Raw genomic sequence first — 72,089 nt, forward strand, 5'->3', positions numbered from 1 at the left:
TGTTGTTAGAGACATTGAGGTCTAAGGTAGAGAATAATAGGGCGGTGGAGAAAGAGGTGGTGGAGGAGAAGAGAGCGTTGGATGCTCCAAAAGACGGTGGTGTGACGACTAGCGGTGATGATAATTTGGAAGCGGATTATAAGAAAGGTGGGGAGGATGGAAAGGAAAATGCGATTAGTTAATTAAGCAATTAGTGTTATAAATAACTTTCTTTGTAATATTCGGGTTTAGTTAAAAAAATAAATAAATAAACAAAAAAAATTGTTTTCATTTTTAGTTATGCATCATGCTAAATTATGTAATTATGTTTGATTGTCAATTTGTCATTTCTTTCTCGTTTCACGGAGTTGGTCTATAAAAATTTAGTTTTTATTGTTTTTAAAGACGTGACGTGTTTGCTATTTTATCTCTAGCTAATGTTATAAACATAAGTTAGGTCTAAATGACATTTTTATTCTTATAAAATGAGTATATAAAAATAAAGCACCTCGTCCGTATCCAAAAGCTAACAACTCGACAACAACGCCACATTTGCAAGGAAAATTAACGAAGGAAAACAAGAAAAAAACAATAGAGTATGAGGTGGACAAGAAGAGGGCGTTAGATACTCTTAAATAAGTTGGTGACGTGGCTACTAGTGATATGTTGAAGTTAAGGCAGATTATAAAAAATAAAATGGAGAGGTTGAAAATGATAATGGGATTAGTTAATCAATTAAGTATGTTTAATCACTTTTTTTTGTAATATTTGTGGGGACATGGAATTCTAATTTCTAGGTAGAGGATTTGGTAGGAATTGAATATTGAAAATTGGGTACAATAAATAAAAAATGTTTAATTTGTCATGTTGCGTTCACAACGTTTTCGGTTTTAGTTGTTGTCGAAGCATAAAATGAATCTGACCTGATCCATGACGGTGTTTCCACGGATTTTCGAGATGAACGAACCACGTCTTGGTCTTCTCCTCCGGTTGCTTGAGACCTGCAATGGTTTTTCGAGGGTGTGGAGGTGACTGCTAAGAAATTTCAAAGATCTCTTGTTTACAGACACAAAAAAGTGGTGGTGGCTCTTATTGAGCATGACCCCCTAATAAGGAGGTAGAGACCTCCTTATATAGAGAGTCTCATGGCCACCATCATGATACCCTAATGGGCCTAGCCCAGTTAGGGTTACCTCCACAAAACCCCCTCAGCCCAATAACATTGTATTAGTCCATATAATAAAATAAGCCAAACATAATAAATTTAGGGTCGTAAAACCGGGTTTAGTACCATACCCCTACAAGCCCCCCCAAGCCCAGCGTTGCTCCTGGGCGCGCAAGCGTCTAGGTGGAGCGCTGGGCTTTATGAGGTGTGTTAGGCTATGAGGCGGTTTTTTCCCTTTTCTTTGGCCTTGTCTTTATTGTCTTTGAGTTTTGGGAGGTTTTCCTCATGATGGTGACATGTTGCGGTCCTTATGATAATGATGGTGCCCTGTCATAGATAAGATATAGCACGCATCATAGTGGCGCGAGGCCTGATAAGAGATGGAGCGCGCATCTCGATAATAATGTAACATAACTTGCGCGCGAGGCAGCTTACGAGTTATGAGAATAATAGAGCCTGCGCGCGAGGCGACTTACGGATCTATGAGAATAATAAAGCCTGCGCGCGAGGCGACTTACGGATCTATAAGAATAATAAAGCCTGCGCGTAAGGCGACTTACGAGCTATAAGAATAATAAAGCCTGCGCGCGAGGCGACTTACGGATCTATAAGAATAATAAAGCCTGCGCGTAAGGCGACTTACGAGCTATAAGAATAATAAAAACTGCGCGCGAGGCGACTTACGAGTTATAAGAATAATAAAGCCTGCGCGTGAGGCGACTTACGAGCTATAAGAATAATAAGGCTTGCGCGAGTTGCGGCTTACGAGCTATAATAATAATGAAGCTTGCGCGCGAGGCGACTTATGAGCTGTAAGAAAAATAAAGCCTGCGCGCGTGGCGACTTACGAGCTATAATAATAATGAAGCTTGCGCGCGAGGCGACTTATGAGCTGTAAGAATAATAAAGCTTGCGCGTGAGGCGACTTACGAGCTATAAGAATAATGAAGCTTGCGCGAGTCGCTGCTTACGAGCTATAAGAAAAATAAAGCTTGCGCATGAGGCGACTTACGAGCTATAATAATAATGGAGCTTGCGCGAGTTGCGACTTACGAGCTATAAGAATAATAAAGCTTGCGCGAGTTGCGGCTTACGAGCTATAAGAATAATAAAGCCTGCGCGTGAGGCGACTTACGGGCTGTAATAATAATGGAGCTTGCGCGAGTTGCGGCTTACGAGCTATAAGAATAATGAAGCCTGCGCGTGAGGCGACTTACGGGCTGTAATAATAATGGAGCTTGCGCGAGTTGCGGCTTACGAGCTATAAGAATAATGAAGCTTGCGCGTGCGCGTAGACTTTATGTCCCGCGCCACGCGCCGATGTTGCGTGCGCGTGCGCATAGGCTCTGGCTTTGTGTTATGCGCACGCGCAGATGTTGCATGCGCGTGCGCGTAGACTTGATGTCCCGCGCCACGCGCAGTTGTTGCATGCGCGTGCGCGTAGACTTCGTGTCATGCGCCATGCGCAGATGTTGCGTGCGCGTAGACTTTGTGTCATGCGCAATGAGCAGATGTTGCGTGCGCGTGCGCGTAGACTGTGATATGTGAGAGCATGTGATGCGTAAGCATATGTAATATGCATGAGCATATGTAATATGCGTGAGCATATGTGATGCGTGAGCATATGTGGTGCATGAGCATGTGATATGCGACTGCGCTCAAGCATCATGGTGGTGTGCATGTTGAACGGAGCGGAGCCGCGTTTGGTCTTGTATTCGGCGCGAAGCCGTATGTGTGACATCTGCCCAATCCGACCCGACCCAGGTACCCGTTTTCGAATCCGATTCTTCTTTTTATGATTTAAAATTTAATTTATTAATCTTTGTAAATTTTACATTAAATAAATTATATATATATATATATATATATATATATATATTTTTATATTACTTACTAATAATAATAATTTCTTTCCGCCGTCCCTTTCTTCCTTCTCTCCGCCGTCCCGCCTCTTTCTCTTTCTTGTCGCCGTCCCACCCCTCTGCTTAACCCTTGAGCCTGAAACCTCTTTGCTTGTCCTTTGGTTCTTCCCGCCTAAGGATGTCTGCGCAGCTCCACGCGCCAGACTCCTTACAAGGAAGCCTGCGTGAAGACCAGTTGTTCCTGCGATACGCGAGGCGAACTGTTCTCGCAGCGCGCAAAGAACGGCAGTTCTTCCCGCGACGCGCTAAGAACGGTAGTTCTTCCCGCGACGCGCTAAGAATTGTAGTTCTTCTCGCAGCGCGCTAAGAATGGTAGTTCTTCCCGCGACGCGCTAAGGATTTGTAGTTCTTCCCGCGGCGCGCTAAGAATGGTAATTCTTCCCGCGGCGCGCTAAGGATAATAGTTCTTCCCGCGGCGCGCTAAGGATTGTTCTCTGTCTGCCTTCGCCCTCGCGCGTGCGCTCGAGTCTTCTCGCGCTAGACCTTAAGTCTTTTCTTCTGTTTAGGTCAGCCTGTATTCTTTTGTGATATCTTATCTTCTGTCTGAATAGTCACTTTCGGCGCAGCATGCGCACCAACCCCATTGGTTGGCAGAAAAAGTGACTGACATAATCCTTTGAAATCTTCTTTTGCATGTCTTGAACAGTGTTTTATCTGACTCCTCCCATGCTTTATTCTGTAACCTGTCAGCTTTTCCATCCCCTGCAGCTGCCGGCGTATCTTTGGATATCTTTTGCTTTTGTTTTCTTGTGCTTTTTAATATCTTTTGCTTGATTTGAGAAGATCTTTTCCTCCTTTTTAGGGATTGTGTTCCCTAGGGTTTCCCTATATATAATACTATTTTCTTGTTATTTAACACTACACACACAAACACTTAAACTAATCTCTGCTCTCTTCTCCTTGCCCTCTGCCGTTGTTCCTCAGCCGCCTCCTCTCTCTGCCTTCGTCTTTTCCCTTGTCCTGCCCAGATTTCCGGTAATATATAATATATAATAATTTGTTAAAGATACATATTACTATGCTAACATATATTCAAGGCATAAAACAAATCATTAAACCAATAACCTCTTATCTATAGGTTAACTTGTGCTTGTTTAAAAGTTGATTCTTGCATTACCTTTCAACATACCTTTTTCAGGTGAGTAATCTCGTACCTAATCCCTTTTTATTTTTAAATGTTTTGGGATGTTCATGTGTTCGTACAAACTTGAGTCTTAAACTTGTTTATAAACTTTTGTCGCGTAAAACCCCATGTGTTATGGACGTAGACTTGGCTGTTTATTTGTATGTGTGGATCATTAACCGTCTTGTCGGCCTATTCCGCAGTTTTCATGGATCCATTAGATGAACACGGGAGAACTATCGTTTATGATTTCTCTTTTGTTTACACTTGCACAGTTTTCTTGTTTTTGTGCTCAATTGGGAGCACGGATTGAACTATGAGCTATGATCTAAGGCTTGATCACAATCTGATTACACCCTTGTTGAACACCAGTTATACACATGATGCGCGCAGATATTGTTATCTATTTATATGTATTAAACTTGATTTCTCACCGACACGCAAGTGTTGACGTTTTATTTTAACACATGTTCAGGTTTGCTGTAGCTGCTTTTGGGAATCTCTTGGACGCGTAGGATGTTTTCTTTTTGTTTGGACCTAGATTAAAATGTAACAAGACAAGTTATGTTATTTGAATATTTTAAGTTATGATATGATTTATGCTACTTTATGTCATGTTCTGCGCGTGCGCAAGGAAATGTATTTATTAAATATTGACACCCAAATAGTGTCGCGAGTAATGAAACAATACGTGGCGCCCCGATTTATAATCCGCCATCGGTCGGGGTGTTACAGTATGGGTTTATGAGGATTCCCAACCTTTAAGTATGGCGCGTAGCCATATGGGATATTATGAGGATTCCCAACCTTAAACTATGGCGTGTAGCCATATGGGATATTATGAGGATTCCCAACCTTTAAGTATGGCGCGTAGCCATATGGGATATTATGAGGATTCCCAACATTTAAGTATGGCGCGTAGCCATATGGGATATTATGAGGATTCCCAACCTTTAAGTTTGGCGCGTAGCCATATGGGATATTATGAGGATTCCCAACCTTTAAGTTTGGCGCGTAGCCATATGGGATATTATGAGGATTCCCAACCTTTAAGTTTGGCGCGTAGCCATATGGGATATTATGAGGATTCCCAACCTTTAAGTTTGGCGCGAGGCCATATGGGATATTATGAGGATTCCCAACCTTTAAGTTTGGCGCGTAGCCATATGGGATATTATGAGGATTCCCAACCTTTAAGTTTGGCGCGAGGCCATATGGGATATTATGAGGATTCCCAACCTTTAAGTTTGGCGCGTAGCCATATGGGATATTATGAGGATTCCCAACCTTTAAGTTTGGCGCGAGGCCATATGGGATATTATGAGGATTCCCAACCTTTAAGTTTGGCGCGAGGCCATATGGGATATTATGAGGATTCCCAACCTTTAAGTTTGGCGCGAGGCCTGATGCGCGCATGCACGGCGATGGAGTGGTGACTCGCGAGTGCGCGTGCATGGCGGAGGTCTCTTGCGCAAAACCCACATGGTGGTTTCCGCGGCGGCACATGCACGGCTGCGGAGTGAGAATCCGCGGGCGCGAGTACATGGCGGCGGAAGTCTGGTAATTTTTGGATCTGCAATTTAAGAGTTAGATCTGCAATTTTAAACCTAAAATCCAGGTCTGTAATCTAGATCTAGATCTGTAAATCAGCTCTAGATAGATCTGAAGCTGCAGGGGATTTAAAACCATCACAGATCCGGAGACTTGATCATTCGAATCAGGCCGTTTCTTTTTGCACAGATCTGGAAGCCTCCTTTAGATCTATGGATCTTTTTGAGCTTTAATAGAACAAGCCTTGAAGACTTTTTCTGTAAACTTCCAGATCTGGGTTTTTCCTGGGAGAGATCTGACAACCGAGAGGGAGATCGAAGGGTAGTTCGTTGCCGTCCCACGGATGGCGCCAATGTGTTATGGCGCCAATGTATCCTACTAAATTACACTTATGTTTGGTAGTTTAATACTTTAATTTGTTGTTTTACGTTTGGTCTTTTATTTCTTATGGTTAAAGGGTTAATTATTGTTGAATAAAATGCAATGTTTTAAAAACCGGTATTTTACTTGTACCGGATTGAGCTATAAAATGGTACAGCCAGTTGAATCGGGTTATACCGGGAGGTTCAACCGGTTAAATAGTTTACCTTATAATTTCCTATAAAGGTAATTTCAATCCAAAAATAACCTAAAACTAAACGGTTCATATAATAAAAAAATAATCCAAAAGTTAATCTATATTAAAAAAATAATGCAAAAGTACTCAATTTTTTTAAAAAATAGTCATAATGTTTACATGTTTAAATGTTAATTGCTGTGTTAAAAGTAATTTTGAAAAAATATGGGCCGCAATATAAAAAATTTCTCGGGCTTAAAACCGGTTTGCCGGTAAAAACCGGTGTTTTAGACAAAAACCTGCGGTACGATGTTATAGCAAAACGGTCAAAAATACCGGACTCAAAATACCGGCCTGCTGTGCGAAATCCGGTTTAACCGGTTCAACCGGCCGGTTTGAACCGGTTTTAAAACACTGATAAAATGACATTTTTTACTCCTATTATTAGAATGTTATATTAAATGATTTAGTAATTTAGTGACATATTTTGAAGCATGTGAGGAGTGGGACGATAGTTATATGAACCGATCATTAGTTTGATACATATATGTTTTATTTAATTACATGATTTAGTAATTTAGTTAAATATTATTATGAAATTAACCAACAAACTAAGTTAATTGATTGTGCTAACACTCCTCACATGCTTATTCAGTTCGAGATGTCAATGATGGCGTTGCTTCCTCCCCCTCTTACATAGAAAACTCTAGCCTAGCTGTTCAAGGTAGGGGTGTTCATCGGATCAATTTGATCGGGTTTCGGATTAATCGGGTCGGGTTAGTCGGGTTTTTCTTAAAAAATATCTAACCTGAAACCCGACCCTATTAAGGTTCGGGTTAGTCGGGTTCGGGTTATTCGGGTTTCAGGTTAGTCAGGTTAATCGGGTTGACCTTGTTACTTTATAAATATCACAAATATATTATGGTGATATAATTTCTAAATACAAATAATATTTAATAATTTTCTATTAATACGTAAACGAACATGAAAGAACATAAACAAACTTAAATGAATGATCAAAAACGAGTGTTCACGAACATAGATGAACGAGTGAAACATTTGTTCACTTTCGTTCGTTTATTTTAAAAGAACTTCCTGTCTAACGGCTCATGAACAAACAGAAGAATAATTAACTCGTCTATAAAACTTTCAGTATTGACTTTTTAGTGCTTATTTTACATTTTCATTATTGTATTTGAAGTAAAGTATAATCACTAATCGGGTTATTCGGGTTAACCCGAAACCCGATTATTTTTGAAAAATAAACCCGAAACCCGACCCTATTAACAATTCGGGTTATTCGGGTCAACCCGAATAACTCGATTAATACTTTTTGACCCTATTTAACCCAACCCTAATTAGCTTATTTAGGTTCAGGTCGGGTCAGGTTAATCGGGTTCGAGTATTTTAAACACCCCTAGTTCAAGGTATTGATATAATGGTATTCTTTCTTAAGTGCTTGAGCGTTGTAGTCTTATGGTGTTGCTCTTCAACTTTACACGTATTTAAAATCTCGTCTGGCTCAAAGGTATTGATTTAAAAGTCCATTAATGATGTTAGTGTTAGCGGTTAGTTGAAAAGGGAAAAAAAGAAAAATAAAAAACTAATACATAAAACATGAAGCTTACACAAATTTAAAATTTATTATGCCCATACATTTAATAATAATCAGTTCCTAATTGTATTTTAAATCAGTTCCACTATGAGTGTAAACAAGCAGAGCCCGAGCCTAAAAAACAACTCGCTATATATGCAAGCCCGAGCTTCACTTCTTGATCTCTAGTGGCTCGCGAGCCTATTATTTATATAATTTTTACATAGTTTTTAATTGTTAATTAACATATATTATGCTATTAAAATAACTAAATAAAATATTATTAATTTATGTATAAAGTTATAATTGAAATATATATATTTATCTATCCCCTATGTATGTGTGTGACACACACATATATGATAAGGTTACTGTACAATAATTGTTTACCGTACAATAGGTACGCGACACGCTTAAAGGCAAAACCGAAAACACTCAAAGACAAAAATACTAAAACGTTCATCCAACAACTAAAACGTTCATCCAAAAAACTAAAATGCTCAGCCAAAACCTAAAACGCTCAAAAACGCGTTCGTGAATAAAAGTAAAAAAATGATCGATTAACGATCCAAAACTGTTTAATTCGGTGAACCAATGATTAATTGGATATGTATTGATGATTTCGAGATCTTGTGATGTGATTTCATGGATCAATTTCATAAATATTTGTATTTTGTACCTAATGTACTTTAACAGTTATTGTATTTTATCTTTTCTCCATATATATAATGTTAAAAACATACAGTAATTAATAACTAGTAAATGAGTTAGCATAAGCTGAGTCCGAGCCAAGTTCAAGATTGTAAAATGTAAACTTACTGACGAGCCAAACTCAGACTTTAATAATAGAGATCGAAACTAGTCAAGTTCAATCTTGGGCTCCGCTCCACTCGTTTGCACCATACTTTGACAAATATGAAGTGAGAGGGAGTTGTCTCTAGTGACTTAAAACTTGCTACAAGTAGTTTGCTATTAGCTGGTTATTATTATTATTATTATTATTATAAATCTCTATCATTCCTTTTGGTCATCTTCACAAACCAACCATGAATGAGCTCTGGACAACCATAGCCTCTCTACTAGGCGTTCTAGCCTTTTTCCGACACCAACTTACTGCTATCATCCCACCCGAACTCCATTTATTATTCCTTAAACTCTTCCAACGTTTGTTTAACTCCTTCAACTCTTATTATTATTTCGACATCACCGAAATCGACGGTGTCAACACTAACGAACTCTACAACGCGGTCCAGCTCTACCTATCCGCCTCCGCGGCCGCAAATGCGACCGCTTCTAACCGCCTTTCGCTCACTCGCGGTCTTAATTCGTCCGTTATCACCTTCGGGCTAACGAATAATGACCGCCTCCCAGACGTGTTCCGTAACATTTCCGTTGTTTGGGAACACGTTGTGACGCCACGGCATTCGAATTCGAATTCGTGGCGTTCTTGGCAGGACGAGAAGCGTGGGTTCACGCTTCGGGTTAATAAAAAAGATAACCTGAATAATAATAATAATAATATAATTAAAGAGTACCTTGATTTTATAACCGAAAAGGCGAATGAAATTAAGAGAGAGAATCAAGACAGGAAGTTGTACACGAACTCCCGCGGATCTTTCGATTCCCGAGAACGTCCGTGGGAGTCCGTGCCGTTTAAGCATCCGAGCACGTTTGAAACGCTGCGATGGACCCGGTTAAGAAAACAGAGATAGAGATAATGTCTGATTTACGTGATTTTGTGGATGGTGAGGCATTTTATAAACGCATGGGGCGTGCGTGGAAGAGAGGGTATTTGTTGTACGGTCCGCCCGGGACTGGGAAATCGAGTATGATTGCGGCTATTGCGAATTACCTCAAGTACGATATTTACGACCTTGAGTTGACCGAGGTCAAATCAAATTCCGACCTTCGGAAGTTGCTTATGAAGACGAGCTCGAAATCAATAATCGTGATTGAAGATATTGATTGTTCGGTTAATCTCGCGAATCGTAAAAGAAATGGTTCGGTAACGAGTGTTTCGGATGCTAGATCCGGTCCGGGTGGTCCGGTTGATATGGAAAATGATGATAACAATAACTCGATTACGTTATCGGGTTTATTGAACTTTACGGACGGGTTATGGTCATGTTGTGGGTCGGAGCGGATATTCGTTTTCACAACTAATCATATTGAAAAACTTGACCCCGCATTGTTGCGGAGCGGGCGGATGGATATGCACGTGTTCATGAGCTATTGTTCTTCGTTCCCGTCGCTTAAGATTTTGTTAAAGAACTACTTGGACTGGGACGACGTTGATATTGAGAACGATGTTTTGGAGGATCTAGCGGCAGTGATTGACAAAGTGGAAATGACTCCTGCGGATGTTAGCGAGGTGTTGATAAAAAACAAAAGAGATAAGGACAAGGCGGTCAGGGTGTTGTTAGAGACGTTGAGGACTAAAGTGGCGAAAGAGGTTGAGGTGGAGGAGAAGAGGGCGTTGGATACTTCGAAAGAAGCTAGTGGTGTGGCGACTAGTGGCGGTGATGACGTGGAGGTAGATTACAATAAAGGTGGGGAGGATGAAAAAGAAAAGAAAAATATGATTACTTAATTAGTTAAGTAAGCAATTAAGGTTAATTGTTGACTCACCTTATTTTATAGTATTTGGGTTTAGTTGATTATTATTATTATTATTATTATTAATCAATCAAAACAAGGGTTTGGTTGGGGGACATTGGAATTCCTGGTGGGGTCTCTTGGGAATTGGATGTTGAAAATTTGGAAAATATAAAATATATATATGGTCCTTGTTTTGGTTTTTAGTCATGTATGATTGTATCATACTAAATTATGTAACTGTGTTTGATATTTTGATTTCCTAGTTAGGTTACTAAGTTTTTAATTATTATTGTTTATTAATGTTTGTTAAGACGTGGCACTTTTGCTATTTTATCTCTAGCTAATGTTACAAACGTGTGCTAGGTTTAAATAATGATTTAAAGATAAGAAAAGGAATGATATGATTGGTCCTTAGACCGAGCCTCTTGCCCTAAAAAACCGTCGAGAACGTGCATATATATATATAAAGGTTGAAAATGCCGGTGTTCTAAGTGAAAAAGTTGGGGAGAGACGCCCCATTATGGATACCTGAGGGCATCATTACAAAGGGTTTTAAACATTACGCATAAAACTGGAAAAATACATATGCCTACGCGTGACGTTGACATTACATGATTTAACGTGCCGGGATCTCAGCCAAGAAAGAGGCACCTGTTAACTTTTTGACTGATCCTCGTGAGGGAAGATCTACACTGCGTCCTGCGGATGTTCTTGTGTTTGGCTGGACAAGGGGTAAGCATGCGTGTTGACCTCACTGGGGTGTCCCCGTTGGTGGGGCTGAGAGACAGGGCTTCGTACCGGGACAGACGGTTTTGAGAGCGGAGTCTAGGAAGGTTGCTAAGCATGAGACATCGTGTTTGGAGAATCAGCACATGTTCATTCCATTTGCCTTCGACACTTTTGGATCCCTAGCTCCCGAGGCGGTTCGCTTCTTGGAGCGGGTGCAGAAGGTGGTCCACAGTGACTCGCAGAGCCCGAGGAACCAAGGATTTATATTTAGTAGAATAGGCTTTGCAATTCAAAAGGGGATAGCGGCGCAACTTGTTGCTCGCTTACCCATTATCCAGATGTAGTTTGGTTTGTGTTATATATAAAAGGATCAATAAAAAAAAAATGATTTAACGTTTTTAGCTCTTTCATTACGAATGCCAAGCAGTGGATGCTTGTTGCAGTAAGTTTCAATCACTAAAAGACAAGTGTGTAAACTACATCACCTTTTCCGATTTTCGTACTTCTTTTTGGATTTATAATAATCAGGTAACCAGCTGTGTAAATCGAATATGTTATGCAGATGACCCAAAACAGATTGTACTGCTGTAAATTAAAATACAAGTTATGCCCATGTATGCAAAAATTTTGCCTACAAAAAGTTGTACTGTGTGGGGCAAACCCTGGACTAAAAAGGCAAAAGAGTACAATGGTCTCATTGGTAAAGAAAAAAAGAAAGGTTAAAAAAAGAAGAAATAAGATACAACTCAACTTTTTGTTTTTTTAACCACTATATAATATATATACAAGTAACAATTTTAATATGACCCACTTATGGTTTACTAAACATAAACATGCGCAACGCGCATGTTATCAAACCTTGTTTTATATCTTTTCTAATATGACCTGCCTCGATTCGATAAGATTCGAATCAGACCAAAATAGTTATTTTGTAGCAATAGACAAATAAACCTTATATATTTTTCTCTTCATAAAAAAAATTTCTTGGTCCAACACTGTTTGTTTTTATATTATTATTATTATATTTTTTAAATTATAATTATATATATAAGTACTTGATCATTTCAAAAGTTTTTTTACAGCGAGAAGTGAAGGTGTAACTCCATTAATCTGTAATTTCACTCTCTTTCTTATGTGTAGGTGTGTTGTGTAGGTGCATATGTATGTGTGTAGGTACGTATGTTTGTATATGTGTATGTATGTTTGTATGTGTGTAGGTACATATGATTGAATGTGGCTCGGTACATTTATATGCTTGTATGTAGGTTTGAATGTGTAATTAAGACATAAATACAACCAACCTACGTATATGTATGTAACATCATTTGAAAGAGAGTGAAATTAGGGATTAATGGAGTTATACATTCACTTCTCGCAAGATCCATCCCCTATATAGTTATTTAGTTATTTTCTTGTAACATTATATATTTATTATTATTATTATTATAGGTGTTATAAATAATATAAATGATAGGCTCGTTCAGGCTCGCGAGCCGGTTTAAGCTTGATAAATGAAGCTCAGACTCGGGTTCGTTTATTAGACGGGCTTATTTTTAGACTTGAGCTCAGCTCGATCAAATTTTTTCACGAGTCCATCTCAAGTAGCTTGTGAAAAAATTGGCGTGGAAAGTGTCAAACGTGTATTTGTGGGCTGTTGTAACCTTCTAGCCCGAAAAGAATGCATATATTTTGGGATGATATTTGGAAAGATATTTACAACCAATTTACAAAGATATAGTCCGTTTATTATTATTGTTATATAACCCCCAATCTCTGACTTTGATCATCTATCATTCTATGCAACAAACAACATGATGGAGCTCTGGAAAAACATGGCATCCTTAATCGGTGTTGTGGTCTTGTTCCAACGCCAACTTAGTGGTTTCATCCCATATGAACTCCGTTTATTATTCCTTAAACTCTTCCAACGTTTGTTTAACTCCTTCAACTCTTATTATTACTTCGACATCACCGAAATCGACGGTATCAACATTAACGAACTCTACAACACGGTCCAGCTCTACTTATCCGAAACCGCAGCCGCAAATGCGTCCCCTTCAACCCGCCTTTCGCTCTCTCGCGGTCTTAACAAGTCGGTTATCACATTCGGGCTAACGAGCAATGCTCGGTTGTCAGACGTGTTCCTTGACGTTAAAGTCGTGTGGGAACACGTCGTGACACCGAGACAGTCTGGTAATTCTTCGAATTCCGGACGAGATAAGCGTAGGTTTACGCTTCGGGTTAACAAAAAGGGTAAACCGCGTATCCTTAATGATTACCTTGAGTTCATAACCGAAAAGGCGAATGAGATCAAGAGAGAATCGTGACAGGTTTCTGTACACGAATAACGGCACCCGGTACTGGTATAACTGGGTGCCGTTTAAGCACCCGTGCACGTTTGAAACGCTTGCCATGGATCCGGTTAAAAAGGCGGAGATCATGTCTGATCTCCGCGATTTTGCGGATGGGGGTAAGGCGTTTTATGAACGCACGGGGCGTGCGTGGAAGAGAGGGTATTTGTTGTATGGTCCGCCTGGGACCGGGAAGTCAAGTATGATCGCGGCCATGGCAAATTACCTCAACTATGATATATTCGACCTAGAGTTGACCGGAGTCAAAACGAATTCCGACCTTCGGAAGTTGCTTATAAGTACGAGCTCGAAATCGATAATTGTAATAGAAGATATCGATTGTTCGGTTAATTTCGCGAATTTTAAAAAAAGGGATTTAAAAAAAAGTGGTACGGATACGAAATCCAAACCCAAACCGGGACCCAGTGGTCCCACCAATAACTCAATTACGTTATCGGGTTTATTGAACTTTACAGACGGGTTATGGTCATCTTGTAGACCGGAGCGGATATTTGTTTTCACAACGAATCATATTGAGAAACTGGACCCTGCATTGTTAAGAAGTGGGCGGATGGATATGCATGTGCTCATGGGGTATTGTTTGTTCCCGGCGCTTAAGATTTTGCTTAAAAATTACTTGGATTGTGATGACGGGGATATTGAGAGTGACGTTTTGGAGGATCTTGCGGCGCTGATCGATGAGGCGGAGATGACTCCTGCGGATATTAGTGAGGTGTTGATTAAAAACAAGCGAGATAAGGACAAGGCAGTCAGGGCGTTGTTAGAGGCGTTGAAAAGTAAGGTGGAGAAGAAAAGGACGAGGGAGACGGAGAAAGAGAAGAAGGGGGAGTTGGATAATCCGAAAAAGGTTGGTGGCGCAGCGACGAGTGATGGCGATGACGTGGCGGTCGAATTGAAGAAAGATGGGGCATTTGAAAAGGTTAATGAGATTTTGTTAATTAATTAAAAATCTATTAAAGTTAATTTTTGGGTTAATCAACAGAGTTATGAACTTATGATGCTAAATTACACTTATGTTTGGAAATTTTCATTTGCTTCTTGTTTTACGGTTGGTCTCTTATTTTTTATGGCTACAAGTTTATTATTGTTTTATAAATGTAACACGTTTGCTATTTTATGCCTGCTTAATGTTACAAATGCATGTTAGGTTTCAAATATTATTAAAAGAGTATATAAACATGAATCATCCCCTTTTGAGTATTTTGGTTATGCTTGACTATTTTTTGGTCAAACTTGACATTTGGAAGGCCCAATTATTGGGGTTCATCTCTGAATATGTTTGGAGAACCTGATGGGCCAATAACTCTGTTGCTTCTGCTATAATCAAGGGAAAATTGGTCATTTTCTTTGGCATGATAAAAGTCCACATTCTTGTGGGGAAAGGGAAAATACTTTGGTCAACATGTTTGCTTAGTATGGATGCCCTTAGAGCACCACTAATGCAACGCGTCCGCTGTTTCAAACATCCAATTTAGCATTTCATATCAGGTTTTAAACAAGCATATAAAAACATTTATTTATCTTATGGTAGTTATTACACATCGCTCTTTTTACAAACCGTCACGTCATCACCTACTTTTCTCTTTATTTTATGTAAAGTTAACGTGAACGGACCCACTATCAAGTGATTGTTCTTACAACTAATACAACCCACTTCAATGGCGGAAGTGGTTTGTAACATGTGTTTGTAGATCTAAACGGTGTCACGTGTGCATCATTGAAGATACTCTTTCAATAATTGTTAAAAGGTTAATAACACATGGAATGGTAGTTTCGGACTTTAGGCATTATAGAAAGAGAAATCGTGTTTGAAAATTGGAACCCGTTAATACGATTGGACTTTACTATATGTGACCGGTGGGCCTGTTGGATTTTACAGATACGAGAAAACAACCAGGCTCAAAGTTACAAAGCTATTACTATTAAATTTTTGGGCTTGTTTAATGACTAGGTTTCGATGTGGGTCTACATGTAAATCTCACCATATCCGAACGACCATTATGAGTTTCTGACACATGAGCTATGACATAGACAGTCAAACTTCAAAATTCTTTTGTCAAAACAGTCGCCTGACCAATATTTGCACTGGGGTGAGCATTAACCGAATTCAAATTAAACTAAAAGATGTTATCAGTTATTTTCATAAATTTCAAGCTTTTATACATCCATCTCATGTTTTATACCACAATTTCATGTATTTAAACATTCATTTCATGTAGCTAAAATTTAGTTATTAATCAAACTAAAACCTAAAAATTAACTGCAATAACCGAACAATTAACCGGAAACCAAATGATTAATTAGGTTGACGTTAATAACCAAACAGAGTAGAACCGTACACATCCCTGTGACTATAGACGGTCAAACTATAAAATTTATTGGTCAAAACGATAATCGGGCCTAATGTGAATTTGGGTATTGACCCAAATCAAATATAAGCCCTAAATATTAGCAGCAGTGTGCAGTACTGCAGTTCTTCGTTTCTACTCAGAACACACTTTTACCGATAACAATGGTGGACACTAATCAAGTACGAACCCTAATCCTAATTTTTGTATATTTGCTATTTTATTTACAGTTAATTTATCTAATTAGTCTTATGATTATGAATTTTGATTATGTAAGTATATAAATGCAGGTTGCTGATGAATACGAATTAGTAATTGAATTATCTGAGAAAGATACTCTGTTTGAGAAGAAAAAGGTTAGAGTTTTAATGGATTATTTGCAGAATGTTAATTTGGGTTTTACAAAATGTTAAAATTGGTTGTATAAAATTACGAAAGCTCGAGCTTGGCTTGTCAATTGTTTTTACATGCCCGGGCCCTGCTTGTTTATTATTAACTTCATTAATTTGTGTAAGTTTTAACTTATTTTTATGTATTTTGAGAAAAACCTTAATGCGCCTAACTTGATTCGAGCTCGTGTGCAGTGCTTAAATTAGGGGTGTTGATTGTGTCAGGTTGGCAGGTTAGCGGGTTGAAATGTGCAACCAGTACCCGACCATATTATTATTCGTGTCAAAGTATTCAAACCTAACCTGCACAACACAAATTCAGGTCGACCCGAAAACGACCTGTTTGACTCATTTACTAAAGAAACTAAAAGATTTTTTAAATAAAATGGATAAATTTTTAGAGTCGGTAGAGAAAATGAGTAATATGATTTTTTTTTTCTGTTTTAAATAATTAAGATCTTGATTTTGATTCAAAATTGCAAGAATATACTCGGCAAATGGAAAACGGAAAAAAAAATATATATATATATAATAATTATAAAAGTTTAATTTTGATTACTTAAACGGGTCAACCCGAACCTAACCCGTTTTATAAAACGGGCCATTTTAGTCTACCCGAACCGACGCGTTCTTTAAACGGATCATGTTAGTCAACCCAAAGTCTTTTTTTTCGTGTCGGGTTCGGGTTGTGTTAGTAGTTGCCGCCCCTAGCGTAAATGAGCCAAAGCTCGGTTCTAGCTCGGTTGCATAGTGTGAAGTTAATACATAGAAGTCTAAAAGAGTTAGAACGTAAAAATACATTAGGGTTGTTAAGGCTTGAGAAGCCTAAACGGTCTTCCAATTTTGAGATCAGGCCCGTTTCAAGCCTTTTTATTGATCTGATTTTGAGTAGCTTGTGATCGTCTCAGCTTGTTTGCGCCCGTATATAAAATCATTTTATTTTTTTATAGAAACTATTAGAAGTCAAGGGTTTCGATCCCAATGGAAAAGTTAGAATCAAGAACAAATGTAGCGTCGAGCTGTTGAATTCTGTTTTGGAAGAGATGATTCAGAGAGCGAGAATCATTCATTCTGATGAGGTAAAATGAGCCATTGAAATAGCTGATAATAATAATAATATTAATTCATCAATACATTTTACTAATTTACCCTCATGATTGTTTATTTATTATCAGGTTGATCTTTACTTTGGATGGACTGATGCTGCTCATCCAGTGGGATTTTGCGGTCAAAGGAATGAACTAGAGTCTCTTTATTCAATCTTGTCACTCGTTGACAAGTCAAAGTTAAAAGATCAACGAGTCTTCCAAGATCTTAAGAATGCAACTCTAGATTTGATTCATAAGTTTGAGAAAAATATTAAAGAAGACGTTAAAATTCTCGCCAACCGAAACTTGGACAAGGAGAAACTTTTATTACAATGGGGCGAAAGTAACGGTATTAAGTCTAAAATTGACATAGCTTGTAAGTTTTTTGTTTATTAGCCATTTTATAAATATGTTACAAAATGATTTTTTATATTTATTGTAACTTTTTTTAATTTCATATTTTACAGATTTTGAAGAAGCTGGAAGAGGAGCTATAGCAAGTGAAGATCTTGAAGTTGGAGATATTGCTTTGGAAATCCCGGTATCTGTCATTATTTCAGAGGACATTATACATAACACAAGTATGGTATGTTAAAATTTATTCATCTATTTATTTGATATATATGTTACATTAACACATGAACTTAATAATCATATGTATTTGTTGCAGTTTACAGTATTAGAAAAAGTGGATAAAATCTCATCCGAGACAATGTTATTATTATGGAGTATGAAGGAAAAACACGATATCAACTCGAGATTTAAGCCATACTTCGATTCTTTACCAGAAACATTTAATACAGGTAGTTTTGAAAATAACAAGCTCGATATATTATCTTTACATATTATTTAATATCTAAATGTTGTTTTATTATTACAGGATTAAGCTTTGGAATTGAAGCAATCATGGCTTTAGAAGGAACGCTTTTGCTAGAAGAGATAGTTCAAGCTAAGGAGGTAATGTTTATTGACTTTTTTAGGAACAATTTTTTGTTTTTATTAATTTTTATTTTTCTAATTGCAGCATTTGCGGTCACAATACGATGATTTAGTTCCATCTTTATGCAAAAATTATCCCGATATATTTCCTCCCGAGTTGTACAAGTGGGATGACTTTTTATGGGCGTGTGAGTTATGGTATTCGAATAGCATGAAAATGATGTTTAGTGACGGGAAACTAAAAACATGCTTAGTTCCCATTGCAGGATTCCTGAATCATTCGGTTCGTTAATACTCCTTTGTTCTTATAATTATATATTTCTGTAACTTTATATAAAAAGTTTAAAACTTTATGATAATCTTGTAGTTATCACCACACATAATGCATTACGGAAGAGTGAATAATACTACAAACTCATTAAAGTTTCCGCTTGTAAGAAACTGCAAAACGGGAGAACAATGTTATCTTACGTACGGGAATTTGTCAAGTTCGCATTTAGTTAATTTTTACGGCTTTTTACCGAAAGGAGACAATCCGTATAATGCTATCCCGCTTGGTATTCTTTAAAACTGTTACGTTTTTAAAACTCGCTATTGTTTTTTATATTGTCATATCTTGATACTTTTTTGTTGCAGATTTTGATCTCTCTGAGGTTGATAACACGGATGACACGTGTCACTTATCTAATTGGTCTACTCATATGGTTCGGGCCACGTGGCTTTCAAATAACCATGGAATGTTTCATTACGGGTTGCCACGTCCTTTGTTAGAATATCTTCGTGAAGCTCGTGGGTTGTTTTTACAATCAGATGTCACCGTAATAACACTTTTATTACTTTATTTTGTTAAATCGATCGGCTATTTGATGACTTTGAAGTTATAATGTTTTATGTACTTGTAGGAACAAGAAAAGTTGGAAGTTGAATTGGAAATTCTAGAAGACCTTCAATCTACGTTTGATGCCATGATGCAAAACTTGGACGAGACAGAACCGCTAGCCAGGTACTTTAATGGTGGGTGTTTTTTAGCGAGCTTGGTCTTGTATGTTTTTAAGTTTTTTCATTTGTTTTCTTTAGGGAAAAGTGTGTTTGGGATGTTAAGCTAGCACTGGATTATAAAGATTTGCAAAGACAGATTATTGCATCGATTGTGAATTCCTGTTATGCTGGTCGACAATTGGTGGAAATTGAGTTGCAGAAGTATACAAATAATGGCTAGTTCCAGATTTGACTTCTTACCGCGTGGTCACGTACATGGTTGACTCGAGGTATCTTTGCAGTTTCCAAAGGCACGCCTGCCGTATAAACGGAAAGCTTTTTTATTCGTCTTTCAATGCATATATTTATGCAAGTGGCGATTTGGCAATGGCATCATGTTACATTGTTGAAGCGAAGTTAAATGTACCATACTAGTCGGTCAGTTTTGTGTTATGTTTTGTTAAATTTTTGGTTTGGAATATTTGCTTATATGTATCCATTAGGTCTGTTTCGCAACATTCTGCTGTTATTGTTTTTTCTTCGACATTTTAGAGCTGGATCTTGTTCTGTTAGTTTGCTGCAATTATTTAAAGATTGCAATTTCAATAAGTTACACATGAGTAACTATTTGGGTCATTTGAATTTTTAACGTATCAGATCGGTATTTCCTGTAGTTAAATTAGAAAAAAATTACAATATTTTCATATGTATTATTTTAAAAATTAAAGAAAATATTCATGCTACCGAACTTAGTATGATGGGCCAAATGTTTAAAGAAAGTATAAATGTAATTAACTATTTGAAGATCAACTGATGCCCATTTGGATGCTTTGAGGTTTAAGTACTTGAGAGTTGAGAGTTGAGATTTGCAGCGAAAATGATCAAATATCTGAATATAGTTTTTTTGAAACTATTTGAAAATTGAAAGTCAATTTTTTGTTGGATTTGCTCAAAGACAAATATCGGATAGAGCATAGAGGTGCACAAATCGGGTATTTAAAAAACCCGGAACCGGGTAGGAACCGGTTCCGGGTATGGTCAACAAAAGTCAAACCCGGTTCGGTTCCGGAACCGGTTCCGGGTATAGTCGGGTATTTGACCGGGTTTTGACCAGTTCCGGGTCGGGTTTTGACCGGTTCCTCCGGGTTTTTTCGGGTTTTTGACCGGTTCCTCCGGGTTTTTTCCACCGGTTCCGGGTCGGTTCCGGTTCCGGAACCGGCTCCGAGGAGAAATCCTATACCCGGTCAGGAACCGGTTCCGGGTATGGGTTAGAACCGGTTCCGGGTCGGTTCCACCGGTTCGGTTCCGGAACCGGTTATTTTGATGTAAAACTTAGCTCGAAATGTATTAATTTTTGTTAATTGGAAGTTTTAAAAACCCGATTTGAAGCACTAATCAAGCCGTTTGGAGCATCATTTCAAGCTAAGTTTTACAACAATCGACTCGTATCATTCCGATCAAAACCCGAAAAAATCAGTTTGAAATTCGAAAAAAAAGATAACGTTTTTTTAACGGGGGACCACTGAGAGCCAATTTTATTAAATTTAAGACCACAAGTAGACGATAAACTTGGTTGGAATTATTATCGCTCAATAGCCTTTAGTTAAGATTACTAAAATCCATTAAATCTTTTTTTTTTTTATATATATAATTTTCATTTTATAGATATGAATCTCTATTCTCTAATATTAATTTCTTTTTTACATTTGGGCCTAACAAGAGGACATATCACAAAAGTCTTACCTCTACCAAAACGTTTTTTATTATTATTATTATTATTATTATTATTATTATTATTTCTATTCTCCTCCGGTTATCTTCACCAGATGAGTCGTTAACCTCCGCATCTATGATCATCCTGCAACATTCATTTCTCAATTCAACTTCAAATCCTCAATTGATCTTCAACGATTCACACACACTGCAAATCCCACATCAGTAAGTCATCCTAATCATTACATAATCTCAATTTCATATATTCGTTCATTTGCAAATCCAATTGACCCACAATATCACATAGATTACACTCCAGTTAACCTAGATTCATATCAAGAATCCATATCATTAACCCGATCCGACCCAATTCCTTATTACCAACTTCAATTTAAACCCTAGATCTAGTCTTACACTTAGGGTTATTATTATTATTATTATTATTATTATTACTATTCTTATTGTTATTGTTATACAGTTAGCTATCATGTCTTGTTTAGCTTTATCTCTCCAACCCACTAACGGATCCGACATCCTGCTCCAAACCCGCGAATGGTTCCCCCCGGCACGCGCTCTCGTCGCGTTATCCGCTTTCCGCCAGACCCGTCTAGCTTTCGCCACGGGCAAGAATCAAAACGCGGAGGACGGCGACACGTCGTTGGGAGACGACCCGTTGGCGGCGTCCAGCGGGCAGGTTATCGTCGGTGTCAAGAGCCGGTAACGTGTCGTGTACCGCCTGGTGATTTCGATATACGTGTTGGGGATTACTACGGTTGATGACGATTGTATGAATAATGTGTTTGAGTGTATTAGTATCGTTAACCAGGCGGTGAGTGTGGTCGTGACCGCGTGTCGTGGTGTGGATGTTACGCCGGAGAAGCTTGGGCGGAAGTACGCGGAGATATATATGGCGTTGGATATTGTTTTGAGGGGGGTTAGTAATATTTGACTGGCGGCGATGCTTGCGTCGTTACATGGCGATAGTATTGCGAAAATGGTGCATTCGGCTTTGAGTACCGAGAGTAAGATACGCGGGGCGGAGAATTGGGGAAACGTGGATTATCAGTCTGCGGAACATGAGTCGGGTGAGTTAGCGTTTTCGAGTGCGAGTTTTGAGCTGCCTCCCGAGGCTTTGGAGGCTGGTGATGAGGTAGCGGCGGTTATTACCCCGGCTGAACCGGTGCCGATTGTTGACCAGCAAGATGAGTCAAAGCAAGAAGATGATTCAACCGAGAAGGATCCGTTTGCTGCGAGTGATAATCTTAACAAACCGGTTGATCTCGTTGGCGGGTTTAAGAAAGATAAAGAGCAAGGTGCTGATTTGTCGATTGTTTTGTCGGGTCTTGAAGTTACCACGTTACCCCCGGCTGCAGCGACTGAGTCGACTCATATTGGTGTCGAAGGGTTTGAAGGTGATTACGGTGGGATTGAGTTTAGTAAAGACGGGTCTACTTTACCCGAAGATTTCGAAGGTTTGAATCAAGCGTGGGGTGGCGGTTTAGATGCATCCGAGTTTGTCGATTCGAAGAAAGTACCGAAATCTGAAGGTCTCGGCGGGCTCGAGTTATTGGAAACCCGTGACGCCCCGGTTACAAAACCCGCAGCTGGGGCCGATACGCCTCTTGAAGACCTTTTAACGAAGCAGGAAATGAAAGGACCCGAGATGTACATTTCGGAAACTATTAACGCCGAGTTTAGAGAATCGTTACTCGCTCGGGTCGGGTTAATGGGCGTTATATACTTAAAAACTTTGCCTCCGAAAAACGATACGGAAACCGAGTTTTCGTTCAAGGTTGAAAACACAAACGGCGTTAAACGATTCGTTATGCATAATTCGAGCGTAAGCAGTCTCGGTAACCAAATGTTTCATGTAAAAACCGCACCCTCGGATCAACCGATTCCCATCATGAAATATAGTTTCTTACCGCGTGCGACTCCTTTGCCTTTGAGGGTTAGACTCGTCACACGCCACAGTGGCACTTTACTCTCGGTGATGATACAATACGTGTCGAACCCAGATTTGCCGGCTCCTTTGACCGACGTTACGTTTACTCTTAAGCTTCCGGTTGACCCGAGGCTGTTAAAGGTGTCACCGAAAGCTGTATTGAACAGGTCTGAACGAGAATTACAATGGCATGTTGATGAGATTCCGTTAAAGGGTAACCCGGTTCGGTTAAGGGCTCGGATGCCGGTTGATACGAGTGAAGACGATACGGATGAAATTGAGGTTGTTGGTTATGTGAAGTTTTCTTATCAAGGGACGAAGTCGTTGTCTGGGATTTTTTTGGAGCCGGTTTCTGAGGGTAAAACGGACTTTTACGAGGTTGCGCACAGGTATGAAAGTGGGGTTTATACATGTAACTGACGGATTTTGTTTCGAGCTTATTGCGTGTTGTCTATGTTTTTGTGTTTGGTTTCATGGCTGCAGAGGTATGTGATTTGAAGTGTTTTTAGTATTCTTTGCCTTTTTCATTAGCTTGTTACTCGGAATCATTGTTTGTAATGACTAAGTTTTTGTTTCTAATGTTTGTTTTTTTTGCATAATAGTTTCATTATTTTGTATATCAAAGATATTACAGATTAATAGAATTGATGAAATCTATTTTGTTTAGATATGAAGGGAAATTAACATTTAGGTAGTAAATAGTAGAGGGATTAAAGTGTAAACACTCAATAGTTTGGGGTGTCATAATTGTAATAGGTTAGTATACGTATACAAGAGTTAAACTCGTGTTCTTCTTCGTCTCCTAATCGATCATACGTTTTGATTACCAATTTATACGTATAAAAACATGTGTTATGTGGAAGCATTTATTATGAACGGGTTGTTTGGCAACATTGTGCTAAGTCAATAAGAGAATTAAGAGGTAGGTAGCCTGTGAATTGGTCAACATGTTTCCAAAACTTATCCATTAAGAGGTGTGTTTTGTTTCGTAGCACTGAAATATTTTCTATGCTAAGAAATGTGTCTTCTCATGATTTAAAGTAATCACTTTTTAACTTTTGGATCTTATATTACTAGATGGTTGTGACTTTGATCTCTAATGCCTATTCCATTCAAGTTCAATTCTATTATTTTAACTCATGTATCTATAGTTGTAAAATGGAAATCATGCCATGAACTTATGGAAGTGATCAATGTACTTAAAAGAATAACAAAGAGTTATAATAAAATCATAACACAATCATGTAATTCTAAAAACAAAAGCGAAAAAAAGAACGGCACAATTCAAGGGAAGAATCTTTCAAAGGAACGAGTCGTTAGTATCCTTTGTTGTTGGAGACCGGTTTGGGCTGTTCATCACTTGTGTAAAAGAAAGGTTTGATTGAATACAGATTCACGTTTTTAAGGAGCCGATGTGACGCAGAGGAAATTATATGAACACCCGTAACGCCTCCATTAATATCCAGTGGAACCTTGCATTCCTCCAATGGTGATTTCTCTAGGTAGGCCTTGCACTCTTTTAGCTCCCATTTAACATTCTTAAAATACTTGGTCACTGGAGGAGAAAGTTTTGCTAGAAAGTAGCCCTTGTCGTCAGCCGGACAACTTGAAACCGAAAACGGTGCAAGTTCGAGCCCAATGTGGTTTCTTGCCAAACAAGTTACTCGGGCTGTGGCTCCTATATGCATGCAATAATAATATGATCATAATGCTGCTTTAAAATGGAAAATTGGATTTTAACGGTCCAAAGTATGACTTGTTACAATTTTACCGATACTAGTCATAACTTTTACTTTGTATTATAAAGTGAAAATAGTCTTTTAAAATTAAAAGGAACTATATAAGCTGATCATACCTTTAAGTGGGATGAATTTAGAGCCGGATTTACAATATATAAGTCCTTGAATTGCAATGGGTTTGGTCGCCGGAGCACCTCCATAAGCACCATAGGCAGAGGTGGAAACAACTGATGCGGCTACTGAATATATAAGAACAATGGCGCACAACATGGTGGTGGTGGTCTTCATGTTTTGTTTATCAGTTTATGTATGTCTATGAATCTGATGGCTCAAACTTGAGGGGTAGTTTTATAGTGAGAATATATGAAGTATTGAAATTATTTTATTGAGTTTTTTTTTTTATATGTTAATGATTTTGAGATCATCAATACATGGGAGCACGGATGGTTTTACTCAATAATTATAGGCTACGTGTTTCATACAATCATACAAATATTTTTTAATTCTTGATTTTCTAGACAACAATTCGTCAAGTATATATCATGTCAATTTCTTTTAAATATTTCAAAGTGTATTTTATATTTAAACTAACAATGTTAAAAGAGAAATTTAACTTAGCAATATATATAGGTAGGACTCACACTCACTGCAACGCTACGTCTAGAATGATGAGCGGGTGTTCTGTGAGTGTGCTCGCAAAAGTGATGATGCTTGATAAACCAGCCAATTAGTTACATAAAGACACCTTGGTTTTTTAATATTTTATGATGATATTTCATTGGATGTGTTATTCATACACCCTTTATAGGGTGTATATAAGGTTTAAATGTGTATTAAAAGGGTGTGTGAATAACCAAAAATGATGTATGAATAACCATTGCATATTTCATTTAACATTTTAAACAATCACGTATAACTCATCATTCATTAATTATAACGCGTGGTAAATGAGTGTTTTTCTGCCTGCATGACGTCTACGTGGTGCTCACTAGACATAACACATGCCTTTAGAAGTACATGAATGTAATTTTAATGTCATAATTAATGTTCATTTGATTATAAACGGATTTACTTAAAATAAAAATAAAAAATAAAAAAATAAAAATAACATTTTTGCTAATTGAAAGATACACTTGTACAACGTCATTTTCGTTTCTAGTACCTTAGGGTTAGACTAACCAGGGAGTTCAAAGGCGCATCACCCCGTTTGGTGGGGTTCATAGCACACCCTAACGGGGTCCAAGGGGCAGAATTCACGTCAGGGATTGTGTTGAATGGTGATTATGATATTACACCAGCTATTTCCTAAACTATCATTGGAAATTGCTTCGAAATTCAATGATTGGTGAAAAGTTGTATTGAAATAATTCTTAGTGACGAATAATCGTTAGTGTATATGATGATCAATGACAACTTCGTATCAGTAGTAACTAGGCTGTCAACTGAGAGCATTCTTATCCCGTTATCCATCCCTATCTTTATAATTACACTAAAAACACTAAATTTATCTCTCCTGTTCAATTAAATAATATATTTTATACCTTTATCATTATAGTTTTCTTTCTTCTCTACTCACAACCAATCCAACAAATATTAAAAAATAAATAGGGGGCAAACAAAGTTTTTTCAAATTTACAAAAAATCACTACATTTCTCTCTCCATCCTATAATTTACACTCAGGCCATCCGTAATGGGGCGATGGTTGGGGCGAGAAGAAGGGGGAACACCGCCCCCTGGGCGATATGTGGGCGAAAAGGGGCGGGGGCGGGGGTTTCTTGTCGCCCAGCATGTGTGTGTGTTTTGTGTGTTTATATTATTATTATATACATGTGTGTGTGATAGATATATATGTGTGTGTATATATATTACTATTTGTAGCCCCCTACATCATTATACCCCAAAAACAAAAACTCACAATTTGTTGACTGGGCGCCACATAACGCAAAACGCCACAATTTGTAGCCCCTCCACTACACATAGCCTCACAACCACTCATAATCCCACACTATAATTTGTAAACTTCTCTCACATAATTATAGGGGATTGGTTGAGAATGCTGTGAGACCTAATTATCATTGTTAGAGTTTTCTGCTAAGAGTTTTCCACATATGTAGTCGTCTAGTAGTTTGTTAGGTATTACGTGTATGCGGCTGGCCCGAAAGGAGTCGGATAGGGCTAAAGAAATCAATACAATACAACGGCTCGGGCCTTAAGAGCTTAACGGTATTTCTAATTGATTTCTAAAACGAACAATAATATGAGAAGTAATAAACGCAGCGGAATAAAGGACAACTAACACTAATCTGAACTGAAATAATAACCCAAAATAAACGAAACCTGTGACAGCAAATAATACTAATCCGACCTGTTTAGTGATTGACGAGACACGGGTTTACAACTAGCGGCTATTGCTTCTTCAGATTAATAATAACAATTCTTGAATGTGGCAGTGGCTTTGACTTCTCACGACCACATATATATATATATATATATATATATTGCAAAACACAACTAATAATTGCAATATATAAGAATGTTGATTTATGGCCAGTAGGTCTTCCTCGAACAACACACTTTCAATCACAAAGCAATAATGATAATAATAATATAAAACAGTAAATATGAACACGGGATTTATGTGGTTCGGTCACGGTGTGTAACCTACGTCCACGGGCAACGAATAGGGTCTCTTCTTTTATTGAGGTGCTCTAGAAATTACAAGATTTGTTTATATAGGGAGGCTAACTAGGGTTTATTTCTTTCTCCATAAGTTAAAAGAAATAATATAAAACGGGCCACTAAAGTTGAGTGGGTGGCCAACCCATTCAACCCTTCTAGTCTTCAACTGCCCAACCCAAGACGGGCCGGGGCTACACCCGTATTAAACCCAACAATCTCCCACTTGGAGCCTCGGAACGTCTTCACTTGCTCCACTTGTAAACACACCAGTACCTGTAATCTTTTGTCTTCAATATATACCATGTCTTCTACCCGTTCGTCGCCACCTCCTCAACACTATTCCTGAAGACCAACTGAAGCTACAACTGAAGCTACACATAGCTTCAGTTTGTCCAAGGTCACAACCTTGGTAAACATATCTGCCGGATTCCTGTCTCCCCTAATGTTGTTCAACCGAATAGTCCCATCACTTACTAAACCCCGAATGAAATGAACGCATATGAATGTGCTTTGTTTTACCATGATACACAGGCTTCTTGGCTAATTTCATAGCACTTTCATTATCGCAATACAATGGATAATCTGTTTGTTCCCTGCCTAACTCTTCTAAGAAAGTCCTCAACCAAACAAGCTCTTTACTCGCTTCAGCAGCTGCCATATACTCAGCTTCTGTGGTTGAGAGTGCCACACTCTTTTGCAGTCTAGACTTCCAACAGATTGCAGTATCCCCCATAGTGAACACATATCCCGTAGTACTCTTATAAGTCTCCTTACATCCGCCCAAGTCAGCATCTGAAAACCCTTTAAGAATTGCATTCTTGCCTTTAAAGAATAAGGCCATCTTTGAAGTTCCCTTTAGGTACCTAAGCGGCCACTTCACTGCTTCCCAATGTGCTTTCCCTGGATTTGACATGAACCTGCTAATAACTCCTACTGCGTGAGCGATATCAGGTCTCGTGCATACCATTGCATACATAAGACTACCCACTGCAGATGCATAAGGAATCTTTGCCATCTCTGCCTTTTCTCCATCAGTACTAGGAGACTGATCCTTAGAAAGTTTAATATGACTACCCATAGGTGTACTTCGAGTAGCGGTTTTCTCATCGCTCATGTTGAACTTCTCTAAAATCTTCCATATGTATTTCTCCTGAGATAAAGTTAGAGAACTGTCCTTGTTTCTGGTGATGCTCATGCCAAGAATTTGCTTGGCTGGACCTAAATATTTCATTTCAAATTCTTCAGACATCTGTCGCTTCAACTTATTAATCTCTGACATGTCTGAACCGGCAATCAACATATCATCTACATACAACAGTAGAATGATATAAGAACTGGCGAATTTCTTGAGATAACAGCAATGGTCCATCTCACATCTTTTGTATCCATTCCTGCCCATAAAATCATCAAACTTGATATACCACTGCCTGGGCACCTGCTTCAACCCATAAAGACTCTTCTTTAACTTGCACACCATGCTTTCTTTACCAACTGTTTGAAACCCCTCTGGTTGTGCCATGTAGATATCCTCCTCAAGGTCACCATGCAGAAAAGCTATCTTCACATCCAACTGCTCCAGATGTAAGTTTTCTGCAGCCACAATACTAAGCACCAGTCTGATTGTAGTCATTTTTACCACAGGGGAAAATATCTCATTATAATCAACCCCATGCTTTTGTTGGAACCCTTTCACTACCAATCGTGCTTTGTATCTCTTTGTATCATCACTTTCATCCTTGATCCTGAATACCCATCGGTTCTGAAGAGCTTTCTTCCCGGCTGGAAGCTTTGTAAGAACCCAAGTCTCGTTCTTGTTAAGTGAATCCATCTATTCTCTCATCGCTTTCTCCCACTGAGACGAGTCTTTCAAGCTCATTACTTCAGAGTAACACTGTGGTTCACCATTCTCTGTCAGTAGAAGGTAATTAACAGAAGGAGAATATCTCTTAGGAGGTATAATGGTTCTGGAAGACATCCTAACCTCTAGCTGAGGTGTAACCATTTCTTGTTCTAGTGGAGACTGTTCAGTATTAGGCTCTGAACTCCCACTGTCAGAGAAATCCTCAAATTCATCTGCATTTTCTTCCAAAACCTCTTCTGATGTTTCTGAGCTCTGACTATCAACCTTCTCACTTGAATCTTCAAACTCTACATGTTCTTTATCAACTTCTTGTGTGAATGACTTTCTATCTTTGTAAAGTCTTGCTTCATTAAAAACCGGATCACGAGCCCGACATACCTTTCTGGCCTCTGGATCCCAAAGCCTATAGCCCATCTTTGCGTCTCCATAGCCTATAAAAGTACACTTCTTCGCCTTAGGGTCAAGCTTGTCCCTCTCCGTATCTTTTATCCCAATGTAAGCATCACAATCGAACACTTTAAGATGTTTGAATTTAACCTCTTTTCCACTCCATACTTCCTCTAGAAGTCTGAATCCAAGAGGAACTGACGGTCCTCTATTTATAAGATATGCAGCAGTGTTGACTGCATCTGCCCAGAAGGTCTTTGGAAGCCCTGCATTTAACCTCATTGTCTTAACTCTTTCATTCAGTGTCCTATTAATTCATTCGGCTACTCCATTCTGCTGTGGCGTTCCGGGAACGGTATTAATCATCTTTTTACCCCTCTCAGCACAGTAATTAACGAATTCCTTGCTGATGTACTCCCCACCATTGTCAGACTTTAAACACTTCACTTTCAGATTCGTTTCCATCTCCATGGCTGCCCTCCATTTCTTAAAAATCTCAAATACCTCGAACTTGTTTTTGAAAAAATAGACCCATAGCTTCCGTGTAGCGTCATCAATGAAAGTAACGTAGTAGTTGGAGCCTCCTAATGATGATGCTGGTGTTGGTCCATACACATCAGTATGAACAAGCTCAAGCTTCTTTGCTTTAAGTGTTTTTCCTGATTTTATGAAGGTGACCCGTTTCTTTTTGCCAAGCACACAAGGTTCACAGAACCCTGTATCAAGTTCCACCTTTTCCAAATCAGGGAATTTTCCTTTCTCTGCCAGTATCTTCAAACCTTTCTCACTCATGTGGCCGAGTCGTTGATGCCACAAACATGATGGACTCGGTCCACTAGCCACTGAATTCACCTCTCTTGCTGAGATTTCTGCCATGTACAACGTACCCTTTTCTTCCCACGAGCAATTACCAAGTTACCGTTTATGACCTTCCATTGCCCTCCTTCGAAAGTAACACTATAACCTTCAACATCAAGCTACCCAATAGAAATCAGCATCTTCCTTAACCCAGGAATTATTCTGACATCTTTCAGAGTCCATGTAGTTCCTAAAGGAGTCTTCAAGTCGATATCCCCCATCCCGGTAATATCTAGAGCCTCATTATTCGCCAAACGGACTTTACCAAAGTTTCCTGTTCTAAAATTCATTAGGCTCTTTGTGCTAAACGTGGCATGGAAAGACGCACCAGAGTCCATGATCCAAGACTCAACTGTGTTCTCAACACAACAGACTAGGGCTTCATCAACTGAAACTTCATTTGTAGCAGCATTTACTTCCGAAGTAGATTTTACTTCCTTTTTCTGTTGAGGTGCTGGAGGGTTGGTACATTGACTTCTGAAATGCCCATTCTCCTGGCAATTCCAGCAGGTAATATCTTTTCTTGGTCTAGACTTGCTTCTTTTCCTAGATTTTGATCTACCCTTGTTGCCTCCTTTGTTCTTGCTTCTCCCTCTACCTTCAGCACTTAGCAAAGTGCTTGATGATTCTCTATTATTCCTCCTTCTAGAATCTTCATTCAAAATCAGGTCACGAACTTTGTTGAAAGTCAAAGCATCCGAACCAACTGAACTGGTGACTGCAGTGATTGTTCCTGACCAGCTTGCAATTCATTATCAATCTTGAACTTCACCGATGATAAACGTCTCAGGTGAGAATTGAAGGTGTATATGTGTTCGGTAACAGAACCTCCCTCTTTCATGCGTGTGTTTACCAACTCCCGGATTAGGAACACCTTATTTGCAGATGATGACTTCTCATACATGTTTGACAACGCCTCCATGATTCCACGCGCCGTGGTTTCGTCTAAGATGTTGTACGCCACGTTCATAGACAAGGCAAGCCTAATTGTTGACTTCACCTTCTTGTCAATAGCTTTCCACTCATCTGTTATCTTTTCTGGCGGTTCCTCCAAAGCCACATCTAGATCTTTCTGTATTAGCAAATCCGTGATTTGCATCTTCCACCATCCAAAGTTTTGTCCATCGAACTTCTCGATTTTCGTTTTACCCTCATCAGCCATAATACCGGAGATCAAAGAGTGAGAGCCAACACTGGCTCTGATACCACTTGTTAGGTATTACGTGTACGCGGCTGACCCGAAAGGAGTCGGATAGGGCTAAGGAAATCAATACAATACAACGGCTCGGGCCTTAAGAACTTAACGGTATTTCTAATTGATTTCTAAAACGGACAATAATATGAGAAGTAATAAACGCAGCGGAATAAAGGACAACTAACACTAATCTGAACTGAAATAAATAACCCAAAATAAACAAAACCTGTGGCAGCAAATAATACTAACCGGACCTGTTTAGTGATTGACGAGACACGGGTTTACAACTAGCGGCTATTGCTTCTTCAGATTAATAATAACAATTCTTGAATGTGGCAGTGGCTTTGACTTCTCACGGCCACATATATATATATATATATATATATATATATATATATATATATATATATTGCAAAACACAACTAATAATTGCAATATATAAGAATGTTGATTTATGGCCAGTAGGTCTTCCTCGAACAACACACTTTCAATCACAAAGCAATAATGATAACAATAATATAAAGCAGTAAATATGAACAAGGGATTTACGTGGTTCGGTCACGGAGTGTAACCTACGTTCACGGGCAACGAACAGGGTCTCTTCTTTTATTGAGGTGCTCCAGAAATTACAAGATACAACATTGTTTATATAGGAAGGCTAACTAGGGTTTATTTCTTTCTCCATAAGTTACAAAAAATAATATATAACGGGCCACTAAAGTTGAGTGGGTGGCCAACCCATTCAACCCTTCTAGTCTTCAACTGCCCAACCCAAGACGGGCCGGGGCTACACCCGTATTAAACCCAACATAGTTAACAATTAAAAAGCCTATCAGAATCCATAACTATTGGATATCTGACATTTGGATATTTAGGGTTAAGAATTTTGGATAGTTCAAGTTCGAATTCGTATTTTTTATACACGTAATAATTGAAACCATCACATCATCGTAACATGGTCAAAGATCCCCTTAAAGATGCATATATGGGTCAAAGCCCAATAGCTGTCACGGGCTTGTCTCTATAGGCTCACTATAACAAGCATGTCGAAGGCTTGGTTTAGCACTTTATTAGCTTGGGTGCTTGAGCAGCTTGACCCAAAATCTAGTCTTGATATATTACATTTTCACATGAAGATGTAGTTATAAGTTTATAACATGTTGGAAAGATGTATGAGGTCTAGGGTTCAAGTATCATGATGCACAAATATGAAATGTGTAGATTTAGTAGTAAAGATTAGAGAGAGTTAGCGTCGTTCAAAAGCAAAAAAAATTATTAGATCGCAAGTAAGGATGGGAAAGAAATTATTGACCAAAATTCGAATATATATCATCACCTTGTTATCCATTCACATCACAAATAAATTAGGAATAATTTCATATAAATTAAACATATTAATGTGAGAAAAATGTTGTAACCATAATTTAAAGCTTATATGAATATTATATAATTTTGAAATAAGTATAGATCCAATATAGTATTCATTTAGAATCAAAATATTCCCAAATGACACTGGACAAAATGGACCAAAATTTTGCTACTCGATGTCGACGGTCCACCAGCTTCAGAAGATGATATTAAGGGTCAATACCTCTTCCAATCTACTAGAACAAAATTATATTATTCAATATAAAGTTTAGATGCTTTTTTAAAATATATTTAATAACTTAACAAGCATTTAAACCATAGAGTATGTATGGAACCCATTATTGACCTACATATACTTGTTAGAAAAGAAAGTCTCACGACTATTCCAAACACGTCATGATTCGGAATTATTTGAATTATAAAAGCAAACCAGATTGTGGAGCAAGATCCTAAAAAGTTTTAGACATCGGAATTCCCATTTTAAGAAACTAGTCCGGAAGTTCTCTTAAAATGTTTTAGGTATTATGATTCTTGTTTTAAGTGACGATATATGAGATTTGACTTAACTTCTTCAATTTTTATAAGCAGAGCGTTATAGTTGGCTCATGAAATATAAACTACCACTTCTTTACTTACAAATTTTCTTTTGTATTCAGAGTGGTATAGATAAAGTTAATTGTTCTATAAACTGATTCATGAACCGTTCCAAGAAAATCATCATCAGATTGCCTTTGTTGATTTCATATTAGGAAATTCGTATCCTGGCGTCGAACCGTTCATATTTCAACAAAACTATAGCTCATTTTAATAGCTACCATGTAGAAAAATGTAGATTTAAACTGAAATATAAAATTATCCTTTTCAACCATGATTTATTGATTTTTGAATTTGTACCCATTTGAATTCCGCTTTAGGTTAACTAGAGCAATATTTGTGATTATTTTAAGTTATTAACATTTTTTATACAATTTATCCAAAGAACTTGTGCATCATTCCAAAGACTAATATCACATCAATCATAATGACCCCACCAACCATGAGGTACAGACAAATTAAAAATCCACATGATATCTTAAATTAATTTAATATATGTATTTATTTCACTTTAAATAGAGAATAAGGTGGCATCACAAACTTTCTCAAAATAATTGTTACTTTCTTTGAGAGAGAAGGGCAAAAACGTCTTATCACTTTTAGAAATAAAGAGACAAAGATTGTCCTAGTTGGTTCCCCACTCAACTCTTTCTTTACCTTCTCCATGTTTGTCTCTCTGTCTCACATTCAACTATTTATTAACTCACATTATGGTCCTTCAACTCATAGTAACCATGCATTTAAGATTTTAAGGACAACCCTAATTTAAAAGTATAAAAAAACTTGGTAGTTCCGTAGTTGTTCATGTGCAATCCAACCACCCCTAAAAGAAAAAAAAAAGGGGGGGGACATGAAACCCGTCTAAATAGGCTTTATATTAAGACCTATATATAGAAAAAGATTGAAATCAACACCAAATTATTAAGTTCATAAATCATAATCACAGTTATTATTATTATTGTTATAAGATTATCATATTACAAGCAAAATGTTAGAACACAAAGACTAGACATGAGAGGCGTTTGGTTTGATTTCACATAATCACAGTTGATCAGCTTTCTAAAATTTTCGGCCGGTCTGCTTACAAAAAAAAAATAAATTCAGCGTACCATATGAACAGTGCCAGCTTTGAGAATGGGGTGGGGGCGACAGTCTGATCACCATAGTAGGCACGGAATTTAAAAAAAAAAAAAAATTATATGTATTTTATTAAAAAAATGTATTCTTAATATTAAAACTCCATTATCTAATTCATTTAAACTTATTTTATATATATATAAAAGTTGCACAGCTGACATAATTACCCAATAAGCTTATTTAAAAGTTTAATTATTTAAACTCAATAAATAAGTTAACATTTTTATTTAAAGCCAAATTAATCTTCATCTTCGACCCAAACTATTTTAGCAAATTTCAGAGACGGCACTAACCAGTAGATGATGGCTTAATGTATTCAAATTTGTTCCTTATCAACATCATAATTAATAACCAGAAAATGGCAACACCTTGTTGCATCCACATATGTTATAGTCTCCTTATTTTATCCCACAATTATGTCTTCGTCACGAACACTATCAACTTTAATCTTTGTTTCTTTGACATGACAAGGCCGAAGATAATCTTGATGATCGAGAGTCAAAGATCATGTAACCATACATCTTGTGAGGTGATCCCATATCATTGAGTAGGGATTACGTACCTTTGAAAGTTATAGTAAACCGGTATATTTCATGTTTACATAAAACAACATAGTTTTTAGAACGTCGGAAAGACAAACTATGAGACCAAATTGTTCTTAAAGGTTTGGTTTGGTTTATTTTTAGTTTTAACAGTTGGTTTACAGTATTCAAAAACTAATTACTAACGATTTAGCTAATGCTTTAACTTAAAACTTGTCAAAACTGCATCATGAGCACACATATTAGACAATACTTGGTATTTTATGAACACATTCGAGCCTAACACTTTATGCATAAATTACACGGATTAATTGATTTTCTTTTACTCTTGTAGGATATCTTACCCGAAAAAAACACCCATGAAAACTTTCACAAGATGAGGTAGGTTTAATATACTGTGTCCACTTTAACATACTGTGTCCAACTGTTCTCATCCTCGTACTTCATCTTCTAAAGTTTTACCACGTCTAATTTGTAAACCAAAAAACTTAACATTCTTCACTCTTTTTGTTTTATACCATTACTCCCAGAATACTACAACCTGGAGACTTTGTTACTAGTTGTTAGCTAGGAAATGTGATCCGAAAAAACATCGACGAACAACTTCAAAACGAAGCAGGAGCACATGAATAGTAATAAAGAACACGTGAATATAACATGGTTCGCTTGATCTATTTGAGAATGACTCCCTTCTAACTTTTGAACAAGGTTTCGGGAAGTTAGGGATATATCACTCTGGTAAATCGGTTGTATTTTTTTTTTCCTTGAGTAATTAACCAACACCTTCAAATCTAAAACATTTGTTCACCGTATGACTTAATCCTTAGCCATATGAGGTGAAACACATTTCACACACACCTTAATTCCGTTAGACTACATGCCCTTTGGTAATATATATCTTATATAATATGCCGTACATCTAATTTACTCTCATATACTTTAGTCTCATTTTTTGTATATTTAAATTAAATGCACAAATACCAACAAATTAATATGTAATGTGAATAAACAAAAAAAATTTATAATTAGAATAAAAATTAAAAAGAAAATATTTTGTTGATCTAAAATTCCGTTTAGTGTTATTTAGTAGTGTGTATCAATGGGTCATATATTAATTTCAAGACCACCAATTCCAACAAACTCGCTAGCTCCTTATTAGAAAAGATAACGGATTCAACGTCACATTTGACATATTTAATCCGTCTTTGAAACCCCTTCTCATAGATCATTTAAATGTTGATTTGCCATATAAGTAAGATAGGAAGGTTGCAGTTTTAGGTTTAAAAGACATGATCGGCGACACTAAACTTTGCTACCATGTTCGAAAACTTTACTGGACGGAAGTATATGTTGCCAATGGATCCTCATTGACAAACAATTGAAAAGGTTGGGCGAGAATTTTATCCAAAATCCTATCCTCAAATTAGAGTCATAATATTAACAGAAGTACCCGTTGCAAAATGAACTCTCATTGACAAACGACGGAAAAGCCTAGACCGAAATCTTATCCTCAAATTAGTGACGAATCACCTGTGGGTCGATCTTCCGTACGTGGGCAAAAAGTTCCCATAAAAAAAACCATTTGGGGCTTACCCAAACCAAGTGTCCATCAATAATCCTTAGGTGAATGCCCGCTTAATTTCCCCACGTTATGCTATCCTCGTTAATCAGCGACGCATTGCCGACGCTGTCTTAACTTTTCTTTCTATGGGTACTCATTTGTGTATGATTGTTACAAAAATCATCAAAAAAGTTAGCTAGGGTGGTTCTAATTATGAAATTAATATGGCTTTGGGATATATTTAGAGAAAAACAAAATGCTGTAGTTTAGTTTGTCTTATTACTTGATAATCACATATACATTAATAATTTAGAATGGCTTTCAAAACACAATAATATAATCAAAGTGCACCCAAATTCCGGGTTATAATACCTTTAAGCATTGATTTATAATGATTGTACTAAAAAGTCTTAAACCAAACAACACAAGGTCCAACTAATAATACAATTATTATTCATCACCTTATGCCTTACGGTAATATTCCTGTGAAAATGAAAGCCCACCAACGTCTCAATTCTTTAGCCGTATTTTTCCATCAACATTAAGGCATCGTCACGGCTACGCTGCCGGACCTTCTGCAGCTAAGAAAGCCAAGCACTCCCCATGAAGTTTTCCGGTGTTCACCAACCCCTTTAACCGCAAAACGATCACCGCCTGTAGGGAACATAGATTTTGAGGTGTTCTGAATGTTTTGACGGTTCCTGATGTCCTTAAGATCCATCTCGTGTGGTACCTTCAAAGGCGCAAACACGAGATCCGTCCACCTGGAAGAAGAAGATTTGTTACTCAAACTTTTGCGGTTGCTATCCATGTTTGTGTCATAGTTCAACCTTGAATGCTTGTTGAGTTTTCTATAATCAAAAGAGTGGCTGTTTCTAAACAGCTGAGTAGTGGTCCCGGTGCTAGTCAACTCACGCATTGACTCACACCGGGCGTGGATAATATGTTTCTTTTGATTTTGTGTTTTCGATGCTTGTTGATCATGGTTTGGTTGGTCGTTGGTCGGTATGAGCTTGGGACCGGAGAAGATATCTTTTTCATGCGACATCACCATGTTCTCTTTGTAAAACTGGCCACCAGATGCGTCGCTGCTACAGAATTCAAATAAATCTTCTGTAGTCGGTGATGGTGGAGTTCGATGGTTTTCATGATCTTGAGAATCATCGGATTTGTCATCTATTGTTAGGGCGAAATCGGTGAGGGAAAGTGCTTCGAGGGAGTCTAGGTCTTGATGATCATCATCGTTGACATCCATGTTTACAAAGTGTGTGTGTTTTGGAATTAATGATTGTGAAACATAAGAGTATAAAAGGAGTCAAAGCATATGATGTAGGAATATATAAAGATATCATATATCATTAAAAATGTGCATGCACTAGCTCATGATTTAAGTTTAAATTTGATAATATAATTAAATAATGTAATGGGAATAGGTTTGGCAAAGCATAGCCATCTTCATTATGGCATATCCCCGTGTCATTTAGCTTATTCATATTCTTGTCAGAGAATTAATTTCAAGGTCCAAACACATGTCTACAAGAATACAAATATATGATATAAAATAAATAGATTAATAATAAGAAGAAGAATATTAATATTAAATACTAAAATAAAGAGAAAATTAATGCATAATTCATATGTTAATTCGTTACATATTGCCTCTTAGTTGTATGATCTTAAGATACAATCTAGTTTCATATCTCTGTTGAATCTCTTGATAAGATAATTTGCATGCAATTGTCTCATGAGGGTTGGTTTGCTTTTTCTTAACTTTGAATGCAATCTCTTTGTCTTTAGTCAGACTCATCCCAAAGGTTTGTATGATCCCACCAATTCTTGAACAACAAATTATTGTCTTTGGATTCTTCATTTGTGATGGCTTTAACAACAATCTTGGCGTGTAACATAAAGGCTTCACTCATAATTGTTACTGATTTTGACATTGAATAGTATCATTCTCCCATGGCATCAATTACTTCCTATATCTTGTTAATATAACTATGAAGCATACACTTTCTTTCAAAGCTATTTAGCTTTCATAAATCATAATCCATTATTTTTCAAGAGTTGCTAAATATAGGATAGTTTGGTTACCATTTATTAACTTAATTATGCAAAACTATGTACAACTAGTTGTTTTATTCGGTTATATTAGTTTATCAAAATCCGGAACAATTTTTTTTTACCGAATGTAAGATCGGTTAATCTAAAAATCGGCATGATGGATTTAGCCAATCCTAGCCTTTGATCTTTTATTAATAAGATTTCCCTTTTATAATATATGCTCCATAACTAATCGATCATAATACTTCATTTTATTAAGCGTTTCCCCATAATCACGCTTGGTTGTGACGTGTAAGGCCTTCATATGCTTAAGATGCCTTCTTGTTATTTAAGTCATTAGTCAAAGTTTGAAGTAAAACGTTGTCAAAGTTTGAACTAAAAAAACTATAAATAAAATATACTTTACAACAACTTAGAAGATAAAATCATTGCTTATGTATTTTTCTTCTAATATTTTAAACTAATTATTTGATTAATATATAATGGTTTCTTTGTTTATGATCTGTTGATAAATAATAAAAGTTTATCCTAACTTAAACAAAAAAAAAAGGCACATAGTGGGCCATATATTGACATTTAATTTGGTGTTAAGCACTTATTGGTTGAGAAAATGACACCCGTGTGGTCACCCCCGCCTCTTTTGAATGGGTGGATTAGGCTCGTGTAGGGATGACAATGAAACCCAAACCCGATAGGAAAACCCAAAACCCGACATAAATGGGACGGGTACCCGACCCATTAGGGTTTGGGACGGGTTTGAGATTAGTTTTGAAATTTTTCGCGGGTTTGGGACGGGTTTGGGATTTCTAATATACCAATTAACCGACCCGATTACCCGATAACATAAACCCATTTACCGGATTATATACCGATGTACCCGATATAGCTTATTATATTATATTATATATATATATATACTATATTCCAAATATATTATTTGTTAGAACTTGTTTATGTCAATTATTTGAGACATTTTATCTTTATGATAACCATCTTTGTAATCGATTAGTTATATTGTCAAGACCTGGTAGAAACCTAGCGGGTTTTGAGCCGGGTATACCCAACGGGTATTTTATCAAAACCCGATAAGAAACCCGAAACCCGACGGGTAATTACCCGATTAAAACCCGACGGGTTTGGGACGGGTTTGGGATGGACTTTGATAACCGGGTATGGGTTTGGGAATACCTAAACCCGATTCAAACCCGACCCATTGCCATCCCTAGGCTCGTGTGGAGGTTGTGTTTACCAAAAGTTTAGTTTAATTATTATAGGAAAAATGGTATTTAAATATAAATTATGTCTATTAAAAATGGTGAATACAAGGTTTTTTAACGACTAGCCCTTTAAAGTTTAAACATCTATAAGTTTATGCATTAATTGTCTACCGTGAAACTTGAACATTTAACTGTGTAGGAAAGCCATTTTTTCAAAGTAGTCGATTTTAAAATACTTTCAATATAAAGTCGACTCAGATTACACTATCTTCACCATCAGGGGGCTAAACACAATTATTATTATTACACAAACAAGACCCGCATTCAAAAAGAAGAAAATACTACATATATATATCCTATCAAAACACCATTTCTTAAGTGTGTGTAATTAAGTTGTATGGTTGTATCTTTAATTGTAATGTATTAACCCACGAGATAGTATTATATACTAACACAATTACATTATATAGAGTATTTCTTCTAACTTTACTTAATTACTTTGTTCAGTGGTACGGAGCCAAAACAAATTTCTTATAGGTTCAGAACTTTTCAGTGCCAATGTCTTCCGACGTCAAATTTTCTGGGGTCAGATCATTCGACTAACGCAATATCACTATTATAACAAAAGTGCATCATCATTGTTTTCGGGCCTGAACTGGCAAAGAAGGCAATAGTCTGGACCTGGTCGATAGAAGAGAAATTGATCGGTCGTTGTTTTTAGATATTTTTTGATTTAATTTATATATAGCCATTATGTTAAATGTTAAACGGGTTGGACTTATTAACAATTTTGGGATTCTAATTTCATAATTTACATATCATAAATGGGTTATTATCGGCTTATTTATAATGTCCGTTACTAATTTTGTAGTTTTTTTAAATTATATTGTTGAAAAAGTATTCATTGCTACAAAATTTTTTAACTAAATTTTCATAATCAATGGTTCGAATTTATTTTTTTTAGATGATGTTGGGTTTGTTCGCCGAAAATGAATGAATTTGCTCGTTAGCCTTAATCGGTGAAGTACGTGTGGCTTCGCCACAAACTTTGTCTTATCTATCAGAAGTATGTTAGCCTTAATCGTGATCTAGTTTGTTAAATATTGAGAATTAAAGTTTCAAGTACATTTTGTAACTTGCGTAATGGTCATAATCAAATATCTATTTGTTAGAGGATTCACATCCTTTCTTCAATTTTCAATCCTATAATATATCACATTAAAAATTATTATATTTTTTCTATTATTAAATAATATTTTTATATCTTTGTCAGTATTTTTTTTTCTCATCCACATGCAACCATTAAAAATTAATATGGAACTACATGAACTTCTAAATATATAAAATAATAAAACCTTTTCTCTCTCTTATACTCAAAACACCTAAACCATCCCTTACATTATAAAAAATAAAAAAACACAACTCATATTATAATTTGGTGGATAGAATGTGAATGCTCTTAGAAATATTGGGTAAGTAACAATAGGTTGGTGGTTAATTGGCAAAAACAACATTTTAAATAAATACCTTGTGTTGGGGTGGTTTGATAGGTATTGAGTTCAAATCTCATAAACAACAAAAAGAAAACAAATTCACCGTTAAAAAAATGATGTATCATGTAAGTTTGTAAAACATGTGTCCTCATCAACTAAATAAAAGATGTTATTGTTATAGATTAGGGCTGTATAAGTGAAGGGTCAAGTTTAACACGTAGTTTAGTATTTAAAGTAAAGTTTAATTGAGTCATGGTATTAATACTAGTCGGGTGCCCGGGCGATGTAGGGGAACAACACTTAAAGGTGTAAGCCAAGGCTAGCTCGAGCTTGACTCGAACTTTGTACCGAGTTAACTCAGCTCAACACGAAATTATAGTTGAAATCTTAAACTTGAGTTCATATTTATTATTTTGAAATTTATTTAATTTGAGTTCTTTAAATAATATTTTTATGAAGAAACTTATACCTTAATTATAATTTACATATTGATATTGAATATAACTTACATCGAAATGTCGGCAAAAAAGCACGTTGCAAAGGTATGTTCATATTTTTTAAACATAATATATTCGACTATATAGAAGAAATAAGAAAAACAAACTTATCGAATTTATGGATAAATAATAGGAGGCAAATGTATAATTATTCATAGAAATAACAAAGTTATGTAAAGTTGAAGTGTCATTTGTAACATCCCGAAATTTCCATGATTAATATTAAAATATTAATTACGTTGGAAGAATTAATTTGACCTAGTAGAATAATAATAAATGATAATAAAAGATAAAAAGGGATGGTAGGCTAAAATAATCATGGACTTAGATAATAAAGATGGGCCAAAGGTCAATGGGTCAAGTGTATAAAATACCCTAAACCCTAATATTTCCATCCATCTCTTTCATTTTACACATTAGCCTACACCATAAAAAACAAACACTTACGCCAAACACTCTCTATACTATTTCATTCAACGATCCAAGACCAACCGAATGTAAGAAATCGTTTATCTCAGCTGACCCAACAAATTAGAACCTGGCACCACAGCCCCGGGATGCCGAATGAGCCGTTTGAATCTATATCTAGCTTTATTCGGTTGTTTAATCAACCAAAAACTAGCTTAAGGATCACCTTAGCTACATGGGTCATAAACGATCAAACTCTAGCCAACCACAATGGTTAATGGCGGCTGACGGCGCCGGAATCGAAGAAAAACCCTAAAACGCGAAGAAGAAGAAGAAGAAGAAGAAGGCTAACCTGCACTTATACGGGCGTATAAGTATATGGCCGTATGTGTGTTCAACGTATATGTACGTCCGACGTATAAGTGTGTTGTTCATGGTATATGTACTAGGAGTGTATATGTTATTGAACATCATATAAGTTATTTATCAGTGTGTAAGTATAGTCCATCGTATATGTACATGGCACGTATAAGTCATTAGAACTTTTACGGCGCATAACTTATACGGGCGTATAAGTTATACGGAGGTACTTATATGTGAATTAACTTATACGTTGAACGACTTATACGTACTAACTTATGCGCTGGGGGTGACTTATGCGCCCAAGGACTTCTACGGGTGAAGGTGACTATTTCAAATAAAGAAAGATAAACGGTGTATACGCATGTAAACGATAGATACGGACTTATATGATGGTTAAGATAAGAATAATTAAATAATTAATAATGAAATGTAACGTTTAAAATGAAGATTTGATTTGAACTTTAGTTTTTCTGATGAGGTTTTTGGTAAAGACTTATTAAGAAAAATAAAATTTTTCCAAGCTGATTTGAAGACTTGTTAATGAAGATTTGATTTGAACTTCGGTCTGTTCATTATCAGCATTAGAGTCATAGTATTTGGTTGAATGACAAGCTCTATTTTTTGAGTACCTGGGTTCATTTTTGTCAACGTTTCGATATGTAATTATAAGGTTCAACACAAAGACGGAAAAGTTCACAGCGATAACAACTCCGTCTTTTGAGAATATAAGGCTACACATCACAGTTGTAGAAAGCATATATATAGGAGCTCCAAAATGTTATAAGGCAACACGGCAACAGATGTGTGGTTTCTCGGTTGTAAGAGGACGCATTCACTTCTTTGTGACGTTTTTAAGAACTGTTATTCGACAGATCGGATGGAGTTGTGGAACACGGATGAGGATGGAGATGGATGATGGACAAAGGTGGAAACTTATAGCAAACTGGAGTCATTTTTACCCGAGTTTAAGAACGAGCCGGTAGTGCACATGATGAGGAATGGGAATTGGATCATGCATTCTAGAGATGAAGGTTACTTTTTCCAGGTAGATTTGGAGAAGAGTATAAAAGACGTATCGTGTTCATATGTTGTGTACTCAAATTAACACAACAGGAGATAATCAATTGAGAAGTAATTAATATGATTCGATTCACTCAATAGAGAGATTACAATGAGAAACCAAAAGATAACAAGAAGGAGATGGGAAACAAATTAGAGAAGAAGAGATGAGAAGACCAGAACCAACTGTAACAATATTCATTTATACCCTATTCCGTACTCTCGTCTTGCTTATAACCTTTGCTGGTCATTCTCAAATCCGTGGGCCTTTTACTAACATCGAACTGGGCTGCAATATTGGGTCTCCTTGGATTGGGCCAATTATGTTCATAACATTACTCCCTCCTTTCAAATTCACCTTGTCCTCAAGGTGAAAACGATCAACTAACTGGTCGATTTGAATCAAACGGTGTAAGCCAAGGAAACCGTTAACTATTGCTTGTTTGGAGGACCCACAGAGGTTACTCGACCCAAGGCGAACAACAGAAAAAAAAATGCAGCAATGAGTTGGTGTATGGCGAAATATGCTCATCCATTTGTGGTTGATGCCCATACAAAGCCGCAAATGATGTTATGTCGTGTTCAAGAAAAGAAGAATGCGTCGATGACAACATGTAAACAGGGCCTGTAACAATTGACTAAGAGAAGTAGGTGGTGGATCGGCTGCATACAAAACTGGATGGTCTTATAGAAATCTTTTAAAATACCCCATGTAAATACTTCACACGTCTTAACCAGAGCATCATTATAATGGCCATGCATTCCCATGGCCATTAGCATATTATTCCAAGCAAGAATGTCACTAGGCTGCACTAACTTAGACACTTTGAAAGCTTTCACAACGGCACCACATTTGACAAGAATACTAAGCAAAACGGTGGCAATAGTTGGGTTGATGTGTGATACACTTTTTGTTGTACCTTTAAGCATCATCTTCACCACTCTTGCTGGGACCACAATAAATCCAAGGCTGCTACAACCCACCAATAGTGTCAATTCAACGTTCCTCAGAATTTTATTTATCACTTTGACAGCCTCTAAAAGTTGTGTGTGGACACAAGATATTGACCATTTAGAGGCCATATAATAATATGCAACTTTTGCTAACTCCAGATTCAAATTGTCACAATACACTTTGCAAATGCTTATAGTAGCAGTAAGCACTATGTGTGATACCCTTGATTCACCTAAACCAACTATATGAATATTCTTAACCTCAATTATAGTGTGTTGTGGATTAAAGAGATGCATGGTGAATGTTGGTAAAACAACAAACTTTGTGGTGTAATCAAATTTATTTTTCCATTTATGCCACATATACATTGGTACCTTATGAGCAGTCACGACCCAACTTGTATCACATACTATACCCAATATCTGTCGAAAATAATCTCCACTAAGACCGGCAACTGTTTTGCCTTCAGAATTAAGGTTCAGTGTGGTTCCGACATATAGTGGTGGCCCAACAATAGCAAGTTTGTCCTTAAACCGCAGCAACATTAAAATAAATAGTGACTTGTGAGTAATCGAACTGAAATAGCTGACCATTTTAACCGTATTTGAATGTAAGAGGCCACCAAGAAGGGTAATGTTTGTAAGGCAAAATGAATTATGAGACCCAAGTTCTCCAACAAATGCAGTAAGATTGGGAGCAGATGTATGCGTTCTCCTTTTTAAATTATCAAGTAAGTGAGCTTGATATGCTGGTAAGAACAATACTTGATCACATAAATGCTTAATCATAATCACACCAATAAAATTGGTTTTGGTCCCCATGGAAACGATAACTGCCATCTTTAATTCAACATCAAACTCGTCGTTGAGTATCTTTGAAAAATGGAGTTTTGCAGCCTTAGTACAATAATCTATGAGCGTGACTGCTTTGATATACAAAATGATGTCTGGAACAATCTTTTTGAGCGCAAGGAAATGCAAACTATACCAATCACGAGTCACCCGCTGATAAATGCTAATCTATCTATCAAGAACTGTTAACGGGCCAATAGTATTAGGACCAGAATTAGCCAGAGAGAACATTCCTTCTCTTTCATGTTGCAATGCAAAATCCTCATTTTCAAACTTCAAGCTATAGATTAATTTTGCTTCGGTACCTTGAGGTAGAAAACCTTTAAAAATGAAACAGAAACCTTGTGTAAGGGTTGTGTGAGGATTTGGGGGTTTCAGGTCAGCATCCAAATAAAACAATTTAGGAGAAAGGGGTGCAAAATTCACCATGGTTTGAGCAATAAAAGCAGGCACGTGGTGGAGAAGCAAATGACCAGACTCACAGATAACCTCATTGAGTTGTTCAAATATCAAAGCATTGCTGTAAAAAAAGAGCTGAACAGAATGTGGATTCAACTGAAAAGCCGAATCAGAAGTGGTAAAATATGTGTTCTCGCCTTGAATAATAGTGAAGCTGAAGTTTTGTCCATACTTAATGAAAAGAATTTTAGGCACATCACCATCACTAACACAAATATTGAGCTCCTTGTATCCAACTGTCGTTATCATCAACTCGTCAGAACTTATACCTATAGCTTTAGTACAAGTGCAGAGAAAACCATCACCATTCTTATAGCAACTTGCACATTCATAGTAACTCGAATGAAAAAAATAATCAATAAGCTCTTGGGTTCCCATGTCATGCCACGACCATTTTGTATCCTTCTCAAGCTATGTGTGCAGAATAATTACCAGTAGTGGCCAAACAATTTCCCAATTGTTAAATTCATTATCAAGTCCTTCCCAATGACCACCTGAATAACATAACCAACCAGGTTTCCATCCAAAATTTGTAAGTACTCTTGAAGCCTCCTCTAACAACCAGTTTTTCTCACCTTGCATAATAGAAAACTCAACAACAACACTTTTAAGCACAAAACTAGAATCTAATATAACAAGTTGAGCATCCTTTACTCCAAGTGACTCATCAACATCAACTTGTGAGTCGGTGTTGATTTCTAATACTTCCACATTAATGATGCAATGAACTTCAGCCTCAATTTCATTGTCAATACCGCCAGGCATTTCATCGAACACCTTGTGAGCAGTAGTTACAAACGGAATCGAAACAGAGCTAACCAGACCTGATGTAGACAACCGAGCTATGACGGAATTGGTATCAGATGTGGAATCAATCAGAGTTGGCTCCTTAATCTGATCAATTGCAGCTTTTGGTTGCTGAATCGAACATGCTACAATGTCAACCAGATGGACAGAAGTAGCCAGGAATTGAGTAAGCATTGCATTAGTGAAATCATTCCAAGTGATGAAGTCTGAACTCCGATGCCAACCATTGAACCACCAGAATGGTTCATCATCGAAGCATTCAATGACATAGGGAAACCGTTCATCATCATAGATAGCATAATAGACAAAATACCTTTCGGCTTTAGAGATCCATAGGGCGGGATTAGATCCGGTGAAACGAGGTAATCGTGGAAGTTCTTGCAGGAGTTCTTCCAAAGCCATCGATGCTAAGGATCAATGAAAGCACCAATGTTGTGTACTCAAATTAACACAACAGGAGATAATCAATTGAGAAGTAATTAATATGATTCGATTCACTCAATAGAGAGATTACAATGAGAAACCAAAAGATAACAAGAAGGAGATGGGAAGTAGATTAGAGAAGAAGAGATGAGAAGACCAGAACCAACTGTAACAATATTCATTGATACCCTATTCCGTACTCTCATCTTGCTTATAACCTTTGCTGGTCATTCTCAAATCCGTGGGCCTTTCACTAACATCGAACTGGGCTGCAAGATTGGGTCTACTTGGATTGGGCCAATTATGTTCATAACATCGTATGCGTCAAGTAACATGTATAGGCATATCCTTCTGCAAGGTAAATATGTCGAGACTTTTGTGTCGCCTAATTGATACATGAATTGATACCGACCTCTTAAACTAATTTTGATTTGCTTTGCTTTTGTTAATTCCGTGTTGGTTTTTATGTAACTACGTATACTCTCCCCTGTGGGATAGAACTATTCAGTAAGTTTATATTTGTGGGGCTATGATAATTACTAAAGAGCAATATTGCAAACCTTTATAATATTGAAGAATTTGTAAATGGTGGATGTTCCTAATTATCAGCAAGAGGTGTCTTTTGTTAACAAAAACATCTGCCATGTTTGTGATATGCAACTAGTTAGTGCAGTGGTGTGCACATACAAATATAGAGGTGAATATATCTTGTACGTGCACACCTCTCATGGGTCCAAAAGTCCAAATAATAACGAAGTCATGTATATAACAAGAAACATTTTACTTAACAAATGTTGCTACATTAGTTGCAGCCTGCAACATCACATTAGAAATTACATGGTTGCCATAGCCTCGACATGTCAATTTTAGCAGGACACGGGCCGTAGCCTCAAAGACCACCATTTGACAACCACGCCATTTTACCTTAAGGCAAAGCGTACTAGGCAACGATTATGGGGCGATAAGGGGCACGAACACCGCCCCCCCCCCCCTCCCGAGCGACAAAATGGGCGATAAAAAGGGGGGGGGGGCAATGAGAACTTGTCGCTGGATCTAGTTTATGTTATATTATTATTATTATTATAATTGTGTGTGTGTGATATATATATATATACATATAGGGTGGCGTTAAAATAAGAAGTGGAGTGTGTCTAAGAAGTAATCTGGTGCGTTAGATTTGTATATGAGGCTACAACACCATTACACCCCTAAAACAAAAACTCATCTTTTGATAACTAGACGTTACATGACGCAAGTCGCCCCATTTTGTAGCCCCTCCATTACACATAGCCTAATAGATCAGTGTATATATTCCAGGTCTAAGCCCAAATATTGTGTCGCTCGGCGTGGACGTACGTCGGATGTGAACATCCGTGATTTACCAAAATAGAAAATCAATGCCATGATAAACAAATTTCTATGTAGTGGATTTTGTACTTCTTTATGTTATGCATGAACAAAGGGTAGAGAATCGATGAAGATGGTAAATTTAGTTAATTCATACTTATTTTTTTTTGTTTGCTATGCCACCATTTGTGGGATGGATCATAGAACTCTTGTGTTCAACAAGTTTACTTTCTATAAGCTCTTAATTACAATTGAAATTGTATAATTAGATTTACTAACTCAATTGTATCATTAAACCAATAAGCCATATATTATTTCTTATATATCATCAACTATCAAGTTAAGTTTTTAAAATAGTGTGTGTAATGGACGCCTTGAGCGTTTGCATCTTCCACATCACAATCACACAATGTGACCTCCACATCACCTCCAAAATGTGGTAGCGCCCCTTCGATGCCACAACCCATAAGAGCAAAGGCGCCAATGCCGCTTTATAGCTTGCAATCCACTGCAACTCAATCAAATGGACCCATGTGGAGGGTGAGGGCGCAAGCCAATGTCCATCTCCATAACAATCAGTCTAATCGTAATGTTACTAAATCACATATTTGTCATGTTGTTTTTAAGTTCTTTCACACACTTATTTTAGAATCGAGGCCTTACATAATACGACGACACAAATAACATAACACAATAGCATGTTTTAACACTTAAAACTAAAGCTCAAAACTTTTTAAAATGTTAAACAAATCAGATCAGCAAAAAATCAAAATTTGATCGGCTTATTTTATATCTAATTCGATTAACCTACTTGAAACACAGCTCACTCTTTATCTTGATTTTACAATTTTATATGTGCTATGTTAAAAGTTTAGGGAAATAGTGTATTGATTTTCTTTCTTTAGTATTTTATTTTTTTATAAATCTTTTCCTTATTCGAATAAGTCGACAAATTAATCAGAATTTGACTCAAATTTTAATAAGTTATTCGAATCGACCGGTTGTATAGTTTTCAAATCTTCAAATTCGAATAAGCTAATTCAAATACCCCGAAATTATTGTTATTATTATATATAATAATTAAGGAGTTTGGTGCCTCTAATTGCCGATTGAGCCACTTGGCGTCAACTTATTAGTCTTCGCATTTTTTTAATTTCTGGTACAATAACGAACATAATGGAAACCAACAATTTTGTTTTTTTATATTGTTTTAATTTCGGTATGGTAACGAGTGCGACAAAAAAACGAGTTTTAATTTCGCGTACTCATAGCGTCGTCGTCTAGGACTGATAGCGGTCGGGTTTTACTAACGCTCGAGTTTACCGAACGACGCCACCACATTGGTCCACCTAAATTTTTATACGTTCTCCGGTTTTTAGCCCCGAACCGTAACGAAATTAATGGAAGCTGACCGAACTCGTGTTGAGTTATCACCTCAATGCCTAGGACCGACAATGTATGGGTTTTATCACTGCCCAAGTTTACCGATTCAAATAAACGTCGAACATTTTATTTTTTATATGTTAATATTTTTATACGTTAACTTGACCAATTTATTTTTTGGGTTTTAACACTCAGGTTTTACCAACGGTGTCTATAGTGTAACGAGCATAACCGATAATGTCCAAATTCGCGTCGACTCGCCTATGTAACGCTCGGGTTTTACCAACACCCCGGGTTTCAACGCTGGGGCTATAGCTGCCCCACCGCGTGCGGTGGGTAAATCACCAGTTCAATATATTTTGAATTGCCTATAATTAATTGTTTTTGACCTAATCAATATTTTGTTTTTAGTTAATTCTTTCTGATTGATATTCCCCTATGTATCATCTGTACGTAGGATAGAAGTCAAAAACTATTAATTGTACGTGTTCAATAAGTTCACTATTAATTGTTCGATTGAAAGTTTAGAGTCAATTATGTAATTAGAATAAAGTATAGTTTGAGTCATTATGCACCTAATTTTGATCAATTGTGTACTAATGTATATCTAGTTTAATATTCAAATTAGATTACAAGTTGCCAACTGATCTCGGCCCGGTGCATCCCTTTTAAGGTTGTTGATATATTATATATAAAAGGTGGACAAACCCTAACGAGGCCATATCATATCATATCATGCCGCGGCCGTTGCCGGAGCTTCCACCGGAAATTACATTAGACCAAATACTCCCAAGGCTTCCCGGCAAATCCATACTCCGTTTCAAGTGTGTTTCCAAGCAATGGTATGCGTTCTTAACCACACCAATGTTTAAGAACTTGCACTTTGACCACAGCCCAAACAAGCTTCTCCTTTCATCTACCATAGAACCATGCAAGTTCTTCACAATCGACTGTGAATCACCTAAAGACGGTCTAACCGCTATCCCCTCTTTGCCGTTTGAAACAAGTGATACAACAACTATCAAAGTTCTTAGTTCTTTTCATGGACTGGTATGTGTTGGCATAAAGATTAACCGAATTGATGAGGAATATTACTCGGGTTTGAAGTTATGGAATCCATTGACTGGAGAGTGTAGTACAATATTGTATACAGGTAAATACCACATCAAGATTAGAGCATTAGGTTTGTATTATAGTTCTTTAGATGATGACTACAGGCTTCTAAGAGTAGGCGCCACGGGTGTTTACATATACTCATTGAAATCTGACTCGTGGAGAAAACTTGGTCATTCTAAGTATGATATGTGGTGGAGTTATGAGCATTGGAGTCAGAGCATTTGGTTGAATGACAAGCTCTACTTTTTGAGAGAATACAAGGGTAGTTTGAATCAGTGGCAATATCAGCCAAGCCGAAACGAAATTATAACGTTTGACACAAAGACCGAAAAGTTCTCAGAAATAGCAACTCCATCGTTCGTGAATGCACGGCCAAGCCTTTGCAGTCTCGCAGTTGTAAGAGGATGCATTCACTTGTTTGTGTCATTTTGCAAGGAAGGTTGTTTGTGGAAGATGGATGAGGATGGATATGGAAGATGGACAAAGGTAGCAACTTACAGCCACCCAGAGTCGTTTTTAACCGAGTTTGAGAAGGTGCCAATACACATGATGAGGAATGGAAACTTGATCATGCATTCGAGTATTGAAGGTCACTTTTGCGAGGTAGATTTGGAGAAAGGTATAAAACATGTATCATATTCATATGCCTCGAGTAGCATGTATAGGCATATCCTTCTACAAGGTAAGTATGTTGAGACCTTTGTGTCACCTAACCGATCACGATCTTTAAGATTACCTAGCTAGCTAATTTTGTTTTGCTTTTGTTAATAGTGTTTGGTTTTTGTGTAACTATGTTTCCTCATGACCTATGGTGATAGAATATGTTCTTCATGAATATGAACAAGACTATGAGAATCATTGTGGTTTTATTATTGGCTTTCTCCGTTAGATCCTTACTAAAGCAATCTTGCAAACCTTTACATGGTGGATCTCCCTAATCTGTGTTGGATTAATTTCTATTCCGGGTCACAAGTCGGTGAACCGGGCTTAAGAGGTTTTAACAAGTCGGTTAAAGTCTAAGGGGTATTATGAAACATTCCATATGCTTGGTGGCCAAGTTCACCTTGGTGGCCAAGTTGAGTGGTGACCACATATTATGCTTGGTGACCAAGTTGGGTTACTAGTATAAATAGATGTACAAAGTTAGTGTTAGATACAACACAACAACAAACACAACAATCACCACCATCACTACCAAAGTTATTGTAATCAGTTTTTTGAGTTATATTTTCCGGTTATAATATAAGTAGGTTATTTACAAGTTGTGCGTTAATTATCGTTTATCATTGTTGAATTGGTATCAGAGCTCGGTTCAAGAACGCGATAATTAACGGCAACAAAGAAGGTGTTTCGATCAAACAAGTTGGTTTGATTTCCCCGAAGAAGTTGTTAACGTGGTTGATCGAACAAGTTGGTTTGATCTACCAAAGAAGTTGTTGTCATTGTCGATCGCATAGTTCATTCAATTTTTACTTTATTCAAACAAGTTGGGTTTGAGTAGCCATGGGTGACATAACTCCACCGCCGCCGCCGCCAAAGGGGAAAGAGAACGGGCCATCTTCCGTTCAATGTCCAATGTTAACTACAACGAACTATACCGTGTGGGCTATGAGGATGAAAGTAGTCCTAAGAGTTCACAAAGTTTGGGACACCATCAACTCAGGTGTCCCCCATGAAGACAAAAATGACATGGCTATGGAGATCAAGAAACAGCTAAAGCCATGTGGGATTCGATTAAAACCCGACAATTAGGTGCTGAACGGGTTAGAGAAGCACGTCTCCAAACCTTGTCAATGGAATTTGACAATATGAAGATGAACGAGTCGGATTCCATAGATAACTTTGCGGGAAAGTTATCGAGCATTGCCTCGAAATCAGCGGCTCTCGGCGAAGTTATAGATGAAGCAAGGTTGGTAAGGAAGTTTCTCAAAAGTCTCCCAAGATCGAAGTATATTCAAATGGTTGCTTCGCTTGAGCAAATGTTGGATTTCAAAAAAACGGGATTTGAAGATGTTGTAGGCCGACTCCGAGCCTATGAGGAGCGAATCCGAGAAGAAGAAATTCAAGGGGGTGACCAAGGTAAACTTTTATTCAGTAAATATGATTCATCAAGTCATAGAAGTTTTGAATCTAATGGGGGACGAGGACGAGGAGGTCGAGGTCGCGGTCGAGGCCGTTTCAATGGCCAATACCGAACCCTAGTACCGAACAAGGGTCATCAAGTCGGGGAAATGTAAGGGTGAAGAAAGATCGGTCAAAGATTTTATGTTACCGATGTGACCAGTTTGGTCACTTTGCATCTGGTTGCCCGGACCGAGTTCAAAAGGGTCAAGAAGCAAACAAAACTGAAGCCCGTGAAATTTTTGATGATGCGGCGTATATGAATCAAGTTGTGTTCTTAAATGAACAAAACCTAATACCAAAGAAATACGAGACCGAGCGGGTCGAAGATGATGTATGGTATTTGGATAATGGGGCAAGTAATCATATGACGGGAAACCGGTCGTATTTTTTAGAGTTAAACGAGAACATAACCGGGAGGGTTAAGTTCGGAGATGGGTCATTTGTTCAAATCAAGGGAAAAGGCTCAATTCTTTTCCAAGGAAAATCGGGTGACCAAGACTTGCTAACCGAGATTTATTATATTCCGGAGTTAAAAAATAATATAATAAGTCTCGGTCAAGCAATGGAGTCCGGATGTGACATTCGGATGAAACACGATCTTCTGACCATGTACGATGAGAACAGGAGGTTACTCATGAAGGTCAAGAGATCCGAAAACCGACTGTATAAAATACGAATGAAAATTGGAGCTCCCGTGTGTTTGCAATCAAAGATTGAAGATGATGCATGGAGTTGGCACGCAAGACTTGGGCACATCAATTTCGAGTTAATGAAATCGATGGCTAAGAAGGATCTTGTACGAGGTTTACCACATGTTGAACACGAAAATCAGTTGTGTGAATCGTGCTTGGTGGGTAAACAAATGAGGCGTTCGTTTCCGGATACATCCTCGTTTAGAGCATCCCAACCTTTGGAGTTAGTTCATGGTGACTTGTGCGGTCCAATAATCCCATCCACTATCTCGGGTAATAGGTATGTCTTTGTTATTATAGACGATTACTCACGATACATGTGAACGTTTTTATTGAAAGAAAAAGGTGAAGCGTTTGAAAGTTTTAAGAGGTTTAAAGCCCTAATCGATACGGAGGCAGGTTTACCAATGAAAACTCTTCGAACCGATAGGGGAGGAGAATTCACTTCACGTGATTTCAATCGGTTCTGCGATGAAAGTGGAATTATTCGGCATTTAACCGCCCCGTACACGCCGCAACAAAATGGCGTGGTAGAAAGGCGAAACAGAACTTTAATGGGGATGGTGTGGAGTATTCTAAAGGCAATGCAGGTACCAAATTATATGTGGGGAGAAGCGGTCCGACATTCAACTTTTTTAATCAATCGGGTCTCAACCCGGGCCTTGGTTGATCAAACTCCATATGAACGGTTCAAGAAAAAGAAACCGATTATTGAACACGTTTGAGTATTTGGGTGCATGGCGTATGCTAAAGTTAATAGTGTACATCTAAAGAAACTTGATGATAGGTCAAAACAGCTCGTTTATCTCGGGTCGGAGACGGGTTCAAAAGCATACCGTCTCTTCGATCCGAAGACCCTGAAAATTGTTGTTAGTCGAGACGTTGTGTTTGACAAAAACAAAGGGTGGAATTGGGTAAAGAAAGTCGAGAAGAATGACTACGAGCCGGGTATGTTTTCTATTGTTTGGGGGGGTGCGGTTGACAATGGAACTGGTCAAATCGAACCCACTATTGAAGAAACGTCTATAAGCAACCCGGGTAGCCCAAGCTCTGAACCTACATCATTGGTTCAACCCGAGTCCAACGACTCAACCGAACCAAGTCATATCGGGCCTAATTCCCCAACCCGCTCTCAAGTTCAGTCGACGAGTAATGGGTCACAGGTCCATTCGGGTGAAAATGAGGCCCAAACAGGTCTAAGACGTTCAACCCGAGTCTCGGTTTTGCGAAGAAGATTACAAGTAGATTATGTGTTACATATTGACTCTTACTATGAGCAATTGCTTCTTACAGCAAGTGGTGAACCGAGTAGCTATTTTGAGGCTAAGTCGAACCAAGAATGGGTTCGTGCTATGAATACCGAGATCGATTCGATAAACAAGAATGAAACATGAAAGTTAGTCGAACTTCCAAATGGTGCAAAATGTATCGGGTTGAAGTGGGTGTTTAAAATCAAACGAAATGCGGATGGAACGATAAACAATTATAAAGCTCGGTTGGTTGCAAAGGGTTACGTGCAACAACCCAGGATTGACTTTGATGATGTTTTCGCTCCGGTATCCCGAATCGAGACCGTTCGGCTACTAATCGCATTGGCTGCATCTAACGGGTGGGAAATCCACCATCTTGATGTAAAGGCGGCATTTCTACATGGTGAATTGAAAGAAGTTGTGTTCGTTTCTCAACCCGAATGATACGACAAAAAAGGCGAGGAGGCAAAATTTTACAAGTTGTCAAAGGCCTTGTACGGGTTAAGGCAAGCTCCCCGAGCTTGGAACACAAAGCTCGATAACATCCTACGAGACATGAAGTTTCAAAAATGTTCCAAGGAACAATCGGTTTACCGAAAGACGGATGGGAAACATTTTTTGATCGTAGCAGTGTATGTGGATGATTTATTTGTGACAGGTACAAGCTCGAGTATAATTTCCGATTCCAAAAGGGGTATGGCGACCAAGTTTGAGATGTCGGATCTCAGGAAGTTAACCTACTATCTCGGAATTGAAGTATTCCAACGAGAGGACGGGATAATAATTACACAAGAAGGATACGCCAAAAGGATTCTAAAGGAGACCGGTATGCAAAACTGTAATCCGTCTCAAGTCCCGATGGATCACGGTGTGAAATACTCAAAAGCCGATAATGAAGTCGAACTCGATGCAACTGAGTATCGAAAGGTAATGGGTTGCTTACGGTATTTATTACACACTCGTTCGGATATGGCATACTCTGTGGGTATTGTTAGTCGATATATGCAAAGCCCACGAGAATCTCATGGTATGGCAATACGACACCTATTGAGATATTTGAAGAAAACGACGAGTTACGGGATCAAGTACGGGAAGAACGGGTCTAAACGACTTGTAGGTTATAGTGATAGTAGTCACAATATAGATGAGGATGATGGTAGAAGTACCACTGGCCACGTGTTTTATTACGGGCAATCTCCAATTACATGGTGCTCACAAAAGCAAACGATAGTTGCACTCTCATCGTGTGAAGCCGAGTACATGGCGGCTTCAGCAGCCGCATGTCAAGCTGTATGGCTTCGAGAGTTGTTGAGCGAGTTGACTGGAGAAGCGTTGCAGAAAGTTGTGTTGAAAGTTGATGACACGTCCGCAATAGGCCTTGTGAAAAATCCGGTTTTTCACAACCGAACAAAGCATATAAAGTCTCGCTTTCATTTTATCCGAGATTGCTACAACGACGGCGAGGTCGATGTTGAGCACATTAGCGGGAAAGAGCAACGGGCTGATATCCTCACTAAAGCACTCGCAAGAATCAAGTTCACGGAGATGCGCGAGTTACTTGGAGTTGAAGACCTTTCTAATCCGAATCAGAAATTAGGGGGGTGAATGTTGGATTTATTTCTATTCCGGGTCACAAGTCGGTGAACCGGGCCTAAGAGGTTTTAACAAGTCAGTTAAAGTCTAAGGGGTATTATGAAACATTCCATATGCTTGGTGGCCAAGTTCACCTTGTTGTCCAAGTTGACCTTGTTACCCAAGTTCACCTTGGTGGCCATGTTGAGTGGTAACCACATATTATGCTTGGTGACCAAGTTGGGGTACTAGTATAAATAGATGTACAAAGTTAGTGTTAGATACAACACAACAATCACCACCATCACTACGAAAGTTATTGTAATCAGTTTTTTGACTTATATCTTCTGATTATAGTATAAGTCGGTTATTTACAAGTTGTGCGTTAATTATCGTTTATCATTCTTGAATCTGCACTACTGCAATACTCTAATTACACCTGTCCCATGTTATTTGTAAATTTTTTCCCTTAATAAGTCGACAAATTTAACCTGAAATTGACTCAAATTCGAATTAGTCATTCGAATCTAGGTATAGATATCAACTCTTCAAATTTGAGTAAGCTAACTCAAATACCCCGAAATTGTATGTACTTGTTATTTGTTCTTCCAAGATTTCGGGGTAGCCATGACGACTGGGAAGGTTTTTCTTCACGCCTCATCCACCTAGGGTGGTGTTCCCGGCGGGCCTGAACCCATCTCAAATTCCACCCCAATAACGACACTCCCAGCCACCACCCTTAGAAGATGCATCAGATTAACGTTGTGTCCCAAGTCACAAGTCTATTAGCCTTAATTATTTGATACAAGTTTAAAAAAAATTAGACTAAATTATGTAATTAGTGTAAATTATAGTTTAATTGTCCATGTGTAAAGATTACAAGTTACGGTACATGATACTTCGAGCATATATCCACCAGAGATTACATTTAACCACATTCTACTAAGGCTTAATTCCAGGCAAATCCATACTCCGTTTGATGTGTGTTTCCAAAAAATAGCATGCGTTCTTGAGGACATGACTAATGTTCAAAAAGTTGCACTTTCGCCACATAAACAAAAATGATCATCACAACCCAAAAGCCTTGCCTTTATAAGGTGGATTTTTGACAGAGATGAAGCTAGCTGTGGAGGATCGACGAAGGCGGTAATTTAATGAGGAATGGAAAATGGCCGGATCACGCATTATATTTTGTACATATGAAGGTAACGTTTGCCAGGTAGATATGGAGAAGAATATAAAAGACGTATTGTTTTCGTATGCCTCGTTTAGCATGTATGGTGGTATATATCCGTCTACAAGGTAACTATGTCGAGACTTTTGTGTCGCCTAATCGATACCTGACTGAAACCGATCATTAATTAGCAAATTTTGTTTTGCTTTTGTTAATTTTGTTTGGTTTTTATGTAACTATATATATCTTCATGACCTGTGGGTAGAATATTTTCTTTAATAAGGCAAAAGGTTCAATATGTAAACATTACATAATAGGGTCCATTGATAATTTGATATATAGCCATACATATAAGGTGGACGAACCCTAATTGATTATAATATCATACAATAATATCCATGGCGGCAGAGCTCCACCGTGCTACCATCCTGCCGCGGCGGTTGCCGGATCTTCCACCGGAAATTACATTAGACCAAATACTCCCAAGGCTTCCCGGCAAATCCATACTCCGTTTCAAGTGTGTTTCCAAGCAATTGTAGGTTCAGGCCCCAAATATAACACACACAAAACAATTCAAGAGTTTGTACGTGAGCTATAGAAAAGAAAGAACAATGATATTTGGAATACAACTTAATTCATTATCCAAAACAACTAAGTGCATGCACTTAAATAGAAAAGAAATAAACAACCTAGTCCTACTAATATGGTCCACTACTCCACATGCAACTTGCTTTACACGTACACTTCCATAATACTCGGTCCACCTCTTGACCAAAACTTTAACATGCAAATTTTATGACCCATCAAAGGACCCATGACCCGTTTCCGGAAACCCGTAAAGAACCCGTCAAGATTAAACCCAACAGCAATGGCATGCGTTCTTAACAACACCAATGTTTAAAAACTTGCACTTTAACCACATAAACAAAGACGATCACCACAACCCAAACAAGCTTCTTCTGGCATCTACCTTAGCACCATGCAAGTTCTTCACCATCGACTGCGAATCACTTGAAGATGGTCTAACCGCTTGTCCCACTTTGCCTATTGAAATTGATGTTCATACAACGATGGACATTCTTACTTCTTTCCATGGATTGGTATGCATTGGCATAAGGAAGCAATCATCCGAGTATCAAAAATATTCGGACCTAGTGTTATGGAATCCCTTGACAGGAGAGTATAGAACATTAGGTAAAGATAACATTGAATACGACTTGATCCATGGGACAGCATTCGGTTTGTATTATAGCTCTTCTGATGATGACTACAAGCTTCTACGAGTAAACACTCGTGCTTATATATACTCGTTGAAATCTGACTCTTGGAGAAAACTTGGTATTTCAAGTTACTACGAAGGATGGTACCTTCATGAGCATTGGAGAAATAGTATTTGTTTGAGTGAAAAGCTTTACTTTTTAAGAGAATTCAAGCCACTGATCATGCCGTCATTCCAATATGAAATTATAAGGTTTGACACAAAGACGGAAAAGTTCTCAAAGATAACAGTTCCGTCTTTCAACAATAATAATCGGCCAAACCTTTGCGGTCTCTCAGTTGTAAGAGGACACGTTCACTTCTTTGTGGCCTTTATCGAGAAATGTCGTTTTACAAAGATGGTGCTGTGGAGGATGGATGAAGATGGATGGATGAAGGTGGTGACTTATAGCAAACTGGAGTCATTTACACCTGAGATTCAGAAGGAGTCACCGTTATATAAAATAAAGAGGAATGGAGTTTGGGTAATGTATTCAAGAGATGAATTTTACCTTTGTGAGTACATGAACAATCGGCAACTACACATTATGAGGAATGGAAATTTGATCATGCATTCTAGAGATGAAGGTTACTTTTGCAAGGTAGATTTGGAGAAGAGTCTAAAAGACGTATCCTCGAGTAGCATGTATAAGGATATCCTTGTACAAGGTACATACGTTGAGACTTTTGTGTCGCCTAATCGGTACAATATGAGAACTGAAACCGATCCCTTAACCTAATTTTATTTTGCTTCTGTTAATTAATTTCAGTTTGGCTCATATTTAACTATATATATTATCTTTGGGATAGAACTGTTTTCTGCAATAAGTTTTCGTTATATAGATAACTGTTGAGTTTGAATTAGATAAGAACAAGATAAATATTTGCAATGTAAGACATAGATTGCAATTGTTATACTATGTAATACAATCAGCAACAGCTTACAGAACCTAGAAGCATATATGATATGTACTAAATAAAGCTTTATGATTAAGGGACATGTCCTTTTAATCAGACAAACAACAGAATCTAAAGCCATTGGCGGATTCAATGTTGAACCAGTGGAGCATATGCATCCACTCAAATCTTTAGTTTATGTTATAAACTTCTAATATATCAAGCACAACGACCCATGTACCCCATCCTTATTATTTTCGGTGCCCCAACCCAACTTTTCAAGCCTAAATTTTATTTAGTTTTGAGAATTAACAATTATGCATGCCCAAATTGCTTAATTGTCTAACCACATCATAATCATAAATTGAAATTTTCGAATCTACGTTATACAGGAATGAGAGATAAAAATGTTTTCACATCTGATCAGATATATGTCATTCAGATTTTTTTTATGATTTTGGTGTCTTGTTTTTACTTTGAAATATATGATACGCTCATCAATTGTTTAGATGCTTATTTTGATTTCGGGTGGTTTCGTTTTGATTTGATTAATTACGTGTTTTATAAAATTCAAAAGGCACGGGATATATGTTATCATTTGAGGAATAATGATTTTGGTTCTATGTTTCTAAAACATTCTAGCTAATTTAGAGTCTAATATGACTGTTATAATAATTGAATCGAAATATGAATTTATTTAGGGTATCATTTTTAATGAATAATAATTTTACACTATTTAAATGATGGGAAAAAAAGCATATGCAGGTGTTATGAATGAGACTATATTGACCGTTTTCAAAAGATAGAATTACATAAAGGTCAATTATAATATGTATTTTCTTTATTATGTTTAATGAAAATTGTTGCTTACATTTCTATACATAGTTTATTTAATGTAACTTTTTAACCGCCCCATATTGGTTTACTCAACCCATCTTGGGTTGCCCATTTCAGTTTGACAAGACCTATTCTAGATTAACCTTTTTTTACACCCACTGATTTAAAATTTCTGAAACTATATATTAACTAAACTAATTAGTTACTGATATTCCAAGTAACAGTCTCCATAGGTCCATCCGACTAGCTATTTGAACCTAATCATTTGTTTCTAGTAAACTTATTTTGTTTATAATTTCACAATGGCACTATATGTGGCATACAACTATTGTGTTCAACAAGCTAATTTTTTAAACTTCTTGTATGGAATAGTGGATTGGGACTATATGTGGCATATGGCAGAGTGGTCGATGACTATAGACTCGATTACCCGTCAGACCCGAAGTTTTATAAAAAAGTATACGTATTTTTATAAAAAAAAGCATATGTATATTTAATGTTTAAACTCAATTACATAACAACTAACTTGTTCTAGAGGCAAATGGGTATGACTTCCAACCAATAGGCGATCTAGTCTTATTTGAGACATGTTTAAGTCTACTTTTATACATTAGTTTTTTCACAACTAAAATCATAACTAAGGAAGCCAATTTAAAATTTAAATTGTTTAAACCCAAAAATATATTTTTTTTACTTAAGGCCAAAAATATTTTTCGCATTCGGCCCAATTTTTTCCAACTCTCGGAGCCGGCCCTCTATAGACGCCTTGAGCGCTAGCGAGCGTCTTCCACATCACAATCACACAATGTGACTTTCACATCACCTCCAAAATGAGGTAGCGCACCTTCGATGCCACAGCCCATAAGAGCAATGGCTCCAAAGCCTCTTTATAGCCTGTAATCCACTGCAACTCAATTAAATGGACCCATGTGGAGAGTGAGGGCGCGGACCAATGTCCATCTCCATATTTGACATGTTTTTTAAGTTCTTTCACACACTTATTATAGAATCGAGGCCTTACATACTACGACTATACAAATAACATAACACAACAGCAAGTTTAAACACTTCAAACTAAAGCTCAAATATTTTAAATGTTAAAGAAATCATATCAGCAAAAAATCAAAATCCAAATACGAAAATTTAGATTTGATCGGCTTATTTTATATCTAATTCGATTAACTTACTTGAAACACAACTCACTCTTTACGTCGATTTTGCATTTTTGTATGTGCTATGTTAAAAGTTTAGGGAAATAGTGTATTGATTTTCTTTCTTTGGTATTTTATTTTTTTATAAATCTTTTCCTTATTCGAACAAGTCGAGAAATTAATTAGAATTCGACTCAAATTTGAATTAAGTTTTTCGAATCAACCGGTAAGTACAGTTTTCAAATCCTCAAATTCGAATAAGCTAATTCAAATACCCCGAAATTATTGTTATTATTATTATATACTTCATCCGTCTTATTAAAAGTGTCCAAATTTCATTTCTAATTTGTCTTATTATAAATGTACACTTTCAAAATTTATTAGTTATTTTCCAAGTTTACCTTTATACGCACACAACTAGCATTAATAAACAATATTGATGGACCTTATTTTCAAGGGTATTACTGTCATTTGGTAATAGAAAATAATATGTCAATCTACCTTATATTTTGTACGCCCTGCTTGCGGTGCACGCATATAATGTATATATGTGTGAACCCTCGGGTGGGCAAAAGTAAAATTGCACTAATTTTGACGTTATTTTACTAATCTCATGAAAATAATGTTAAAAGTGGCGGAAGGTTAATCAGGCATCATGTGGTGGCGTTGATAGCCGAAAGACAAGGGCACATGCACCAATCAACCGGTGTCCCAATGATTGAGTGCTATGTGTCTTATGTCCAAGGCTTGATGCAAAACTACTATCGAGCCGGGGGTCTCACCGGAAGCAGCCTCTCTATCCCTATGGGATAGAGGTAAGGCTGTCTACATCTTACCCTCCTCAGACCCTAACATAGCATTGCTATTGGTGGGATATACTGAGTACGATGATGATGATGACCTTATATTCTGTATTTTTCAAACTATGTCACTTTTAATGGGACGGATGTAGTATAATAAGTAAGGGTTTGGTGCCGCTAATTGCTGATTGGGCCAATTGGCGGTAGGGATGAGCAAAATCGGTACTGGTACCGGTTGGTACCTGTACAGAACCGGTACCGTCGGTACCAAATCGGTACCAAAGTTTTGAGTTTCAGTACCAGTACGGGACCGGTATTTCCCGAATTTTTGCCTTTAATCCCAATACCGTCCCGGTCCCGTACCGGTACCGAACCGAATATTTCGGTACCGGTACCTGTACCAAGAATTCGCTATTTTCGGGACCGGGATTTTCGGGACCGGTCGGTACTGGTACGGTCACGATCTCATCCCTACTTGGTGGCACCCTATTAGTCTTCGCATTTTTTTAAAATCCCGGTACAATAATGAACATAATGAAAACCGACTGAATGTCAATTTTCTGTTTTTATATTGTTTTAATTTCGGTACGGTAACGAGCGCAGAAAAACCGAGTTTTAATTTCTCATAAGAGTCATAGCATTGTCGTCTAGGACTAACAACGCGACCGCGTTTTACTGAACGACACCACTCCAATGGTTCACCTCAATTTTTATATGTTTTCCGCTTTTTAGCCCCGTTACTGTAACGAAATTAATGGAAGCTGACTGAATTCGTATTGAGTTACCGCCTCAATATCTGGGACTGACAATGTCTGGGTTTTATCACTGCCCGTGTTTACCGATCAAATAAACGTCAAACATTTTATTTTTTATAAGTTAATATTTTTATATGTTAAGTTAACCAATTTATTTTTTCGGGGTTAACGCTCAGGTTATACCAACGATGTCTGTAGTACAACGAGTCTAATCGATAATGTCCAAATTCGCGTCGACTAACCGCTGTAACGCTCGGGTTTTTACCAGTTTCAACGCTGAAACTATATCAGCTACCCCACCGCGTGCGGTGGGTAAATAACCAGTTCTATATATTTTGAATTGCCTATAATTAATTCTTTTGGATTGCTATGCCACTATATATCATCAGTAGGATAAAACTCATAGAACTATTAATTGTATGTGTTCAACAAGTTCACTATTAATTGTTTGATTGAAAGTTTTAGAGTCAATTATGTAATTAGGATAAAGTATAGTTTGAGTCATTATGCACCTTTTGATCAATTGCGTACTAATGTATATCTAGTCTAATATTCAAATTAAATTACAAGTTGCAAACTGATCTCGGGTGCATCCCTTTTAAGGTTGTGAATATATTATATATATAAGGTGGACAAACCCTAATGAGACCATATCATCCATATCATCATATCATGCCGCGGCCGTTGTCGTTGCCGGAGCTTCCACCGGAAATTACATTAGACCAAATACTCCCAAGGCTTCCCGGCAAATCCATACTCCGTTTCAAGTGTGTTTCCAAGCAATGGTATCCAAGATATGAAGGTTACCTTTGTGAGTACATGAACAATGGGCGACTACACATTATGAGGAATGGAAATTTGATCATGCATTCTAGAGATGAAGGTTACTTTTGCAAGGTAGATCTGGAGAAGAATATGAAAGACATATCCTCGAGTAGCATGTATAAGGATATCCTTCTACAAGGTACATATGTTGCGACTTTCGTGTCGCCTAATCGGTACATGAGAACTGAAACCGATCCCTTAACCTAATTTTATTTTGCTTCTGTTAATTAATTTCGGTTTGGCTCATATTTAACTCTATATATCATCTTTGGGATAGAACTATTTTCTGTAATAAGTTTTCATTCTATAGATAACTGTTGAGTTTGAATTAGATATGAACAAGATAAGTATTTGCAATGTAAGACATAGATTGCAATTGTTATATGTAATACAATCAGCAACAGCTTACAGAACCTAGATACATATGTACTAAACAAAGCTTTATGATTAAGCCATTAAGGTACATGTCCTTTTTAGCCATACCGGTTTGCAAATAACCGTATCTAATGCTACATACTACATACTATGTATGCTTAACATGTTTACCATGGTTTGTGACTTTCTGTCACCCAATTGGTACTCCAAGTACATACTATTTTTAACCTAATCATTATTTGTTTCTAGTAAATTTACTTTGTAATTTCACATTGCCACCATTTGTGGACACAACTACGGAGTATTAGACTACATGTAGTGGATCGGCGTCTCAATGTTTGCATATTGAAGCTATGGGGAAGGTTCATGTACATTTTGATCTTAACATGAGTACATAGGAAATAACGCCAATTTATTTAAAAATGCGAGCGTAAGAAACAATATCAACTACAATACCAATCTACATAAACAATGACTTATAATAATAATGAAAAGAACCTAAAAACTACAACAAATGAATCAAAATCAAGAACAAAATAATAACAGCATATACCAGCAAATACTTATAACAGCAAAAGAAAACATCTAATAATAACAACAAAATATAAATAAGCAAATACTTATAACGTCTCATAATAGAAAATTAGCAAATATGAACAAAAAATAGCAGCAAACACCTATAAAAATAAACCTAATCATAACAACAAATTGGTTCTCACCATTTTCATGTTAAGAATAAAATGTATTTGATTCTATTTCTTGAAGCTATAATTTTTTTTACAAGATGTGCAATGAACATACTAATTAGATAAACAAACTTATCTCTAATTTATGCTTCCACATTCACACCAAATTCGAATTTGTTCAATTAAACTTACTAATCCAGTTTATCTTGTTTCAAAGCATAAAATAAATTAGCCCTAAATTTAAAGCTATCAAAGCCTAGTGTTTAGATCATATCATAACCAAATATAAATTAAATTAATGTACTAATTGTGGAAATCAAATAGGATATCGTCTTATTAGTTGATGATAGAGGTGGGCAAATAAACTGGTTAACCGAACCAACTTGAAAACTGAACCGAAATCGAACCGGTCTGAAACCGATTATATAGAAACCAATTTTGAACCGATTGAAACCATCGGTTTGAAACCGGTTTGTAATTTTCACCCGAAAAGTGGACCCAAATCGGTAACCGAACCGGTTTGAAACCGATAATATAGAAACCAGTTTAGAACCTATTGAAACCATCGGTTTGAAACCGGTTTGTAATTTTCTCCCCAAAATTGGTTCCAAACCGGTTAACCGAACCAAAACCAATCAAAACCCATACCGAAACTAATCGTAACCTGGTCAAGAAACTGGTTTCAACCCAAACCAAAACCAGTCATAAACCGTTTTTGACTTTTGTTGACCAAACCAAACCCAGTTTTGAGTTTTAAACCGATTTGTGGACCTCTAGTTGATACGCACAGTCAACTTTTCCAAAAGGTTCAAATCTAAGCTCAAACTATTTCAATTGTTAAACAAAATATATATCCCAAAATAACCAAAAACCAAGCTAAGGCAAACACTAGTTCTGATCATTCAACAAACGATTATAACTAACATCACATTAGGATATCATCAATTACATGTAACATTGATTCAAACCAACACATAAACAACACAACACGTTCAACCACCAAACCCATACAAAGTACGTCCTTGACGCTTTAAAGCATAAACAACATCCATAGCCGTAACAGTTTTCCTTCTAGCGTGTTCGGTATACGTAACCGCATCACGAATAACATTCTCAAGAAAGATCTTTAACACCCCACGAGTCTCCTCGTAAATAAGACCACTAATACGCTTCACACCACCTCGTCTAGCGAGACGACGTATTGCGGGTTTAGTAATGCCTTGAATGTTGTCACGTAGGACTTTTCGGTGTCGCTTGGCTCCTCCTTTTCCTAGACCCTTGCCTCCTTTGCCTCTTCCTGACATGTTTTTGTTTTTGTGTTTGTGTTTGTGTATGTGGGTAATGTTTGGTGGGGTGTGTGTTTATATATTGTGGATGGGAGATTGTGTTTTTGGGAGGGGGGTTTGTGGCCGTTGATTTGAGGAAGTGGGAGAGATGGATGACCATAGGATTGTGATCCAAGTGATGAGTGATGATAGTTTTGATTGGTTTATTTTGTAGTGGTGGATCAAGGTTTGTGAAATACGAGAATAAATCGGTTTACAAATGATACTTTACTCTAGCTCGGCTAGTTTTGATTATTTTATATAGATCGAGTTTGGCTCGTGAATTGTTTTTCAAGCTCGGATTTGGTTCAGGCATGGATTATATATTATTTATTAATTAATCTATACACATTTTTTTATATTTTGAGAAACTTCTTAAACGAGTCTAAGCTCAGCTCGTGTTTGTTTAGTACCTTAAACAAGCCAAAGCTCGGTTGTGAAGTGTTTAACTTGTCACTTAGAAGTCCAAAATAAGTGAGACTTAAAAATGCATAAGGCTCGACGAGCCTAAATTAACGGGCTTCCCATGCATGACTCAAGCTCAGTCTAGATAAGTAAATGAGTTTTATTTGAGGTTTGTGCTTTATTCAAGCTCAAAAAAGTTTTGCTCGCGTGTAGTTTTTACTTTTTATTAATTCGAGTTCTAGAAGCTCGACTCGTTTGCACTCATATATTCCTCCAACTCTAAAAAAAGATTACATATCATTCTATTTGTCCTCAATTTTATAACATTTGATCTATCTTCCTAAATAAGGGTTGTCCAACCCAAGTTAGGTTACGGGCCTGATACGTGTTACATTACATGTTTATAGATTTATAGTTTAGGTTGTGCGAATTTGAAAAAGTGGATAAAAAGAAGGGACAATTCCCAAAATAGCTATATTTTTATTAAAAATTTGCAATTCTAGCCCAAAATCAAAACTAAATCCCAAAATAGCTACATTATTCCGTTGGATCCGACCAAAACAATACATGCTCCGGCGGAATTTGTAACCTATCACGGCGCACCACATTGATTGATGTTCAGTCGGATCCGACATTTTAAGGTTTTGGCCGACCGATTAGTCGGACGAATCGTCAGACGGTGTAGTTCATGCTTTCGTCGGATCCGATTGTTTAATTTGTCTGACGAACCCTATTCGGGGGTTTTTGATTTTTAGCTCTAGAATGAAATTGAACATTATGGTTGTGTTCTCCTAAAAAAATAAGCGATTTGCACTTTGATTTGCTTGATTTTGTGAATAAATAAGAAAGATGGAGATGGAAGTTGATTATGGAAGTTTAGAGTTTGAGAGGTAGAAGATAAAGAATTCAGTCGGACCCACTAAATTTCAGGCGGATTCGAGATCAATTAAAACGTTGACACATGACGTGATTTTAAAGGTCCAAAAATTCAGTCGGATCATAAATGGTTTTAGTTGGATCCGACGCAATTTTTTGGCTAGTTTGGATAATTTGTTTGATCTTAGGCTATTTGTAAAAAATCATGAAAAAATGACTATTTTGAAAATTTTCCATAAATAAAATGATAACTTAATAGAATGATCATGTTATAAATTGTACTTAAAGACGTGAGCATAATGGAGGAGTTAATGACCTCTTAATTTTTAAGAGGTATAAATATTTTTTGCTTTTGGTACTAATTCTAATGCATGTCTTATGGAAGTTAAGAGGGTGTTTTGGTCTTTTAATTAACTGTAGGTTCTCTGGATGGATCTGCACGGGATATCTCGATCTACACAGGTGCGGAATCCCTGCGTAGGTCGTTACGAGCGTAGAAAACTAATCGATAAAACACACGATACGAATAAACGAACACACGTTATATTATAACCGAAAACGTGATGTAATATCACCGATTACAGAGAACTCTTGAATACACGTCTGACGACTTACAATTCACGAACTGAACGAACTAGATCCTCCCCTTAACCTAAGCCGTAACCTAGGTATATATACACGACAACTTCGCCTGATATGTTCAGGCGAAGTTGTTGCTAACTTCGCTTGACTAACAAGTTCGCCTGATAAACGAACTTGTCAGTAACTTCGCTTAGACATAAACAAAACACAATTAACATTACAGACTCGATTACAGACACTAGACTATGAACTACTGACATTATGCACCAACAGACTCCCCCTTGGCAGTAGCTTCAAATTTTTATCTTTAAGCACTTGTCTTGTAATCTTTATGCATGCACTCCCTCTCTTACACAGACCGTGACTACTCGCTGATATTTCCTCGCTTCGTCTTTCCAAGCAGGAATATAGAATATCTTCTTCTCGTTTAACACCTGCAGATCAGCTTTAGATAAATTAACAAGATGCATCGGATCATACACTCTTAGCACTTCTTGTTCGTCTTCGTCTTCCATCACGGCTTCAGCAGTCTGGCAATCCACATACCACCATTTCAGATCTTTCAGCACATCTTGAGGCATAGTCTTCATTGGAACCTCTTTCAAACACCGAATCGGCTTATATTTCATCACCATCCAAGGTTTGCCATCTGCTCTCATTCCTCTTTCAGTATCTTCAACTAATTTCCCTTTCTGTGGTTTTAACAACTCAAACTTTTTCTCTTTAATACTTTCTTTCCATACTATCTTCCCAATAACTCTGGCCATATTATCATCACTTCTATTAATCAACCCCAGTCTGGCCAAATCCTTTACCTCACACTCAGGTAAGGTATTTAGAGATCTCAACGTCCTCTTAAAGTATTGGATCCCATCATATCTTTTCACCACGAACACTTTTAGCTGTTCATCATATAACCAACAGATAATGCCTTTCTTTGACTCAGCGTACCCTTTAATATTATAACTTTTCTTGAACATTGTAGGTACCACTGGCTTCTTCGTTTTGATAAACCAATGAGCATAGCCTTCCTTCCATCTAGGCTGCTCCTCCCATTCTGTATCATCAACTACTGTATCTTCACATACATTCGACTTCTCAACTGTTGGAAGCTCGTGTTCAACATTCTCCTCTACAATTTCACCTTCTTCAACATCATCTTCTATCACTATCTGTGCACCAATCTTCTCAATTTCTTCTAATGGCAGCACATCATCATCACACACATCATCAACATCTAACATATCATCATCCAACTCCTTCAAGGCATCGATCACATCATCTCCCATCTCCTCGTCATCTACCATCACCACCTCATCACCACCAGAACCGCCAGCTGCACCTGCTACTGCAGCCATATCTGCAACAAACAGATCAAGTTAGATGACCGTCAAGGCAAACCACAAGTTCGCCTGTTACCATGAGCGAAGTTGTGATTATTCTGTATAGGCGAAGTTAAAGGTGGGGCGAAGTTGGTAAACAACTTCGCTTCAACTGTAACTTCGTCTATTAACTTTTAAGTAAAAGGTCCAGGCGAAGTTAATGATAACTTCGCCTAACCACAACATCGCCTCATATACTGTTGCATAATTCATTATCAGGCGAAGTTAAACCTTAGGCGAAGTTACGGATAACTTCGCTAAACCTAAAAGTTCGCCTGAATATGAATCGGCGACAGTAAGCAGATTCAAACTCGGAAATTTGATGTTTCATGGTTAGTTTGACGATTGAGGGGTCCGAAACACATGATTTTAAGGTTATTTAGACGATCAAACTGATTAGAACCACGTAAAACAATTTTTGAAAAATCCGATTGAACGGTCCGACGGTCCGAGGTCCATAACCGGGTCGAAACGACCACTGATTAACATCGGAGAACAAGGATTATACGATATAATGACAACACACACCTTGAAATCGAAACGGAAACTGGAAAAATAAGCACAAGGATAAAAAAAAACGATAAGTTCGCTGGAAAACGGTCAAGTTCGCTGGATTAATCGAGAGAATAAGTTCGCCGAATTTCAGAAAATAATGAACTGTTTGACCTTAAGTATTCTTTATATAGGGGCGGAGTTACACAGGCGAAGTTATGGATAACTTCGCCTAGGGCAGGCGAAGTTAATTACAAGTTCGCCGATTTTACAAAATAAACCCCTATAATTTGACAATTTGCAATTAAGTTTTAAAACTTCCTTAAAGAATTAAATGACACGATCAAGTCCAAGTAACCAGTTATAAAATCATAAACTACCTAAGTACGAAAAACTTTTAAAAATTAAAGTACAAGGGATCAAATTTCAGTCTAGACAGGGACTACCATGTTTTAGAAAATATCCGAACATGAATCATACTAACTACGTGACTGTCACATAGATCCGTGTTTAGCTGTATTATGACATAAAGAAACAGGTTGTAGGCAGGTAAATAACTTAAGATGATTTTCATCGTTTCTGTGATACGAGTTAAGTTCAATTAAGCTCAAAAATTAAGTGGGCAACAACTCAGAGATTATGATGCCTCCTATCTATTCTCAAAGCGTATTTGGCTTTCCCCAAGTCACCCCGAATTGACTTCGACCCGTAGTGTCTGATTAAGTTGTAAGTATTCTTCGATCTTTAGACTCTGCTTCCCGTTCTCTTTCTTACATCATGATTGACATTTCGAGTTAAAGAATGTCTCAATGACTTATATTTTTTTTTTTTATCAAACACATAGAGAACAACTGCAAGTCCCGAATCTGGATCACTGCAGTCTCTTGACACGCTTTCTTCACGGGAATCAGAACACTAACAGGCTCGTGTATGACTGGGTAATCGCTTTTCTGCCTATCATACGGAAAGATATATATGAAGACATGCAGAACTCTTAAGAAGTTTCCACATAAAATCGAGTAGATTTAGTTAGTATCACTTCTACTTTTACGCACCATAAAAAGCTACCACGACATACAATGACTGTTCTAAAGCCTTTTAAGCCTAATAACTTCACTAGTTAAGCACACAGAATCAGTATATCTATCATTTTCCAAGGTTGGATCAACTTTCTGTTAAACATAGCAAACGAACTTCTTACGAAGTAGTAGACTTGAAAAATAATTTCATTTCCCTAAAAAAAATTTTGACTTCAATCGCCCCGATCAGTTCAAAGTCT

At 37.3% G+C, this 72,089-nt stretch overlaps 7 protein-coding genes and 3 pseudogenes across 7 annotated transcripts; 7 read left to right on the forward strand and 3 right to left on the reverse strand.

Annotated features, from left to right (window-relative positions):
• The window catches only part of LOC143544390 (AAA-ATPase At5g57480 pseudogene), a 1,512-nt pseudogene extending 1,330 nt beyond the window's left edge, over positions 1-182 (forward strand).
• An 8,742-nt stretch (positions 183-8,924) lies between these two features.
• On the forward strand, positions 8,925-10,761 carry LOC143544391 (AAA-ATPase At4g25835 pseudogene; annotated as a pseudogene).
• A 2,049-nt stretch (positions 10,762-12,810) lies between these two features.
• LOC143544377 (AAA-ATPase At5g57480 pseudogene) lies at positions 12,811-14,535 on the forward strand (annotated as a pseudogene).
• A 1,512-nt stretch (positions 14,536-16,047) lies between these two features.
• LOC143544414 (uncharacterized) lies at positions 16,048-19,883 on the forward strand. The gene is made up of 12 exons (XM_077036529.1): positions 16,048-16,119; positions 16,228-16,293; positions 17,277-17,405; positions 17,502-17,790; positions 17,882-18,000; positions 18,085-18,217; positions 18,295-18,371; positions 18,439-18,636; positions 18,721-18,910; positions 18,990-19,171; positions 19,256-19,356; positions 19,431-19,883. The coding sequence occupies exons 1-12, from the start codon at positions 16,102-16,104 to the stop codon at positions 19,570-19,572; spliced, it is 1,644 nt and encodes a 547-aa protein (XP_076892644.1). The 5' UTR covers positions 16,048-16,101; the 3' UTR covers positions 19,573-19,883.
• A 1,386-nt stretch (positions 19,884-21,269) lies between these two features.
• LOC143544413 (uncharacterized) lies at positions 21,270-23,581 on the forward strand. The gene has a single exon (XM_077036528.1). It carries the CDS (start codon positions 22,003-22,005, stop codon positions 23,407-23,409), a length of 1,407 nt encoding a protein of 468 aa, XP_076892643.1. The 5' UTR covers positions 21,270-22,002; the 3' UTR covers positions 23,410-23,581.
• A 703-nt stretch (positions 23,582-24,284) lies between these two features.
• Positions 24,285-25,060, reverse strand: LOC143544415 (protein SEED AND ROOT HAIR PROTECTIVE PROTEIN-like). The gene is made up of 2 exons (XM_077036531.1): positions 24,845-25,060; positions 24,285-24,667 (listed from the first exon to the last, which is right to left on the reverse strand). The coding sequence occupies exons 1-2, from the start codon at positions 25,014-25,016 to the stop codon at positions 24,306-24,308; spliced, it is 534 nt and encodes a 177-aa protein (XP_076892646.1). The 5' UTR covers positions 25,017-25,060; the 3' UTR covers positions 24,285-24,305.
• Positions 25,061-37,452: 12,392 nt separating this feature from the next.
• Positions 37,453-38,166, reverse strand: LOC143544379 (uncharacterized). Its single transcript, XM_077036499.1, has one exon. It carries the CDS (start codon positions 38,164-38,166, stop codon positions 37,453-37,455), a length of 714 nt encoding a protein of 237 aa, XP_076892614.1.
• Positions 38,167-50,899: 12,733 nt separating this feature from the next.
• On the forward strand, positions 50,900-52,272 carry LOC143544392 (F-box protein At2g23160-like). The gene has a single exon (XM_077036509.1). It carries the CDS (start codon positions 50,973-50,975, stop codon positions 52,095-52,097), a length of 1,125 nt encoding a protein of 374 aa, XP_076892624.1. The 5' UTR covers positions 50,900-50,972; the 3' UTR covers positions 52,098-52,272.
• A 6,786-nt stretch (positions 52,273-59,058) lies between these two features.
• On the forward strand, positions 59,059-60,162 carry LOC143544380 (uncharacterized). Its single transcript, XM_077036501.1, has one exon. It carries the CDS (start codon positions 59,059-59,061, stop codon positions 60,160-60,162), a length of 1,104 nt encoding a protein of 367 aa, XP_076892616.1.
• A 6,521-nt stretch (positions 60,163-66,683) lies between these two features.
• Positions 66,684-67,057, reverse strand: LOC143544393 (histone H4). The gene has a single exon (XM_077036510.1). It carries the CDS (start codon positions 67,050-67,052, stop codon positions 66,741-66,743), a length of 312 nt encoding a protein of 103 aa, XP_076892625.1. The 5' UTR covers positions 67,053-67,057; the 3' UTR covers positions 66,684-66,740.
• Between the last annotated feature and the right edge of the window lie 5,032 nt (positions 67,058-72,089).

Source organism: Bidens hawaiensis, unplaced genomic scaffold (genome assembly GCF_021521415.1).
Source record: "Bidens hawaiensis isolate Kalapana, Puna unplaced genomic scaffold, B.hawaiensis_p1.1 tig00013566_1, whole genome shotgun sequence".
Classification (NCBI taxonomy): domain Eukaryota; kingdom Viridiplantae; phylum Streptophyta; class Magnoliopsida; order Asterales; family Asteraceae; genus Bidens; species Bidens hawaiensis.

Coding starts and splice junctions, on each gene's coding strand:
- LOC143544393 (XM_077036510.1), bottom strand. CDS start 67,052: ATGTCAGGAAGAGGCAAAGGAGGCAAGGGTCTAGGAAAAGGAGGAGCC.
- LOC143544413 (XM_077036528.1), top strand. CDS start 22,003: ATGCTTGCGTCGTTACATGGCGATAGTATTGCGAAAATGGTGCATTCG.
- LOC143544392 (XM_077036509.1), top strand. CDS start 50,973: ATGCCGCGGCCGTTGCCGGAGCTTCCACCGGAAATTACATTAGACCAA.
- LOC143544415 (XM_077036531.1), bottom strand. CDS start 25,016: ATGAAGACCACCACCACCATGTTGTGCGCCATTGTTCTTATATATTCA. Junction 24,668..24,844: donor TAAATTCATCCCACTTAAAG/GTATGATCAGCT, acceptor GCATGCATATAG/GAGCCACAGCCCGAGTAACT.
- LOC143544380 (XM_077036501.1), top strand. CDS start 59,059: ATGTTTAAAAACTTGCACTTTAACCACATAAACAAAGACGATCACCAC.
- LOC143544414 (XM_077036529.1), top strand. Junction 18,372..18,438: donor AGATAGTTCAAGCTAAGGAG/GTAATGTTTATT, acceptor TTCTAATTGCAG/CATTTGCGGTCACAATACGA. Junction 18,637..18,720: donor CAGGATTCCTGAATCATTCG/GTTCGTTAATAC, acceptor ATAATCTTGTAG/TTATCACCACACATAATGCA.
- LOC143544379 (XM_077036499.1), bottom strand. CDS start 38,166: ATGGATGTCAACGATGATGATCATCAAGACCTAGACTCCCTCGAAGCA.